Source organism: Elaeis guineensis, chromosome 16 (genome assembly GCF_000442705.2).
Source record: "Elaeis guineensis isolate ETL-2024a chromosome 16, EG11, whole genome shotgun sequence".
NCBI lineage: Eukaryota > Viridiplantae > Streptophyta > Magnoliopsida > Arecales > Arecaceae > Elaeis > Elaeis guineensis.
In genome coordinates this window covers 21,467,247-21,539,335 of record NC_026008.2, presented here as the reverse complement: position 1 = coordinate 21,539,335, position 72,089 = coordinate 21,467,247, and the positions used below count along the sequence as shown (strand labels likewise).

The window sequence follows — 72,089 nt, the reverse complement described above, 5'->3', positions numbered from 1 at the left end:
CCTCTCGACTGCGGGTCTCGAGGGTCTTTGGGAAAAATGGAGGTAGAGATCCTCCGGGAGTAGAATTGTGATCGGACTGAGGGCTCTCCACCCTCAGATTTGTCTTTTCGGGAAAGATGGGGCAACTGGCCCAAGTGGCCCGTCCTACCGCCAGATTTTGAAATTCCGACAATGTTCTCTCCAACCGCACCGACGTCTGTGGCTATTATTGCTGTTGCATGGCCTGCACCGCTTCAGTGAGGCCCCTGACCTGCTGAACCAGCAGATCGAATTGCTTCGTGCCGACCACCATTGCCAGAGGAGGAGGAGGGGCCTGAAAAACTGGAGGTGAGGCCGGAGCTTGAGATCTGGCCGCGGAGGCCGTGGATCATCTGGTGGATGCTCTGTGGGGAGGCATCAGGTGAAGATCTAGTAGAAGAAGGAGAAGAGGATGTCGGAGAAGATGATCAGAATCAGTCTCATTGAGCACTCCTTTAAGAATAAGGGTACTGCAAAGACACACCCCCTTCCTCTAGCGCCAATTCTGTTGGTGCAGAATTCCATCAAAGTCGGAGAAGGTGGAGCTGGGATGACCGCGGCCGCCGCCGGGACCTACAAAGAAAGTCTAAACCGGAGTTGGGGGTGCTCCGGCAAGACCCTCCGACGCTCAAGTCAGTACTCTGCTTCAACAAAAATGGAGTGCTCGAGCGAAAATTTTGGCAGAGTTTTGAGATAGAGTTACCAGCCTCTGAAGAACGTATCTGGGGGGTCCTTATTTATAGACGGAGGGTGTAACTGACCGACAATGACGTCTGTAACCATCTGGTAGTGGACCGCTCAGAGCCGCATGGGGTTTGTTACGAAGAGTAGTGGCGTCAGGGGTTGTTCAGGGCCACGTGGAGCTAGTTGCGGAGAGTGGAGTGGTGTCCATTGTTGGGACTTGCCAGAGAGAGGTGGGGCTGCATGGAATCCTTTGCAGTGAGTGGAGCGGGATGGCGGCTTTTGTCGTGGCTTGTCAGAGAGTGGAGCAAGGTAGTGGCCCTTGTTGTGGCTTGTTAGAGAGTGGAGCAAGGTAGTGGCCCTTGTTGTGGCTTGCCAGAGAGTTTGGATCCGTCGGTCGAAGCTCGGCTGGGATGCCTAATGGAGCAGAATGGCTCTTTACATCGTCGTTCTAGGAGAGGCTCGGATGTTCCAAGGTCGCTGACGAATCTACTGTTGTCGAACGCTTCGGGTGCTAACGTTTCAGGCGGGAGTCCCTGCTGTAGGAGCTCGAACAGAGATTTTTGTTGACGAAGTCTGGAGAAGTCCGTCTGGAATTTATCTGATGCGAAAGCTCATCTGAAGATTGTCCTTCGAAAAAGTCTGATTTTATGGGGAGCCTGGTAGAAGGTCGGCCGGCGATGAACTTCAGATAGCGCTGGGGAGGCTCAGCAGACATCGGAGGCGATCGGCTATCGCAGGGACCCAGTTGCTGGAGCTCGTCCGTCATAGAAGCTCGTCCGAAATCCATCCGCTGGAGAAGTTCGGACGGGCTTCGGTTCTCGCGAGAGGTCGAAAAGGGGCCGCTTATTGTAGGAGCTCGGGCGAGGACCAGTTGTCGTGGAAGCTCGGAGTAGTGTCCCACTGTAGAAGCTCGTCCAGAGCCCACTCGCTACGGGATAGCTCGGTTGAAGTCTACCTGTAGTAGAAGTTTGGAAGAAATTTGTTTATAGTAGAGGCTTGAACGGAATTTTCTTACAGTAGACGTCTGGGATAGACAGCCCGCTGTAGGAGTTTGGAGTAGATCATTCGTAGTAGAAGTTCGGCTCTCGCAGGAGCTCGATCGAAATCCGGAGGGCGATCGACCGCCGTAGAAGCTTGAAAGGAGTCTGGTTATCGTAGAAATCTCATTGTCGGGGAAGCTCGGATGCTGACGAAGCTCGAAAGAAGTTCGGGGATAGTCGGTTGCTATAGAAGGTCAGCTAACAGTGGGACCCTGAGGGCCTTTGGGGTGGCCCGATGGATGAATGTGAAAGTTCATTGTCGAAGAAGTCCGGATGGCCGAGGGAGTTCGGAGAGGCACCACATACAAGGTTGAGAGCCGGAAGAGCCCCGAAGGATCGATCTTTTACACACTTCGGCCGGGGGGGTATTTTATACCCAACAGGTCATATCAGATTAAATGAGCTTGTTTAAATAGGCTAAGAGATGGGTTAATGGCTGAATCCTAAATTCCTAATTATCATCATGAATACACGATGAAAAGTTAAAACTACCCACTCGTGACGCCCCTTATCACAATTATCATGGTCCCACCTACACAATAGGCAATACCCATAACCCATCATGATGATTAGGATTTTTTCGCTTCTCTAACAGCTCGGTCCCTCTCCCCGACCATCCCTCCACGTCGGCCATCGCTGGCAACAATATAGGCCTCTACTTCCTTGAGAAGCTTCTTTACATCAAGAACGATCTTGATGTCAGTCGACTCGTCCAAGTCTCTCTCCCTCAACCCCACCCTCTATGCCACCCCGATTTCATCCCTATGCTCTGACTCCCTCACCTCCTTTAGCCTTTGACCCACTGACTACAGCCGCACCTTCTCCATTTACCCCCATCTCCGCACTTGCGACACTTTTACTAGCCTTTGCCCCATCTTTGACTTCCTCCTCGACCCCACCACCCTCCCTTCCACCAACATCCTTAAGGCCATTGTCCGTTGCCTCCATGTCCTCATTTCCAGCAATATTCCTAAGCAGCTCCAGCCTGCCCTCTACTTCCTCTGGTGATTTGGCTTCATCAGACAGCATCAGATCACTTGTTGAAGGGGTTTTAGAAGTGACGAGAGAGAAGACAAATCGATCAATTAAATGAATTGGGTCGGATCTGATCGGATTGAGTTAATAGATTATCTATTTATTAAATAAATTAAATAAGTTGGATTGGTTGTGGATTGTGATTTGTTTAATAAATAGATCGAGTTCAGATTTAATATTTTCGAATCTATCCCACACCTAACCCTACCATTTATGGCTGACCCGATTCAGTTACTACCTCTAATTCTATAAACTTTAATTTTTCTTTCCAACTAGTTTTCTACTTTCTTTTTGTGTTCCTTAAATAGTTCTAGACTTTTGATTTTCTACTAATTAGATAAACATAACCATATATAAAAATTTATTAATAAATATGTGAAAATATTCTTTATTTGTATGTGTTTTTGCATTGAAAAATCCACATATATCCTAATGAATAATATCAATTAATTCAGCCGCTCTATTTCAATTTAGAAAAGAAAATCTAGACATTTTATCAGACGGGCAATATATATATATATATATATATATATATATATATATATATATATATATATATATATATATATATATATATATATATATATATTCTAATTCAATATTTTTTAAATTAATTATCAAATTTTTACTAATGATTCCTTTTATGTTACCCTTACCTATATGATCAAATCTTAGAAGAAGATGCATCCACAACCACAAGTACAAGAATGAAGAAATAATGAACAATCAATATAAGCAGGAGAAGATGCATTATCATTATTGTTGCTGACTACATCAAGCATAAATAAGTCAGGACCATCAACAAGTCTGCTCCGAGTGTAAATGCGACCGTTCTTTCCGATTGTTACTTTACCCGACAACAAAGACTTTTTGGACTAATATAAGGACAGAGATAATATCACGCACGCCTGATGTCATGCATAAATAGGCATTGGTCAAAACAAAATCATTGGCTCATGTTCCAAGCTCGACCGCATCTTTGGCTTCACACTGATTCCCATAACAACAGAACTTTAAAAAGACCAAGACCCAGCTTTTTTTTTTGGTAGAAGGACCCAGTTGATTCAAATGGGTGTTGATCCAATCGCAGCAAATGGGAAATTTCATAGAAGTCATGCAATTTTACATATCCCTCCTGGAGAACGGGGAGCGTACATCCTTGCCATATTCTCAACCAAGTCTCACTACGGCTTTCTCGAATCTGCCATGCACGTTCACATTTTTACACCACCAAACACCTGTCCTGGCAATTTAATAGCCCTGCAACATGCTTTGTCCTCTTAATCTTTTGGTTGCTTTCGTAGGTGAAGACTATCATACATCCCTCAATATTTAAACCTTGATTTGGTGGAGCCCCCTAACTACACCATCTTAAGATATGACCCTGGAAAGTTTGGTGCTATATGAAGCCAATTGGTGGGTTTTAATTAGGTGTCATATGTATGGCATGCACCCTTCACCAACTTTTTGACCTGTGGATTGAGATCGATAATGACTAGAGAGGAGAAAAATCATGCTAAAAAGGAAGATTCTAAGACATGGGACAGCCTACGTGGCTTATCCATTTTCTTTATAATGATAATAAGAGGGAGCCAAAGAAATAAAAATAAATCATAAGATAGGTGAATATGGTATCGGACACAAGAATATGCGGCTTGAAAGTCTAGTCCCTCATTTGATTCTATTCTGACTGGTTATTCCCGCAAGAAACATTAGAGCAGCTAAAGTAGGAGACTTTCGGTTTTCAGCTGGATTGGGCTTTGGTGAATGTTAGTGATGCACCATTTGTCATACATTTTAATTGGTAGTCTCACCCATTGGGCTGCTGGAACTTATGATGCTTGGGCACAGACAGGGCATCATGAAGACTTTCAACACGTTATGTCAACCTTGGATGGTCACGAAGTTCTCACTGTCGCATGGTTCTTTTGTATTGTAGTAACATGAGCTTTGCTCGGACAGCTCATATAATTTCACGAGGAAGTGCTTCTGGTGGAACAAAAAAGGGATTTTTGTGGTTGGTTTTGTTATGGCCCTCGTGTTGTGCTCCTGTCACATGTTAATTAATGGAATTGCCAGGGACGGAGAGTGCATTGACCGGAAGCGAGGTCATGTGAAGGCGGCTAGCTGGAGCCAACCCAAGGTGGAAGCTTTTTTTTTTTTATTTTTTTTATGGTCAAACTATAAAGTTGATGGCATGTTATATCAACAATAATTTTTTTAAAAAAATAAAATATATTTTTATATAATAAAATTTAGAGATTTTTATATTTGTTAATTTGAGCAATAATATAATAAAATCGATCAAAATCATAAAAATGGATAGACAGAGCGCAACATGGTTTGCCCATAACCATCACATGACATGGCCTACTAAACAATCATATGTGGCAAAAAAAGTTGTTAAACACTATTAAAATGGCACTTTAGTGTCTTAATCAATGATTATGATTAGAATATAGCTGGGTTTCTTGCCGCACATCTTTGTTTTTCTCATCTTTTTGTCATCCTCATCTGGGGCTTCAATGTTAGAATATGGCTTAAATAATTCCTGATATAATTTAGAACTAAACAAAATTATTTATAAATAATTTATAGAAAATTTAGAAGTAAATAAAGATCAAATAGTGAGGTACTGTCCTAAGGTGCAGTGCCATCTTTTGTACAGAAATATTTGAAAATATCATTTCAACATATGACTGATATCCTCCGCTTGCGAGCACCATCGTGGAGGAGGTTGATGAAGGCTCTTTTAGCACCCATAAAAAGAAGAAAAAATATTATAATAAAAAAAAATATTAAAGAAAGCTTAGAAAGAAAAAGAAGAAAAGACTCTTGGATGGCTTACTGGATTAAATCCCAATGAAGTCTTTTTATAACCAATTAATATGACTTTTGTAATCATTGGGATTTTTATTGATCCATTAAGATCTTTAATAAGGAGCCCAACGGTCATAACCTTTAATACAGAGTCAACGGTCATAAAATAAAAATAAAATTAAATGCATATGACCGTTGGTATTTAAGAGCCCAACAGTTAAAAACTAAAATCATGATAATAAAAAAATTAAAATATTTAAATAATTAAAAATAATATAAAACTGCTTGGAGGAAAATCTTAAAAAAATTTTGAGTTTTACTTTTTGGTTCTCTCTAACAATCTTCCACAAAACTTAATTTTTCTTTAAAAATTATAAAATAAAATATCACAAATTTCTGGGTGCTTATACTATGCAATGGGTAAGATGACTTAACCATACTTAGTATGAATAATTTTTATCTGAAAGAAATAAGTGAATCAGATCTTGAACTACATTTTTTTGATCCAAATTTCAATTACCATGCATAGTACAAAATTTTTTTATCGCTGTGCATTAGTGGCTCTGTATATGTATCTTGATTTATCATGAGAGTTACTAGAGATAACCTAAATCTCATATCTGCAGTCATGTATAGATACTTTCATATAAATAAATCCCTCTAGAAATGTATGTAGAGTCACATCTCATGAAAAATACTATCTCGAATCTCATTCAGAGTTAAAACTCTTTCTAACCACTACATAGGAGTATTAATCACCATAAGATGGGATGGAGTCTTTGACTCCTATATCAAATAAACTACATATGCTCCATAACCAACCAATTAGCTTATTATTATCCTATTGAACTGATAAACTCATATTTATACTATATTTTCTTATCTTTATTTACTAAATTTTGATTTATTTTTTATTTATTTTTATTGTAAATTGTACTCTAATATGGGTGTATTTTGCATTCCAAGAAAGAAGTAAAAAGAAGAAAAATCTACATAAAAATCAGAACCAAAATCAAGCAAAAATCATCCAAAAATTCAAAGAAAATGACCTTTGGTGTACGATGGACCAGCCGCTCGATCCACAAGCGGTTCATAGGAACAGGATGGGTCTATGTGCGGTCCTTGCACTGCACAATACTGGGTCCATCAGCGATGCAAGGGAGTAGTGGCATGGGTTTTTTTATTGCGGCACACAAGGAAGAATTCGGGCAAAATGCGAGTTTGCACTGGCAGATGGCTGAGATTGAATTTTAGGGTCGAACCGACGATCGAAATCATTATTGATCGAGAAAACTAAAGAAAGGAGGAATTTTGAATGCTGATCGATGGATCCGATTCAATCCAGCGAGAGATCCGATAGTCCACGTTCTTTCCGACTGAGATAAAACTTGTTTAGTATCGAATACTGGTAATAATATCAGTAAAAGAACGTTCTCCCGTGCTTCCAGACATGCTGAGCTCCACAAATTTTTGTACATTCAAAACAAAAAGGGAATCGATTCCGTGTGGTTGGTAAACAAGGATCGGTTTTTTAGCAAGGTACGGAATGTATTGTCAAATCTTCCACTACTGTGACCCCTACTAGAATGCCAAGAAATTATGTTACATTTGAAAATGCAGGGTTGCTCCAAACAGAAGCTATAGTCAGTCCATCCCGCAATTGTAATTACGATTCATTTCATGAACTTATTAGTCTACGAAATCGTAGGATTACGTGATTCATCGAAAAAAGGGATGATAGTCATTTCATGAACTTATTAGTCTACGAAATCGTAGTTCAGGCTTTTCAACCAATCAATACGACCTCGTAGAGCAGCTTTTGCTAAAACTCGAGCGGTTTCTTATTGGAGCAGATAGCGCGCATAGTGTTTTGATCTAAGATTTCAATATCAAGACTGGTAAGTCCATCAGTCCACATAGTTTTCTATGTACCAGTAGAAGATTCGGCAGCTACCGCTGCCCCTGCTTCCTCAGGCGAAACTCCGGGTTGAGGAGTTTCCGCTGCCCCTGCTTCCTCAGGCGGAACTCTGGGTTGAGCTATGGGGCGGGGTGTGGAAAGCACTATAAGTTAGTTGACGCTGATGGTTTAGCCACGTGGCTAGCTTTAACACCACAGATTAAGCATGATCTAAGGCATTCGATTCCAATTTGACAGTCAGAAATAGCTTGGATTAAGACACATGCTTGGGACACAATTTTGAGTTATTTTTGGATTCCTTATGCTACCAAAACTCAGAAATTCAGCAGCCTTTAAAAGGAGACGATTTCTGATGACAATAAGAGAGAACAGAGAGACCAAAAATAAAAGAAAAAGCCCATCTTTTCTTCTTTTCTCTTCCACTATTCATCTTGACGTCCAGCCTTTTCTACCAAATTTTTTTCGCGTCAAGAGCAAAGAATTGAAGCAAAATTCAGCAACAAAGAGTACTCTATTTGAAGTTTATAATATTATTTATTTTATTTACTATTTTTATTTTTTTCATCATTAACTAATTTTCTTTTGCTAAGGCTAAGGTGTAACCACTCTTTTGATATAATATTTAGTATGATTAAATTCTAGAGTTGTTTTTATTCATGAGGAGTATACAAATCTGTGCTTAATACTTTTAGATTAATGGCCATCTTTTAATTGATCTAATGGGTATAGATGATACGGACCAAGTACTTCTATGTCAATGCTTCTTGATTTATATATCTTGTGTTTGAATCGGATTAAGGTTCTTATGCATTCGGTAATTTTAGTATGCTTTAGATGCAGCATATTTTAATCAGAGGATTTTATAAAAATTAATACATCATTGCTTATTTAAATTATGCCTAGACTAAATGGTAGTTAATAATTAGTGATAGTTTTGCTATGCCTGAACCAAAGGATAGTGAATATCTTAGAAAACTCCACCGTCATAGGAAACAAAATTGATCTAGCTTGTAGGATTACTTGAATATTGTATTGATTGAGTTGGTGAATCGATTTCCTTAGTGTTTCTCTGATCTTGGTTTCAATCCTAAAAAAATCACATCTGTTTAGTTTTCTTGTAATTTCTTAATTATTTTTTTTACTCTCTTTATTTTCTTATAAATCGATTTTCTAAATAAAGTTTAAGAAAGTACTTTCAGCCCCTAACAATGGCATCAAAAACTTGATGTGTTTTAAAAGTAATCGCAAGTGCACGGTGTGCAATGTAGTACATTCGGTGAGTACGGATCGATTCCACAAGGAACTGGATGTTTAAATCATATTCAAATTCTTGTTCAGGTGAGCTTTAATAGAAAGGAGGAGAATTTATCGAATTATGTTGGATTACTAACTACCAAAATAGTAAAATAATTAAATATAAAAATAAATAATCTAAAAGATCTAAGATTAGACCAATGATTTAAATAACCTTTCTATGGTTTCTTTTATGATGTCTTTTAATTAAGGTGTAAAGCATGAACAAGTATAAATCATAAAGAGACTTAACTCAATTATGATTCATCAAGCATTTCGCTTTTATCCCAATTAAGAGATTCTCCTTTCAAGTACTTCTCTTATGTTACCTAAGTGTGGGCTACGAAGGGACTCAAACCCAACTATAACCCATCAAAGTTTTCTACAAAGAAGAAGAGGAAAGAATTTTAAAAGATTTGTGAGCCTTCTACCTATTATCCTTTCTTATAATCGAATCAAGCATGGACTATGAAGAGATTCTAATCTAACTATAGCCCATCAAGTCTTTTGACAAGAGAGATGAAGGGAGAAGAACTCAAAAGAATTAAAAGCTCGAAAAAAATTTAAAGAAGAAGACTTCTAATCATGGTCTAGCTTTATTGCAAACTTTAGAAAAATTGCTTAGCTAGACATAAATTGATTTAAAGCAAACATAAAATAGTATTATGCTAATTACGAGAATTTAAAATTGTAAGAATTAAAGGATTGCAGAAAAATAAATACAAGAATTTAAACATCCTAGTGCTGAAATTAAAAATTGAATAAATTAAATTGAAGGGAAAGAAACTAATTTATTACTGAAATAAAATTTTTGATACAAAAATTATTAACTCCTAAGCCATTAAAAGGACTCAGAGTTGGAACAAAAAATTAAAATAAAAAGAAGAGAAAAACCTAAACTAAGATCTCTCTACCTCCTTCATGGAATCTCTTATCACAGAAGTTGGATTCCTATTATTGGAAGGTCCATTATAGACAAAGTCCTATTTCCCTTGATGACTCTAGGATCTTAGTTCTATTGAAATCTTTGTAAAGTAGACATCTTCAAAAATAACAGATAAATAGATAACAATAAATATAATGTAACTTAATTCGAATAAGAAATATTACAATAAATATTCAACACATAACATATCATACCTCTTTTGTGATTATATAAATCATGTACCTCTAAGCAACCTTGAGAAATTATTGATGTCAAAAAAATCAGTATGAAATAAATCCAAATTATGCTGTTACATGGATCACTATTATCAATGGAACAGAAAAAATAATTTTTCATGATGCATAGTATGCCCAGAGTAAAATTCAAAATATCAGCTAAAATGCAACGTGTAAAACCTGACATGTCCTTGAGAAGTGAACCATGACTAGCAGCAATTACAGCAATTGTTATAATGGCATGAATAATGGCTATCTCTCCGCTAGGGAGTATCACATCCAATTGATGGCAAACTCCTATGTGAACCCTCAAGGAAATTTAAATTTTATTTGATGTGCCTAGAGCAGAAATATTTGGGATGATGGCCATTATTTGTAGTAATAACAGGAAATAGAAGGCGGCTGACAATTGAGAAGCCCTAATTTGTTTATAAGAAATAATGTCTGGTTTCCAAACAAGGATCATAAACCAACAAGTATCATTGTGATACTTACCCAATTTGACTACCATGTGAGGCTATAAAACATCATAAATGCTTTTCGAATGATTAGACCATAATCAAATTATGGTGATTTGAACACTAAAATAACAGGTTGATTCGAATAAAAAGATCCCGATCATCCTGCTCATGCGTACTCTCTTTTTCTATAAAAATGGGGAAGTCGATTAACAAAAAATAGTAATAAATTAAACTCAAACTTTTCTCAGTCAACAGGCACTGGCACGACAAAGTACGGAAAGATGATTTATTCAGAAAGGTAATAACAATTTTACTTGCCAAGAAGCATTAGACATAATCAATGTATTCGAACATTTAAAATTTTCTAACCTATGGAGTTCAAAGTAAAAATAATGTGATTTGTTGAATAACCTAGATCTGTAGCCCAAAAACACAGGCATTTTTTTTTTTCTTTTCATGATTAGAAGAAAGCGACACATATAATATTATGTAGTGTGCACTAGCAAATGGTTACAATAATGGCAATATATATATATATATATATACCGGTAAAATGTAATATCAACCATTTGGTTGTAAAGATATCAAGCACAATATGCATTGTAATATGAAATCAAAATTATTTCCAAGAACTTATAAAATCTCTTATTTTAGGATTTGTCACATATTAAGTAAAAACTAGGAGATTAGCATGAAATAGTTGGAAGAAATCAGAAAGGAAGATAATTGAATACACTTTATGTTTTGGAGGGTGTGAACTTTTAAATATGAACACCATTGACGGAGTAAAAACCATGAAGATGAACTGGATAAGATGAAACATGTTTATGCTTTGCGCCTATTATCCCTTTCATGTGATGAAATTTCAGTTGTGTTCTCAATGGAGGTGGGATCAGGCCATAGACAAGTCTATAACAGAACTCGAGGCTACAAGTTACATGCTTTTTAATGCATATGAACCAGAGATCAATTACAGCTTTTTATATTATTAGATGCCTGAAAAAGTGGAAACAGCATCAATATACTTCTTATTGTTATTATTTATATGATTCGTATCAGCAGAGCAGATATAACAAGGAGGCAAATTAAGTATAATAAACATAGAAACAAGCCTACATTGCTTAGCAGAAATTAATGACAGAATACAATATCTAATAGTAAGGTCTTAGATAAATGAATAGTTATATTTAGTTTCCTTACATGAAACTAATACGGATAAGCTATTCATTCATGTAATGGAATATTGCTTGTAGCCAATTTGCAGGTATATCTGAACCCTAATCTTTGACAGTGACATGCAAGTGCATGACTTGAAATATTAACTGGTTGCGTCACATAGTCTAGGCATCCAGCCTTCCACAAGATCAATAGGTTGGATGTCCTAGTCACAGGCATTGTTACCAGTTCTGAACTCCAATTAATTTGGACTATAAAAGTAAATCAGTTACAATAGGAAATCTACTGCAGAAAAATACGAAACAAATGCTGAATATAACATAAACATAGAGTATTAAATTTTGTTAAACTAGCCACATGTCTTGTAGATAGGAATGTATATATACATTTCAGAGAAAATAAATTCTCTTCACTCTTCACAGATTTACTGTGTAAATCAGAGGTATGAACACCAATTATTCATCTCTATCCAAAGATCACCAATAAAATTTTCAAGCAGTGACTACTTAGCACCCTGCTATCTTCTTAAACACAATCCGAAAAAATACCTTAGATTGTTAGAACATGGCTTAAAGAATTCCTAATATAATTTAACACTAAGCAAAACTATTTATAAATGACGTACAGAAAATGTAGAAATAAATAAAGATCAAATTGGAAGCATGCGAGGCATTGTCTTAAGGCATAATCCTGTCCTTCGTGTAGGAATATCAAAAAAAATCATCCCAAGATACGATTGATATCCTCCGCCTACGAGCATGATTGTAGAGGATATTGATGAAGACTCTTTCAGCACCCAGAAAAAGAAGAAAAAATATTGCAATAGAAAAAGAAGTATTAAAGAAAGCTTAAAAAGAAGAAAAAAAAAGAAGACTCTTGCATGACTTACTAGATTAGATCCCAAAAGAGCTTTTTTTATAGCCAACCAATATGATCGTTTATGACCGTTGGGACTTTTATTGATCCATTAAGATTTTTAATAAAGAGTCTAATGGTCAGAATCTTTAATACAGAGTCTGACGGTCGGAAAATAAAAATGAGATTAAATGCATATGATCGTTGGTATTTAGAAGCCCAACAATCAAAAATTAAAATCATGATAACAAAGAAATTAAAATATTTAAATGATAAAATTAAAAGATAATATAAAAGTACTTGGAGGAAAATCTTAGAAAAATTTTCAGTTTTTCTTTTTAGATTCTCTCCAACATTCAAAGGAAAAGAAAGAGGGATGGAGATGGAAAGGGGAAGATAGAGGAGAAACCGTTCATTTCAGGTATTAAAGAAAATTTCTTTCTTTCTCATCATTTTGGTCCCTTCTAAGTCATAAATATATTCATCTAGCTGCAATTCGGCCTCTTCATCAACAAATAATATTCCACCTCTATTCCAACCTTTCGCTTCATCCAGAAAGAATAATATTGGTCAGAAAAAATACAACTACGATATTTTTGTTTGACAATGGACATCATGGACTAATGATAATCCTAGTAGGAGGTTTGTAGGCTGTCTTAACTACAATATAAATATGATTTATATAATCGAAGGCTATGTTTCTCAAATATTGGTTATTTTTCATTTATTGAATGGTTTGATTGTATAGGATGAGAAGTCATAATATGGTGACTTAGACTTCTCCTTCGACTGAGACAGAGACTGAATGAGCTGCTTCGAAAAGTCATATGGGTCTTTTGACTCGGATTGGATAGACCCTCCTATGTGTGCTCAATCAATGATGGTAATCCCTAAATTACGTGATGAATTTCAGAATTTAAAAAGAGAAAATGCAAATTTGCAGATTTTTACTTGTCAAATAAAGCTTACTGCGGCTAAGAAAGGAGCAAATAGACTTCGTGAAGTTGAGTCAGATTTGATTCAAAAGTTGCAAAAATCAAAAGCTCGGCATGGGAGTTTTAGAAAAATGGCTTTGTTTGCATTGTTTCTATCATGATTTATGATTTTTTGGATGGGTTGTGATTTTTTGGATGATAAATCTATCCTGTAATAATGATGTTGGTATATTGATGTAATCTATAAAGCAAAAAATGTGCAAGGATGGTTGTCATTTGGTAGAGTATGTTAGGAATGTTGGGTTGTTCAGAATATTTATTATAATTTCATACTTCTTGAATTAAACTTTTTCTACTGTTAATGGCTTATTCAATGTAATCTATAAACATTTCGTCAGAACAATGTTTATTTATTTCATGTGGGTTGTGATTCTTGGCTATCATGTTCAATTAGTAAGGTAAAATCCAAGTCATGAAATAAGGTGGAACCTTGTAAAGTTACTTGTTACAGCAATATAGTAACTTCAATTATTTGATAGAAAGAGCCTTCATTTTAATATATCATACCAGCTAATACATCACCTGCATATACATCCCTATTTTTCAGTAAACAACCAGCTTCATAATGAGTATATATGGATCGGTCTAACAAATACAATAAGATGAGAATTCATAAAGACTTATTAAATTTCATTGAATCTGCATATTATATCCAAGTATATAGCGCTATAAATAGCATACAAATAATTTCAATTGGCCTTAAGTATTTTGAAACACACTACAATTGACCAATTCTAATATTGTAAACAGTCAAAATAATTTCAGCTTGCATTGACCAACTATAACATTCATAGAATCATAACAACAATAACTTCAATTGACAAGCTCTAACATTATAAACAGTCAAAACACTTTCGGTTTGCATTGGCCAACTATAATATTCATGGAGTCAAAACAACAATAATTTCAATTGGTTAACTCTAACATTCACTTAGTCAAAACAGAAACTATTTATATACATTCAACTCCAACAATTCCATATTCAGCATATATATAACTTTAACAAAACAACCACCATAACCCAAAACTTTAACACTTCATATTCATTATTATGATGTTTGGCTTGAATGATCGGGAGTATTTGACTCTATCACTAATGTTTGAGTGTTGATAATAGTCCTTCTTTATTCATATAGCCTTGTAGTGTTGTCTTTTGTCATGCTATCCCTTATAGTACAGTTCCTTCAAGTGCAATCTTTATTAGGATCCTACAAAATCATTTCTAATAGGTTAGACTATTGATAAATTATCATAACACCATATCGACCATAACTTTTGTCTTACCTATATCATGATACTAGGCATAAAATTCACATTTACCTTGCACCTCTTAATCATAAAAAAGATTTCACTTTGATTTGAAACATACATCTCATAGCCAATAGAAACTATTGAGGCCTATATCATCAAATTGAATAGTCTTTGTTAGTATGTTTTCCAAGTAATTTCAGAACCAACTTAATCAATCAATTATCTTTCTATTCTGCTTCCTCTTTTGCTGTTGATTTGTCATTAATTTCTACTTCATACTGCTACTCCGCCTCTAAGATTCAGTCTGAGATGACTGATGCAGAAAATCATATAGATAGTATATAGTATACTCATATGAATTGAAAATGACTAAACATATACCTACACAGTCTCTTGGGAGTCGTGGACTCATGCACTATCTCTTTTATTACTTGCACCTTGTCTCTTCCTCCTTTGATTATTGAAAGGAGTTGTACTTGGGCCTTTGTATGCTCTTTTGTTATAGCCAACAATATGATACTTGGAGCAAGTCATGATTCCCCCTTCTTAGATAGTCTATATAGATTCTTAGGCTCATCCAAATCTCCTCTCCTCTACTTTTTGGGTCTACTGGGGGGTCTTCCAAGTGGTGGTGATTCTAGTAGCTTATATCCAGACTTTATTTATAGTATTGTTCCATTGACTGGCTCTATAGCGTAGTCATATATCTTCCTGTAAGTTTCAGTTCTAAATCAATATGATACATAATCTTTCACAACTTACCTATTAAACCATATCACTGTCACTACATAAAGGCATAGGATTTCATTAAGTTGACATATCCTACAGCTACATATTCCTTTGGTTAGATCTACAATCCAATTATCAACCCCATGCCTCACTTTATAACCACTCATTCCATTATAGTTTAAGGTATAATATCTACTATCCATCTTGGCTTTCTCTACTTTTGCTTGGATGTTAGGATATACTGATCCACTAAAGTTCTTCAACTATTCTCTTTTCTGTCTTAGGCCTGATCATTATAAAGATCCTGATCTCTTCTAATATTATGATAATGGACCTATCTCTGCTCTTCAAAATATATGAGTTAAAACATTCTGCGATGTTATTTTGTACCATATCACTACATTCTCTCTCTGTGAAAAAAACTCTAGCCCATATTTGAGGAGTATCCTTATGATTTTGACATCTTTGTAAGCCTCCTCACTTAGACTCTTCAAGTATTCCAATGCAGCCTCATACTCTTGTATTGTGTAGGTAAGTGCTATCTTTATAGCATTTTTTAAGAACATTTTATTCGTGCTTTTTTCTGAAAATTACTTTGTGTGTACCTCATGCCAAATCTATGCTCAATCCCTTCCAAAATCTACTGAAAATATGGTACCAAATCCTGCATTACTTTATATCCCCCAAAGTATTTGGTTCATCACTGGAATCAGAATTGGAATGAAAATTTAAATCCTTAGGAGAGAGTAGAAATTGAGTTTTAGATAGATTATATCATTCTCATTCCATCTTGAAATCGAAATCGATATGACACTCTTTCAATCAAACAGTTGGAATAAGAATTATTCATTCTCATTACGATTTCAGACTCCAATTTTTTCCAATCAAACATCCCTCTTAGAAGTCATGCAATTTTACATGTCCCTCTCGGAGAACATGGAGTGTACATCATTGTCGTGTCCTCAACCAAGTCTCACTACAACTTTATCTATATCTGTCGTCCGGAATGTGCATCTCATGATTCCATGCACGTTCACATTTGCACCACCAAACATCTGTCCTGCCAACTTAGTAGCCCTGCGACATGCTTTGTCCTTTCTTTTGGTTGCTTTCATAGGTGAAGACCATCGTATATCCCTCAATATTTAAACCTTGATTTGGTGGAGCCTCCCAACTACATTTTAATATATGACCCTCCAAAGTTTGATGCTATGAAGCCAATTGGTGGGTTTTAGGTGTCACATGACATGCAACCTTCACCAACTTTTTGACCAGTGGATTGAGATCGATAATGACTAGGGATGAGAAAAATCATGCTAAAAAGGAAGATTCTAAAACGTGGGACAGCCTACGTGGCTTATCCATTTTCTTTATCATGACAACAAGATGGAGAAAAAGAAATAAAAAATAAATAAATCATAAGATAGGTGAATATGGTATTGGACACAAGGATATGCGGCTTGGAAGTTTTGTCACTTATTTGATTCTGACTGATAATTTTCAAAAGAAAAAATTTGAGCACCTAAAGGAGGAGACTTTTGGTTTTCAGCTGGATTTGGCTTTGGTGAATGTTAGTGATGCTCATTTTCTGTAGATCATGTACAATGTGCAACTAAGGTGCACCATTTGTCATACATTTCGATTGGTAGTCTCACCCATTGGGCCGCTAGAACTTATGATGCTTCGACGTAGACAGGTAATTCTTTGTGTACCACCCTTTGATGCAGAAAATATACACCGTCCAATTATATTAGACCATGTAGCGTAATTAGTAATACGGCAGACATTTAATACTGCTCAACTTTTTTTTAAATTTTTTTTCTAACGAAAATATCATTTTCCTCCATAGAACAAAAAAACAATATATATTTCTTCCTGATACCTTATATAGCTTTTTGTGAATATATATGGCATTGTGGACAATATATATGACTTCCTTTGTCTTTATATGATGCTCTGTTGGTTATAATGACTTCATGATGCTTTATATGATTTTCTGTAAATATATATGATATTTTGAATAATATATATGACTTCTTATGAATGTATATGACATCTTTAATAATATATATAGCTTTTTGGTGTCTTATATGACTTCCTATGAATATATATGGCATCATTTCGAACCATATATATGGATTTTTGATGCCTTATATGACTTTCTGTCAATATATAAGATATCCTGAATAATATATATGGCTCCTTATAAATATATATAATATCATCAATCATATATATATATATGATTTTTTGATGCTTTATATGACTTTCGTTAATTATAATAAATAATATAATATCATATAAAAATATTAAAAAATTATATATATCATTCAGGATATCATATATATTCAGAAAAAATCATATAAGACATTAGGAAGTCATAATAATCAACAAGATATCATATAAAAATATAGAAAGCCATATATATCGTTCAATATACTCACAGAAAGTTATATAAAGCATCAGAAAATAATAATACTATTTTTTCTTTATTCTATGGAGAAAAAAAATATTTTCATCAAAAAAAAATTAAAAAAAAATATTGAACGACATTAGATGTATGTCCCATTATTAATTATGTTACGTGGTTTAATCGGCTGCCATGGTGCATTCTACGTCAGATTTTGTGCACCGTGGGTGGTGTACATAAAATTTCTCCATCACGAAGACTTTCAACACGTTATTTCAATCTTAGATGGTGATGAACTTCCCACCGTCACATGGTTCTTTTGTTTTGCATAACGTGAGCTTTGCTCAAACAGCTCATCTAATCTAATTGTTTACCAAAAAAACAGCACGTCTAATTTCACGCGGAAGTGCTTCCAGTGGGTACTTTTGTAGTTTAGGAGAAAGGAAGGGCATTTTTGTGGTTGGGTTTGTTATGGTCCTCGTGTGGTGCATTGACCGGCAAGGAGGTCATATGGAGGCGGCCCCATTTTATGAAAAGGGAGCGTTTGCGACACCGACCGGGCCCATTTCATGAAGGAAACGAAATCAAGAATTTGCTGGAGAAATTCTGTGTCCACCGCCCAGTAGAAAATCCGATGTGGAGCACACCATCTCATTTGATTGGATCACGTAATCATCACTTTCTAATACATATTTAATATCAATAGTTCTATTTTCTTATTTAAAATTTTGAATGATAAAAATATCTTCTCCCTTCTAAAAAAATTATGACATTATATACCGATATTATGGTATCCTGCATTGAAATTATAACTTCCTGCACAGGATATCACAAAGAAGGAAAGACATTTTCATCATTGAAAAATTTTATATAAATTTTTTAATAATAAAAATATCTCTATCAAAATTATGATATCCTGTGAAAAATTATAACATTCTGTGTTAGAAATAATAATTTCAACACAAGATGTCATAATTTTTTAAGAAGAGAAGGACATTTTCGTCATTCAAAATTTCAAACGAAAAAATAAAACTATAAATATTAAATATATATTAAAAAGTGATGGATACGTGATCTAATCAGATAAGACGGTGTACTCCATGTTGGATTTTCTACCCCGCGTACAAAGAATTTCGCATTTGCATGATAAGAAGCCGGAGAAGAAAATATAGACAGACCAATTAGCCCATCTTACCGCCTATGGCCCATGTTTAAATGGCCAGCCTGTCACAGAGAACGCAAGCAAACTTCTTCATCTCCATCCTCCAGATTCCTTTCCAGAATGCCAGCGCAAATAAAGCCATCGACTGCTTCTTGAGACGGCCATAGCTAACGGATAGTAGAAGAATGCCTGCCAGATTGCCACACTATAATATGGTTGCAATCATCTACGACACAAAAATTTAACACATTGACAGGGTCTAACAGAACACTCGCAACATGTTAAAAGTCTGCAAAACATCTTGCCGCACAAGACAAGTACAAAACTAAGATACAAAAGTTAAGAAGAGAGGATCAACCTAATTTTTATATCTACCGTCAATTGACTACCATAAATCACTAACACATTTGCCATTCGCACCCAGCCAACCGCCCAACAGCTTTTGCCGTTTCTATCAATTCAACCAATCAACACAGTCCTTAAACACCACAAATGATTCTGCACATTTTGCTACGAGTGGGCTATGCAAATTAGACTGATAATAGCTCCAAATGATTACTTATTTGATTTTATAAGTGGTATTCATACCACAATTAGCAACATTTGGAGACAGAATTGCCAAGCACTACCCAATACCAATCAAATAATATTTCAACAAAGGCATGGAGAGCTACAAAAGAGTCGGAAGAAGAAAAAACGAACCACCAAATACTTCTTATCCTCTTATACAACATGAACTTGATTACTTCCTTGTTGCAGGGTTAGATATCTTGGCAAGTTTCTATACAGACACCAATTTCACTGCCCGTCTCTACCACAACACCAGTTGCAGGAGTACACTGACCCCTTGCAACTCCGCAACTTCAGACATCCTGTTTGCGGACAGCCTGAGCAAGTAGGCTTCCGAATTCTAATTTGGCAGCAGCAGTTAGTAGTGAAAGTAGTGGTGGTGGTCGTGCTCGCATTAGAAGCTTTTCTAGGAAGTTGGAGCTCCTGTCGGATTTTTTTGAGCCGGGTTGCAGTGGTGATGTTCTCCATTTCCAGGATAAACTTGCATAGATGGTGGATGTAGTCCGGGTACAACTCCAGGTTGCAGTGACCACCTCCTTTGATCCACAAGGGTTCGTAGGGTTCTCTTGCTAGTTTCCATAGCCCATAACCGTGAAGCCAATTCACTACATCATCCTCCGTGCCCTGATCAGATACCATCACCACAGTTTAAACAAGCTAGTTAAGTAACTCAGAATGTTTCCTGCCTTCATCTTCTAGCGACTACACTCAGCTTCTCATCATAAAGAATCAAGAAAGTTTCAACAGGAGCCAAGCATCGAACAGCTATTTTAATGATAAACAGTGACTTACTAGATGTAAATTACCAAGCTTTTTGGGCACTGTTCTATTAACTTGTGGCTTACAAAACCCATGACGGGAATGGATCTGATAAATGTTTCCATGGGGTCCCAAATATTGTTCTGTTCATTTATTTACCGAAGAAGCTTGCAGTCTAGATTATGTGGTAGAGATAATAGCTTGAGATAAAGATAGATCAATGTCTTAGGGGTACAGTTTTGGAAGCAGGTGACTGCGTAACTCCAGTTTCAGGAATGGATCCTGCAAATTGTGACAGGGAAAGAGCAACACTGACCTAAGTGTTGAGGACTCCTTCATAAGACTAGAACTTGTATGCAATCAAAGAAGATTTAAAAGAAGCCACAACGACTCTGCATGCTAGTTATGGATGTGGAGGAATAAATTCTTTTCTTAAAGTGGTGTTTTCCAGTGATTTTCTTCATCAGCTTTTCTCTCATGTTGACCACTGCAATCTTCTCTTCTTTAACAGAGGGGTTTTGACTCCATCATTTTGTATTAAAATAATGGACTTCGAGGTGGCCAATACTTGTTATAATTGCTAATCAGTCGAGGTTTGCTGACGTCTGTTGTTTTATCGTATCAACGACAAACATCAGTTAATTTTAAATTTTTAATATAGTAAATAATGTGTCTTAGAATTCATATCTAACAGAAAATTCACAGTCAGCATCAAATTTCATTTCATTATATAGATAACATGTCAACACAAGCAAATGATATCCGAATGAAAAAAAAAAAAATCATAAATCTTAAAGGACTCACATGAATTACAAGAATGGGGCACTTCACCTTTTTAATTTTGTTAATGTTCTGCATAAGCAAGTAGGCAAATATTAGTTTAAATTGCCAACAAGAAACAAGCTAATAAAAAGATAATCATCAATGTGGGAAACTTACTTTATAAATGTCAAAGCAGAAATTGAAATTAACATGGCAGACCACACGGAGGCCTGACAATATAGCACTGTGAAGCACTACACCACGCAATCTTGGCAAGCGAGCTGCCAAGTGTAGTGTGGGACCACTACCAACAGACTGCCCATACAAGATCAAGTCTTCCTGACTGACTCCATATTCAGTTTCCAGGCATTGGTATACAGCCTCAATGTCTGCATAAGTGTTGTATTCACTTGGCTAGACACCACAAACAGACCATTAAGAACGGTATTACTTCATCCAACATGTAGACTTGTAAATTTAAAATCAAAAACGAAGGTAACAATTGTTCATGCATTCTGCAAGCCTCGTGACATTTACATCAACAAGATGGCATTAACTCGCAGTTGTAGCAACCCATCTTGTTACAATCCCGAGGGACAGGATCCTTTAGAAAACACTCAAAAACAATCATGATCCACCCACGTCATTTAAATCACATGAGCAGGTTGATTTGACAAGTTGGTGAACCTTTTTTGAAGTAAAACAATCATTCACAATTTAAAGAATGCGTTTGTATAAATAATTAACACCCAGTCATGTAGGCTATCGCTTGATTGAGAGCTTTGACCAAGAATATGAAAGCATTTTGTTTTAACATAGTGCAACAGAAATGCAAAGGCTAAGCTAAATCAGGTAATTCAGCAACAAACCGAGTAATAGTGTTGGAGCTGACCAAATTACTGGATCTGTCATCAAAAAATACCAATATTCATGATAAGGAATAACTGATCCCAACAAAAATAAGATGCTTATTTTGTCTTTGCTTGTTTGAATTAGGCACATTTGTCATGTCGAACCTGACAAAGTTTGGCCATTCCACTCTCTTTTGCTTAACATCATGACATGGATACATGATTATATATATGACGTGTCTATAATATCAACCAACTGTTTAGAGGTTGAAATAGCATCTGCCTTGATGTTCGACATACATGTCAAGCAGCACTCATGCAATTTTGAAAGTTTAGGGAAATAATTTCAAAAGAATTTATAGTATTCATCACAGATTTCTACAAACTCCCCCAGAAATATATGCCTCGGATTTAATAGCACTTGGGTTACAAGCAGCAAGTGACCACATTCTCAAACAAGACAAGATATCAATAAAGATATAAAAACAGCTCACCTTACCAGTTGACGCTCCATAACCAGAGTAGTCGTATCTGCAGATACACAGATATAACATTAACCTCATCAAAACGAGACCAGCAACTGCAATTGTCGTGTGTGTGTGTGTCTGTGTGTGTGGGGAGGGAGGGAGGGGAGGGGAAAGGGGTGGGGGGTGTGGGTGAGAGAGAGAGAGAGAGGACCGTGGGAGGGATATTGGGAAGAATAGGGGGAAAACATTAAAAAATACAAATAATTAAATAATACAAATACAACGTCTTTGAAGGATGGTGAAATAGATAATGGATCAGATTAAAAAAAAATAACTACCGGACACTCAAAATAAACATTTCAAAGTCTACAGAAACAAAAAATGAAAATCACACCATTGAAAAATGAACAAATTTGTCATCAAATTCCTCCAAATCATTAATAAATATTCAATTGTTTCTTAAATTTCATAAAGTTTTTCCAGATATTATTGTGTTGTACAAAAAGAATGCATCAGTTCAATTTTCTGTATAAATTTGCCAAAATTTGCTTATGGATTCATTGTTCAAAGCAACAACTCACGTCTGTTCAGAACATAAATAAAGCTTTTGACAACACTGAACTTCTTGTTGAACACAAATCTTGGCCTCATCAACCCATATGCCAAACCAAATACAACAATATCAGCTTTCCATTTCAACTCCCATAAATAAAGATGCTACTGATACAAAAGAAGCTGTCCAAGCTCTTTAACTCATTTCACCTTTTCCCAGTCCTATTCTACAATAGAATATTCAGGCAATTACCTTCCCTTCTAGCACTCTACATGTCTCCATGGTATGTTGTTGTACTGCTTTAAGCCATCACTAACCAATATATTCTTCATAGCTCCTTAAACCATCAAAGGTCAGTTTCACTCCTTTCTTTCCCTTATTACAACTCATACCCCTTCTCTTCCCCACATTCTCATTTCTCCACCTGGTTTCCCTCATAGATCACCACCATTCATCTAAATTCCCACCATAAACTCTCTTGCAACAATAATGCTCCCATTAGAAAGCCTCCAATCGTGCAATACAATGTTTGAAACTGCATAACACCTACAAATGTTCACTTGCGAAAAAGTAATCTTATTTCAGACTTTTTTCATAAGGCTAAAACACTCTCAAATAGGCTCACCAATAGGGTTATCACTTGCTCCAAATGTGCCAAACTACAAAGTTCGTCCTACCAGGGAAATGACTTGAATTCTCTCACATCATGTATGGCAACAAGTTAATGTACAAGTGGGCATATTACTCTGTATTTAGTGCGCTCAGTTCACTATTTTTGGGTACATCATCGCATTAGAGAAAGATCAAAAGATACCTGCAAGTATCATCCTGTACCAATATACAATATGAGGGTATTTAAGTAATTTCAACAATAGAACTACATGTGAGTTGGTCCAATAGGAGCATTAACCTGCCCTACATATACACTCATACATACAGGCATCATAAAAATTGTAGACCTTGCACGGATCACATAGATGACCAATTTGATAATGTTTTATGACATTGAATGTGACATTCTTGATCTTTGACTCTGGGTTCGGATATGGAGAATTTTGAGCCAAATTGCATGTTCTGAAGATATGGGGCTTGAGATAATTTTAGAAATTGAAGGTTTAGCTCATGGTGGACTTTTCTGAACTAAGTTTGTTGCTATTATATGGTTAAAATAGTGAACAAAAAAGTGCATAAGGATGACAGTTTGGCTAACAAAGTAGATAGTTGAAAGGCAAAACTGGTGGAGACAGATTCTTCCTTTTTTTTTTTTTTTTAAATGTTGCTATTGGCAGAAACTTCCATTTTCATGATTTTAGAAGTTTAAAACCAAGGTTGGAAGTTTCAGCAGAGACTGAACCGCAACAGGGCCCTAGTTTTGGCTTTTGGTCAGTTTTGGTAGTTTTGGACTGTTTTGGCAGAAACTGATTGGCTTCAATCTAGTTTTGGTGGTTTTGGCCGATTTTGGCCAAAACTGCTCAAAAGTAGCAACAAATACTTCTCGTAAGTATTATTTTGGTGTTTATAATTATATTTGGGTCATTTCCTTATTTAAGTACATGGGCTACCGAATATTAATTTTCAATAATTGTTCTTTCTTTTCTTGAGTTAAAAGACAGTGACTATAACCTTGACAAACTGAGACGCCCAAAAAGGGATCCTTTTTAGAACATATTGCAAAGACTAATTTGGAGAACTCAATATGAGACATTTGAGAGGTATAACATTGTTTAATAAAATAAACAATATTCTTTATCTACATGCAAATGGTTAAATAGTCATTTAATTTTTTTAAAAAAAATTCAATGTATTTGTGACTTCTAAAAAATAAGAAAAGATTTCAATGCGCTCGCAACAAAAGGCTTTAAAATTGGTAAATACACTATAATCTTGATTGGACAAGACTTCAACTTGACTTCGTAGACATCTGCTTCCAAGATCCTTTTTTGGCACGTGTTTTGCCCCCATCAATTATGCACCGAATAGATTTTGGGTATTGATATAGGGCCAAGAGATCCAAATAACATCTTCTGATTAGCCTTTTTAAGTAAGAACTTGGCCCATGGCCTATGTGAAATAGGGACCACTGTAGCATGGTCCTTTCAAAACAGACCATGGGTCGATCATGGTGTTTGTATTGAATTTGACTGGCTATGAACCCTTAGCCTGATGATGATGTCAGGGCTTAAATGGGAGAAGTATATGAAAGCCCATGTTAGCATGTGTAAAGTCCCACATCGATTCACTAAAGAGACCTTGAGTATTTACACAAGGCCAAAGAAATCAAATAACACATTTCAGCTAGCCTTGTTGGGTGACATCTTGAGTCATGCTTAAAAAAAAACAAATAAATAAATAAATAAAGGAAGAGAAGTGCGGATAAGATAGAAAGTGCATGGTAGAAGAAAATATGGGAAGAGAGATCACATGCACTCTTGGTCAGCCGGCACGAACACCATGCCAGTTGACCGATGGTGCACGTGATCTCCTCTTTCCATTCCTTATTTTTCTTCTTCCACATGCCTGCTACACTTATCCACATTCTCTTCCTTTTTATTGCTTTCTTTTTATTGATTTCCTCTCGATGTACGCATGGTAACCCCATGATCTTTCTTTGCATTATAGACCTTCCCAACTCTCCACTTTCCCTCTCTATCTCTCTTTCTTTCCCTCTCTCATTCCACCCTATGTGCAAGCATACCCGAACATCTTCCCTCTGGCAATATCGGTCATCTTTCTAAAGACACCATGAGCATCTCCCTTGAGATGCCATAGACTACCTCCCAAATGACGCTATGGAGCATTTTCCTCTTGTAACACTGCCAAGCATCTTCATCATGATTTTGTCAAATGTTTCTCCTTGTGACGCTGCTAGGTTTCTCTCTTTCCACTACTAATGCATGCTAATATTCTCTCTCCCTACCTCCATCTCTCTTTCCACAACATTTCTCTCAATTTTTATGTAGGATTTGGCCATCCTCCTCTCTCTCATATGCAAAGGCTAGCACCCATTATCTCAAAGAAGCATCAGTTTCAAGAGTCTGGCCTCTTGGATTTGTCACTAAACCCCCTTCGACGTGATATCTATCTTGTATTTTATAGGTTAGATCTCCGATTCGATGCTTGGATTAGGGGACAGATAAGATCCCTGGATGCTAGGCTAGGCTTGAGAATGTGTGCATAGATCTAAGCTCTATCATCCATATGTAAAGCCATTGATTTGTGGATGTAGGGTCGCAGCCCCTAATCTGGAAGAATCCCACATTGTGGAGCTTTGAGTGGATCTCGCAACCCAGTGAGTCCTCCATATACCTAAAAGTGAAGGAAAAATAAGGTTGTAAAGGTTGTACTTTAGGGTTCAAAGAGAGGCTTGATGATTGCTGCATTGTTTTAGGTTATGTAGCTAGCGAAATTTCTAGACTTTGTCAATGTAGATTTGTAACCTCACCACCTTAGCATTTTTACCATGCATTTCATGTGATCTGATTCAAACTTTATTTGGCTTGGTTTGTAAATGTGTTTGGAAAATAGGTATAGTACTTAAAATGAGAACTATGAAAATTATTTATAAACATTTCATGTTTGAAATTAAATATTATGTTCACCCTACATAAAGAAAAGATTTTAAAATAGGCATCAAGCATGAAATACTCAATTTAAGCATGAAGCTGGATTTCTTTGTGTGTATCAAGAGAAACAACTTGGCTGATTTTGCAAGATGGAAATGCATGAAATAAGATGTCAAATCTTTTTTGGAAGCTCATGGATATTGAGAGCTTTATGTTTGTTATATGATGAAGAAATCGATTTTGAAATAGGCTTAATGGTTTCTCTCTTATCCAACTATGCTCCAAGCTTAACCAGCAGGGCTGATCACTGGCAACATGTGTTCAGGAACAAGTTTCTTTAGAGCCTATCCAATAGGGTTGATCACTAGCAAACATGTGCTCAAAGCTAGTTCCTTTCAGGCCTAGCTAATGGGCTCACTTGCTAGCAAATCATGTATCAAGGACTCGTTTCTTCCGAGCCTTGTCATTTGGTTAATCATGCCCGTAGTCGCAAAGACCAAGAGAGGGCAAAATTTGTAAATATTTTTTGTTGAAAATTTCATCAAAAAACACATTAAATCTAGTTTTTATATTAATATTTTGAAAGGTGAATCCTTAAGTTGATAAATGTCTACATGCCATTTATGAAACTCCTTCCTGAAATTTGCAATTTTATTTTCTTTTACAATTAATAATGATATTTGTATTTATCTGAACATTTATGTGCTTGATCCAACTAAAAGTGTATAGGTAACTTCTAGGTTATTAGCTCACTATTATCTCTTATCATTTTTTTTTCAGATGCTGAGTAGCTCGGATGGGGTTATGGCGAAGTGCTGGACAGTCTAGGATTCAGAGTGATCTTTCATTTTGATCAAATTTTATGTAATGGAAAGATATTCTGTATAACTTTTTGATTTTGGAATTTTCAATGTTGGAATCTTTATAATAGAATTCTATAGATGCTCTAAAATTTACCACTGCCCTTTTATCGTTACTCGGAAAATCTGATCCTAAAAATAAGAAATTTTCTAGGCAGGCCTTGCATATCCGATGAGGCCAACCCTATCAGATGTGCAGCCATTTTTCGCATGCCCCGCTCATGCCAACGGGTCAAGACATGAAACTACTAATGACATATAATAACTGACAAACAAGAACTCGGTTCATAATCACTTACTTTTCCAGTTTTCAATTTTTAAAAGTAAAAACACAAACTCTGATGTTAAGAAAGATGTTTAGTTTCATTGTTTTTATTTTATATTTTTAAAAGTGACTTCCATAATTTGTGAAAACGTGAAAGTGAAAAATCTTTACTTCTACTATTTCCAAGAGCAACTTTCTAAGCCACAAACAACTCCTAGTATCACACTCAACTACCTGATCTAATTTGTATCTTCTCTTCTTCTCTACCCTTCCCAAAGCCTATTACAAGATGTCAGCCTCCCCGTCAGTGAGATCTGGCACATTGACAAGGAGCATCAATCGACATGATCAATCCAGTAAGTCTTTCCCCTCTTCCATTCATCCTTTTGCCTCCTTCCCATCAGGTGATATCCTTCTCTTGCCTGGTTTGAAAAGTCTGGGTCCTCTAGGATGTATAATGGAACAATCGAGGATGATAACTGGGAACTGCATATTGGGGGTGGTGTAAAAGGAGATGATCAAGGGCAGAGGAAGAGAACAGCATACCCTCCTATAGCCCCCATCCATATTCCGGCCACCAATCCTCTTAAGAGAGATCATGTTATGGCTCTTGAAATGAACAAACTCATAGCACTTGGGTCAGCCATCCTGGGGATCCTTGTTGTGGATGATGTTGTAGCCCAGCTCACCGAAGCTATGGTGAAGGCAGCAAGTGGGGTCTTCACTGGGAGATCATGGTTGAAGAGCTTGCAATGGGCTGGGCTGGCATCGTCTTCTTTGAAGATGTCCTTGATGATGTCTAGTTGCTTCTTGGTGGCAGCATAGAATGCCCCACCATCTGGTCTTTGTAGAAGGGGTCTAGGAAGTCAGGTCTAGGGCTTTGATAAGGCCAAGGATTTCTTGGGGTTGAGGGTTGGGTTTGGAGTTTTTGATGGGGTCAAGGCTGGAGTTGTAAGTTGTTTTGAGCTTCCGCCTCCTCGCCATGGCGGACGAAATGTGAAGAAGGTACCTAGGATGGAGAGAGAGAGAGAGAGAGAGAGAGAGAAGGAAAAGTTAGGGGACTTATGATCTTTCATTCTTGCCCTCAATCATTCCCTTCTACACCATAGAGCTTATAGCATCCATAGATGCAAGAATTATTCTCTTAGTTAGCTTCCTCAGATCTCTTCAGTTTCTTTGCTTGGTTAGCTGCCACAGATTTTTTTTCCCCTTTTCAGTTCTTTATTGTTAAGTAAGTTCAGGGAGACAAGAATCATGTTGCTTTTTCTGTTCATTTCTCAGATGCATTCAGATCAATTCAATTGCAAAACTTATGTAGGATATCAAATGTATTTATGGATTTAAAAAAGTATAGATTGGGTGAAGAATATCATGGAAGAATAAAAAGGAGGGAAGGAAGAAGAGGAGGAGGGGGGGTGTGGGGTGGAATATCCTTATAAATTATTTGACAGAGAGATTCACATAATAGGTGTAGTAAAACATGTGTAGCTTAGCACCTATTAGTGGAATTTAAACAGGTTAGAATCTTTTTACAGGCAAAAAGGTATATTACTCTTGCCTGTAAGATAGGGAAAAGTGGAAAACAATAGGAGTTCTATTATATGATGCATTTATCATAACCAAATATCATAATAAAACTAGAAGGCAATATAGTTCATATAAATACATGTTTAAAACAAGCAAATAAAAAGGCTTACCAACCCATGTAACTAAATTCCATAGACAAAGAAAACACACAAATAATTTATAACTAAATAGAGATATAAGATATTGTTCCTACTTGACAACTTGTTCTAGAAAACATTTTCCAGCTTGCCTCTTCCGCTATTACTGAATGAGGCTCTAGTTACCAAAAAAAAAAAAGAGGCTCCAAAAACCTTTATGGTGCGTTCTCCCAAAAACCATGGCTAATTTGCTATCTTTGCAAGCTATTTTTTAATTCTGCTTGAATAAAGGGATAGGGTTACAGATAATCACTTGGGATGCTTTAGGCCTTTCCTAGATATTGTCAATCATTTGTTAAGGATGATGTTGGAGAAGGCAGGCCATGGAGACTGTCCAATCTGAATATACTGTCCCATGTTCCATTGGTAACCCATACTTAACTAACACATTTCTTGCTTGATTGAAAGAGTGAATATCTACTCTTGCTTCTATTTGCTCTCATTCAACTAGAAACTAGATCGTATTTGTAACACTTAAAAGCATAGTATAATAAAAATACATCAGTATTGTTCATAACTTTCATTTCTAGGCTCGTGGTAGTTCTGAAATATTATGAAGATATGATTCCATCTAGCTTATATAGTATTTTAATTTTTTCTTGTTTAATTAGATGGTAGAACATATAGTTATGAACATGAATGAATCTTATAGTGAAAATGATGTGGTTGAGGTAGGTGTTAACAGTCTATGGAAAACAGAGAATGAACAAATGTTCATTTGACTCATGGAAGAAGTTTTCAAGGAGAATAGACTGACAACTTTTCTTGAAGCAGGTTCAGTCAATTGAGGACATGCCAAAGAGACTTTGCTAAGTGGATAAAAGAGAGATGAATTGGTTACAACTCATTAACAAGCGAGGTAACTGTAGAGGATGAACTATGCAATGGTTATATAAGGTAGACCTAATTTAAGAAGGCTTTAAGTTTTTGCTTTTAATATTTCAATGCTTCACAAGATATTATGGTTAAACTTATTAAAATTATGATGTATGGTAACTTTCTCTCACGTAAATAAATTTGCAAGGAAATCTCAAAAGAAAGGATGTTCTATTTCTGAAAAGTTGTGCACGATATTTGGGATACTACGGCCTGTGGTCATTTGTTACATCCTTCAGCTAGAAGTCCCTTGGACCCGGACAATAAAGAGGATAGGGGAGAGAAAAATTTTGAGGATCACTTTGATGGTTTAGTTATTCTACTTGCACATTGCCAAAGTCGTTCTCTCTATCACCCCATCATGATCGCACAAGGGAAAGAGAGCCAACCTTCGTTCAACACTAATTAATGCACTGAGCACTGAACACCTTTAGTAAATAAGAAAAAATAAGAAACATACTCATAGAGAAGAAAATGGCAAGCTCATCTAGTATAATTGCTTCTTTGGCTACATCTGACTCACCTCATAAAAAACTTCTAAAAAGAAGTTTGCAAACATTGAATGCTCTCTGAAGAGTAGATGGGCCGAGTGATGCAAAGGTAGTGAAGAAATTTTGTGAGGACCCAAGAACAATGGAATCATTCAAAGAGATACCGAAGGAGAGGAGGATGGATTGGCCGAAAATCTTTAGCGAAGATGCTAGATGTGGTTCAGTCTTGCTCCGCTATGGTTAAGTGTTGATTGATGGTTTGTGAGGACCTGTTTTAGTCATGTGTATATGGATGTTGTAGATTTAATGACTGCTAAGAACCTATGAAATGGCATTTTCTTAATGTTTAGTTTGGTTTCTTTTAACTAATGTGGTTGTTATGGATGTTTTGATTGATGTTCTTTATATACTATATTATTATAAGATCTTATGGATACCTTTTACGTACATGCTAGATCATGGAATAAATATTTTGAAATGATATTTGATAAATTAGTATGTCGATTATAGTTGGAAATTGGAATAATATCATGAATGAATATTTGAGGTTGGAATGGTGTTAATTCATATGTTGCCATACTTATTTTTTTTAATGTTTTACAATCATCTTGAAATGGCACATTGCTATACCTAATTGGTAGGAAGCACTTAGATCATTGTTGTATGTTGACAAGTTGGAAAGATGGTATCTAATAGCTATAAGTCAACCTCATCTGATAAGACTGACTCTAATATGAATGATGGGTCATAAGAGATGCTATTTATTATAACATTACTGAGTATTATAAAAAGCATTTATGCAAGCAACCTTGTAAAACCTCCCACCTGACAAGGCATGAATATGTAGTTGAGGCATCCAGATGGATATTATGATTCTTTTAGAATGGAGCCGCATATATTTATTATCCTTGGGAGTATTAAAGCCTCAATCATTGTTACATCATAATTGCATGTTGTGCTGTACATAATTTTTATCAAAATGCATTCGGTGAGAAATCATTTGTTTGAGGAACATGACAGGAACGATATTGTTGGGAGGAATTTTGTACAAATCCCAAGATGATTGTGCTCAACAAATCCGTCTATTAAAAGCCCATCACTAACTCATTCCCACCAAGCTAGTCCTCTGCAACCACATGATCGACGCCTCACATCTTGAGCAGACAGGTCATGGCCGACCATCGTTCGACAATACGCTATTGCCGATGTGTCCTCATTGGCCAATCCTATTTGGCCGACCAGCTTCACGCCTGTAAAAAGATTATGGCCCTAAACGTCCCTATCCAGTAGCGCCTTGGATCGCCGACCCCTTATCATTACCGACAACATTCATTTGGCAATCTCATTTGAAATACGACACCCACCAGGCAACAACTGTCGCTGGACTGATAAGGTAAATACAATCACCGCATCCCAAATATCTCGAGCAACAATCTCACACCCCACGAATCACGTCCTGATCATGCGGGATCGTGCCAACAACTTGCCAACTGAAGCTCTAACTCTTCGCTATAAAAAAGACTCAAAGAGGACCCCTCGAAGAGGTACGCCATTATTCTGCCTCTCACACTCCTGTTGAATGAGAGTTCTGATTTGAACGTCGGAGGATCCTCGCCGGAGCCATCTTCGATTAGGACTTTTGTGCAAGTCACGCCCCTGAGAGGCCATCCTCGCATCGACTCCAGCATCCCAACGTCTGATGAATTCTCGCATCAACAGATTGACGCTAGAGGAAGGATCCTGACCCGTTTGGAGGAGCGCAGATCGAGAGCAGTAAGACATCATGCCACCAAAAAGAGTTTCATCCCATCGTACCAACACTTCTACTTCCCGACCGACGGAGAGCCAAGCCAACAACTAGGTGCAACCACCGATGACGGAGACTCCTCCACTAGCCCAGCCAGCGTTGGTCACGACGAACCAATTCAACCTACTTTTCCAGCAGGTTCAAACTCTGACGGCTGCCATCCAGACAGTCCAAACTATCCTGGCACCTCCATCAGCGGTGCCGTAGCCTAATCAGATTGTCCCCGCACCCCCTTCGACAATGCCACCACCAAATCTATCTTCACGGCCACCACCACCACTAAAACAACCGCGGGCGCCTCTGTAGAGCCCGGAGAGGAGGTAGACCCGCTAGAACCACTTCAAGACTCAGAAACCAGGAAGGCGGCGATCTCCAAATCCTCGATCGGGGCACGATTCGACCCTTGATCGCCGATCTCCCCAATATTTTGAGACCTGCACCGCCTGGAACTTTGCTATTGAAAGGCGGTTTCGAGAGCGATCCACAATACCCCCTCGACTCCCTATGACGGGTTCAACAATGAACCACCCTTTGCTCCGAGGATTATGCAGGAGCCGCTCACTCGGCACTTTAAGGCTCCACAGTTTCAGACCTACGACAGGGCCGCAGACCCCGTCGATCACCTTGAAACTTTCAAAGCGGCAATGCTCCTCCATGGAGAGACTGATGCTATCCTCTGTCGAGCTTTCCCTACTACTCTAAAGGAAGCAGCTCGACACTGATATTCCAGTTTGAAACCGATTTCAATCCATTCCTTTGAAAAGCTGAGTCGGTCCTTCGTCGGCCACTTCGTCAACAGCCAACGACAATAGAAGCGATCCGACTACCTCCATACCATCAAGCAAAAAGAAGGGGAGTCGATTTGAACTTTTGTCAGCCACTTTAATGCGACCACCCTGAAGATCCACAATCTGGATCAATCGGTCGCAATGTCCGCGATGATAAGCGAACTTCTAAAGAACGACCTCAAGAAGTCATTAATAAAGACCTACCCTCGAAATTCCTCGATATATTGGTCCAAGCAAAAAAGTATGCTCACACGGAGGTCTTCGTTGAGGATGGTACCCCTGCCAGTTCTATTGCAGTAGGAGAGCAAAATAAGGAGCGCTCCTCGAGACGGAAGGAGAGAATCCGTTAGCACTCCCGATCCCCATTTCTGAAGAGGAAAAATGGGGCCCCTCGAAACCGCCGACCCTAAAGCCCTAAGAGAAGGGATCAGCATGCCTCTCCGCCAATGAGATATACGAACTACACTCCGCTGAACACACCTAAGACTCAGGTGCTAATGGAAATAAAGAGGCAGCTCCCGGAGCCGAGGAGGTTTCGATCATTCCCAAATCGGAGAAATCAAAATAAGTACTGCCTGTATCACCGCGATCATGGCCATGACACAGAGGAGTGTATCCAGCTCCAGGATGAGATTGAGGACTTCATCAGGCATGATCGTCTCGATCGATTTATACTTCGAAGGTGGGAGCTGGAGCAGCGAGAAAGGCGATGGCGGAGATCCCTTCAGCCGACAGAGCAACTATTACAGGCAGGGCCGCAAGAAGATCAACCCCCAGCCGATGTGATCAACACCATTACTGGGGGGCATGGAGCTGGAGGACTCGACAGGGATGATGAGGCAACAAAGAGGTAGAGGACTGGAGAGCTGATAAGCTTCACCAAGGAGGATGCCCAAGAAATTTAGTTTCCGCACAATGACACAATTATTGTAACTTTAAATATTACAAACTATGATGTACGCCGCGTCCTAATCGATAATGGAAGCTCTGCCGATGTCTTGTTTTATGATGCTTTCTCAAAGATGGGAGTACCGGATGATCGGCTGGGGAGGATGAACTCCCCACTTGTCGGATTTATCGAGACTATCTCTGTCAAAGGAATCATCACTTTGCTTGTAAACGTCGGTCGATTCCCCATTCACTATACTGCCCAGATTGATTTTTTGGTCATCCGAGCACCCTTGACCTACAGCGCCATCCTCGACCGGTAAGACCTAAACACGCTCCAAGCTGTCGTGTCCACATACCACCAGAAGATGAAGTTTCCAACAACGAATGGAGTCGAAGAAGTCCGTGGAGATCAAGGCTTAGCGCGTCACTGTTATAGCATCGCTCTCCAAGGAGGTCGGCCCATCGAGTCATACTCGATTGAGGGGCTAGATACCCGGGATAAATTGGCCGAGGAGCGCAGAAAGTCCGTCGAGGACCTCATCTCAATCCCATTGGCGGATGGAAACACGAAGCACACGATCTAAATCAGATCAAATCTGAATCAGATAATGAAAGATCAGCTAACCTCCCTTTTGCAGGCAAACTCGAACGTCTTTGCTTGGACACTAGCGGACATGGTGGAAATTGATCCTTCAATAATCATGCACCGACTGAACGTGAGCCCAAACTCCCTTCCCTTTAAGCAAAAGAAGAGAAGCTTTGCACCGGAACGGCAGAAAATGATAGTCGAGGAGGTGGACACGTTACTCCAAACAGGTTTCATCAAAAAAATGACTTATCCAAAATGGATAGCCAATGTGATCATATTAAAGAAGACAAACGAAAAATGATGAATCTACATCGACTTCATCGATCTAACAAAGCTTGTCCAAAAGATAGCTACCTCTTGCTGAGAATCGATCAACTGGTCGACACCACATCGGATCACGAGCTTCTATCCTTCATGGATGCCTTCTCCAACTATAACCAAATTCAGATGGCACCTAAAAATGAGGATAAAACGTCTTTTATTACTGATCGAGGTCTCTTTTATTATAGGATCATACATTTTGATCTAAAAAATGCAGGTGCAACTTATCAGCGCTTTGTGAATAAGATTTTCAAGGATCAGATCGGATGTAATATGAAGATATACGTGGACGACATGCTCGTCAAGAGCCAATCCATGAGGACCCACATTAATGACCTCGAAGAAGCCTTTGCCCCCCTACGAAAGTACAAGATAAAGCTGAACCCAGCCAAGTGCTTTTGGGATCACCTCCGGAAAGTTCCTAGACTTCATGTTTTCGAATCGAAAAATAGAGACCAATATGAAGAAGATCAAGACTATGTAGAAGATGACTCCCCCTAGAACAATTAAGAAGGTACAGCACCTCACAGGGAAAGTCGCTGCCTTGAACCGATTTGTTTCAAGATCAACTGAGCGGTGTTTGCCCTTCTTCCAAGTTCTGAAGCAACCAAAGAATTTTCAGTGATCCGAGGAATGCTAAAAGGCTTTTGCCGACCTCAAGGACTACCTTAGTTCCACTCCACTGCTCGATAAGCCTGACCCTGACGAGGAATTGTATTTATACCTTGCAGTTTTGTCTGTTATGAGTGTAGTGCTAGTCCAAGAGCGAAACAAAATTCAAAGACCAATCTGCTACATCAGTCGAATCCTAAAGGATGCGAAGACCAAATATTCAAAGTTGGAGAAACTGGCTTATGCACTCCTCATTGCAGCTCAAAAGCTCCAACCATACTTCTAAGCTCACACCATCCTCCTAACTGATCAACCAATAAAGAGCATTCTCCATCGGCCCGACACTCGGAACGGATTGCCAAGTGGGCAGTCGAGCTCTCAGTGTTTGATATCCAGTACCAACCCCTACCATCCATCAAAGCCCAGATCCTAGCCGACTTTGTGACCGAATGCACCATTCCAAACGAATTAGCTAAGCAAAAAGAGCATGTTCCAACTGACGAGGGACCTTCAAAAACTAATGACAGCTCCTGGGTAATGTACGTGGACAGTTCGTCTAGTTCCTCAAGATCCGGAGCGGGATTAATCTTTACAGGCCCAGAAAGAGCGATAGCCAAGTACACCTTACGCTTCGAATTTCCGACTACAAATAATGAGGCTGAATACGAGGCTTTGGCCGCAGGACTTTGGATAGCCAAAGAACTGGGAATACTGAACTTCAAGGCTTGTAGTAAATCTCAGTTGGTCGTCGGACACATTCAAGGCAATTATGAAGTCCGAGGAGACAACACAATTGAATACCTCCAGAAGATCAAAGACTTGGCGTATGTGTTCAACAAACTTGAAATCCAAAAAATGCCGAGGGTGGAAAATTCGAGGGCCGACCTATTGTCTAAATTAGCAACATCGTCACCATCTAAGCTGCCTAAGACAACCTTTTTTGAGATGATGAATCGGTCGATCATTGAGGAGCCGACAACTGTGTTGCAAATTGATGAGGAGCCCTCTTGGATTGATCTGTAGGCTAATTATCTCCTTCATGAGAAAAAATTGTACAAGAAGTCTTACTCATTGCCTCTCCTAAAGTGCCTACGACCATCTGAAGCCAACTATGCACTCAAGAAAGTACATGAAGGTATCTGCAGGAGTCATATCGGCAAGAAAGCATTAGGTTATAAACTCCTCAAACATGGTTACTACTGGCCGATTATGTAAAAAGATTCTGAAGATTACGTGCGACGGTGTGATAAGTGTCAAAGAAATTCCAACATACAATGATTGCCCGTCGTGCCAATCACTCCTATCTGCGCCCCTTGGCCATTTGCGCAATGAGGGATGGATATCCTTGACCCATTCTGCATCGGATCAGCACAAATTCTTGCTTGTCACCGTGGACTACTTTACTAAATAGGTAGAAGCCGAACCGCTAGCCCGTATTACAAAAGAACAATAAACTTCATTTAGAAATCGATCATATGTCGGTTTGACCTACCTAGAGTATTGATCACCAATAATAGGCACCAGTTCACAGGGGCTAAGTTTGAGAAGTTTTGCAAGGAACATGGGATATCACACCATCTTACCTCTGTCGCTCATCCTCAAGCTAATGGTGAGGCCGAGATAACAAATCATACTATCTTACGAAGACTGAAGACAAGGTTGGACAGAGCCAAAGGATCTTGAGCCGACGAACTTCATCATGTACTTTGGGCATACAAGATGACGCCAAGAGTTGCAACAGAAGAAACTCCTTTCAGCTTGGCCTTTGAGACGAAAGCAGTAATATCTGTTAAGATTGGAGTTCCATCGACGCGAGTTGAGAATTTTGATGAGCAGACCAACTCGGAGAGGCTGCGTGCTAACTTGGATCTACTCAAAGAAGCCAGAAAGAGGGTGCGCATCTGAATGGCGGCTTATCAGCATAAGGTTGTCAGGTATTACAACAACAAAATTCAAAACAAAATCTTCAGGGTCGGCGACCTAATCCTACGTAAGGCGGAGATATCACAACCCAAGGAGCGAGACAAACTGGCTCCAAACTGGGAGGGCCCATACCAAGTGGATGAGGTCATCAAGCCAGGAACCTACCGACTGAAGCAGCTTGATGGAACGACACTCTCCCGACCATGGAATTCAGAGAACGTTCAAATCTACAACCAATAAGGTATCTCATGACCTTCCTCAATGAAATTTCTTTTTCTAAAAATAATAATCTCTTGTTTGCTCATCAGAAATAAGACGGCCTTTGATCAGCTTAATCATTGAAAACAATAAGACGGCTTTTGAATGACGTAGTCATTGAAAATCTAAAGACGGCCTTTGATTGGCTTAGTCAGTTGAAAGAGCCCGTGATCGGCTCTAAATGCGAGCGGAATGATCTCTGATCGGCCTAATAAAAGAATAATCATCGATCGGAAAGAAACATGCAGGAAAAAACAAGACAGCTTTTCATTAAAAATATTTACAAAAGTGGTGATCGAAGCACCACCCTTCAAAAAAAAAAAGAAGAGAAGAGGAAAGCAGAAGGGATGAGGGGGCTTATTCCTCATCCGATGAAAAAGCCCCCACCTCTTCATCACTGTTCCCGGGAGGAGGTAATGGAGGTCCAATTGCGGCATCATCTACCACAGAGAGGCCTTACAGTCCTCAAACTCGAGGACAAAGACGGTGGCAGCGATGTTGATGGCGTCCTTCTCGAATGCCACAAAGGCTTGTAGTCCCTGACGCAGCACTCCCAAACTGCATGGGAAATCCTCTCGGCCTGAGAGGCACCCTCGCCTCCAAAGGACGGCGAAGATCGTAGGGTCGATAACACCCTACAAAAGGACTGCCTGAGCCACCTCGCCTCCCTTTCAACGGCCCTCCTTTCCTTGACCCGATCCTTAATGGCTTTTTTCAAAGGCATCATTGTGGCAAGACGGAGAGAAGATTTTTTGCAAAAGCTACGAGAAAGAGGATGGGAGGTAGAGTTCCACCAGCCATCATCCTTTATTTAGAAGCACAAGCACCCACGCCAATCGCCAGCCTAGAAGATGCAGCTTGCCTCTCAGTCATAAGTGGCGCATCTTCCCAATTCTAGAAGTTAATTCAAGTGCCACTTCGTGAACCAGAATACCACCACATGGTGTGCTATTGCAGGCCCAACATCCTTCCCCAAATCTTACTCCATCGGAGGAAGTGGTAGCCGTCATTCCCCATGGCCTTCGTGCACTCTGGTCAAATCCAACTTGAATACATTGGAAATCATGAAACGTCAAAAGACCATCATAATTAATGCATGAGAGACCCTATAGAAAAGGTACTGAGTCCTCATCCAAACTAAAGGTCTCCCGAGCAACGGTCAACAACGACAAACGACATCCCACAACGAAGGAAAAGACAGCACAAGTTGAACGTCTGTTATTGTATTGACAAAACTTATTATAATTATAGGCATAACGTCATCTCGAGGAGACGACGTCAGAGATCACTACATTCAACTACGGCGAGCCCCAGTCTCCGAAGCTTCGTCGGACACTTCTGCACTAACCTCCTTGCCATCAGGGCCGAGCTCACGAATCTCAACTCCCCTAGACCTTCCCTGGGGAACGAAAGATTCGGCATCACCCTCGAGAGAAAAGTTAGAGAGGTCGAGCCTTGGAAAGGCCATCTTGATCCAGTTCCGGCATGTCCAGAATCCAACCATATAGCCTACATCAAACATGCACCAGACCGTGTCGTCTGGAGACACGGGATCGCCCAACCCTAGGTTCTCGTGACTGTCCACCGACTTTCCCTTGGCCTATATTCAGCAACTACATTGTCCAAGTGCTGAAGCTCAAAGATCTTCGTTTGAGCGACATGGAGATCCTTTTGAAGCTGCACCACATGATCGACGAAACATCTCCTCGCCTCTATGGCAGCAGCCTCAGATGACTCCAGTTCCGAAATCCTGTCCTGAGACAAGTGAAATCAGAGTTGGAGGTCCTGTTACCTGACAGCGGCGCCCTAAGTGGCATCCTCTACGAGCTTGAATAGCCTTGCGGACTGAGCCGCAAACCAAACTTTCTCAACAAAATATGTCACGACATTCCGACGATTGATCGTCCTCAATCGATCGACTTCTGCTGAGGCCTCGTCTAGAGCTTTCCTGATGTTTGACAGTTCCTTCTTCCAGACAGCAGCCTTCTTATTTGATTTTTAACACTCCTTTCAAGGTCACCTACATGGAACCTAATCCTCTCTGCAGATGCCACCGATAAAGCCTCGACGATAAGAACTGAAGGGGTATATTCAACGAGAGCGTATGGGCATAACTGGACAAGAGGAAGAAAAATAACACAAATTCAGGAAGACGAAATATTGTTTCATTAATAACTGCTTTCTTACAAAAAAAAAAGAGAGAAAGAAGGTACAGGTTTCATTTCCCGACCTCATCTTGAAGATTGGAGTCAAGCGCAACTTCGGAGGAACCAGCAACTTCGGAGGGACCAGCAGCGAGCGGCAAAGAAACCTCAATCGAAACCTCTTTGCTCCTCGCCTGCTCCTAGGTGGCCCCAAAACTAGGAGGAGCCGGCTCAATCGCAAAATCCTCATCGTCCTCGTCCTCATCCAGGAAGAAGAGATCGACCTCAGGAAGTCGGACGGCAACCAGACAACGGCAATCGTCAAATCTGATCCCATGTCCCTTATTGAAGGAGTCTTGACCGTATTCGACCAAGGCATCGTGGTATGCCTTCGATGCCTTATAGCCGTCGATAGCCTGGATCATCTCCTGCTTGAAATCCTCCAAAGCCTTGAAGGATTCCAATACCGATTGACGGGCCTCAGCAACTTTTTTTAAGTTTTTCGCCTAGCCTTAGCAACTTGCTCCTTGGCCTCGACAACTCGCTCCTCGACTTTCCACTCGACCTCAACGAGCTTTATTTTGGCTGCCTGAAGCTCCTCCCCTTTTTGCGCAAGCTCGACGGAAACTTTATTAAGGGAATCTCTCAGCTTATCGACCTCCGCCTTAGCCGCGTCGGCATGCACATGCGCCTCCATGGCGTTAGATTCAGCCTTTCGACACAAAGCCTTGTGGATTTCTGCCTTGCGCACACGATTCAAGCTATCGACCAAAAAATTGAGTACCTACAGAAAAGTTACAATCAGCAGAAAGACGAAAGGAGAAGCCAAAGGGTGAAATAAGAGATAAGGATGGCACCTGATGCACGACGGTCCTGGAGTACCGCTGTAGGTCATCGAAGCCCATATCAGCGATGCCCTTCAGCTCCATAGGAATAACCGATCTCTCGATTAACTCTTTAATGACTCTCCAATCATCAAAGATTGCATCCTCAGAAATGGAATCAAGGCGAACGTCAGAATCCATTTCGCTGGAAGAAGGCATGCTGCTTGGCCCTACAGCAGTAGGAAGCTGAGTGGAAGGGGACAGAATCTCACAAGACGTCGGAGCAGCAAGCAAGGAAGCCACGGGTGGTGGAGACGCCGGCGCTAGAGCGACCACAAAAATTGGAGCCAGAGCCAATGGAGTCGGACTTGAAGTGGGAATCGCTAAGACAACTGTGGCCCCGACCGCTGAGCCATCCTTATCCGTAGTCTTTCCTCGACGGGTCACCAGCTTCTTGGAGGCACCATCGGATGCGAGAGCCTTCCTCTTCTTCGAAAGGTTCCGCTTCATTTTGGCGATGTCCTCGGGCCTCATCTCTGCAAGCAGTCGAACTTGGCTGGCATCCTTAAAGAAAAAGATGAATAAGGTGAACAACTGTAGTACTCACCGCTGAGGTCGGCCTGGCTGAATCCAGTGTTAAAAAGGATCTCATCGGACACCAACTCATCGATCGAGAGAGACTTGAAGTCTATGAGGGTTCTAAAGTAACCCTCTTCCTCAATCTCCAGCTTTGGGGCCTTGAACGCTGAAGCCTCCAACCGAACCCAGCTTGGCAAATCCCAATCCTCCACTGTAGGACTAGATACAAACAAAAATCACTCCTTCCATCCATGGAGGAAGGAGCGCCCTTGATCAAAGAAGAAACCCCCTTCTGAGAAAAAAAAATACCACCAATCCTTAAAGTAAAAATGCCTCTTAATGGTGAAAAAAGAGCGAAAGAGATCAACAGATGGCCGGACATCAGCCATGACATAAAGAACCAAAAAACCTACCACGAACCTAAAAGAGTTCGAAGCAATGGCACAAAAAGACCAACCATAAAAACGGAAGATGTCAAGGATGAAGGGATGAACAAGAAACCTTAAGCCTGCCCAGAGTGACTCTTCAGACACGACAAGCCGATCGGGAGGCGGGTTATCAACACGCTCGTTTGCCCTAAGAAGCTTAAGATCAAAATCTGGAGAAACCCGTACCAAATCCATATCCGACTTAGATCGTCCGGATTCAACACAGAACTATAACTACTAAGACCTAGCTCACTCGGCTCGACCATTCTCAAACAAAAAGGCTAAAAGAATATCTAAAGAAAGGAGGGAGTAACAGAAAAAAAGATGGACGACAAAGAAAATCCATCTGAGAACGAAGGAAGGAGACAGAAGAAGCAGTCATCGGAACCTTCAAAAACCTCTCTAAAGAGTGCGCTACGAAGGAAGAAGAAAGGCCCTTATTCCAAAAAGCTACGGTAATGGTAAGAGAAAGGAAGAATCAAAAAGTCTAACAACAATCGAAAAAACCAAAGATAGGTGCCTCTTCTATTTATAGCCAAAAAAATATAACGTCCGGATATCGAATCATTTCTTCCTCAACAAGTCGTGAGACGTGGCACATGTGGCATCCCTCCATTCGATCGGCTACGGCCACCAGCTATGCGAATCAGTGCCACAATTCAAAAAACAAATGTTGAAGCGATGTCTATTTAATTCCTTCATGATGACTCAAGTCGTGCCGCCTCACTCTGTCCTAAAAGTCATGCGCATCCCATCAGTTGAAAGACCTTTTCACACCCTCAGCCTAAGGAAGACAGATGTACTCTCTTTGCCCGGTTAAAGTCGGACTCAAGAGTAAGAGGCATATGTTGGAAAAAATTTTGCACGGACTGATTATATGAAAAGATCCAAAGCTTAAGATGACTATGCTCAACAGATCCACCAATTAAAAGCCCATCGCCAACTGATTCCCACCAATTTAGTCCTCTGTAACCGCCTGAGACACTTCACATCCTAAGCAGACAGGTCATGGCCGACCATCGCTCGACGATGCGCTATTGCCGACGTGTCCTCATTGGCCCATCCTGTTTAGCCGACCAGCTTCGCACCTGTAAAAAGATTCTAACCCTGGACGTCCCTATCCAGTAGTGCCTTGGGTCGACCGATCCCTGATCATCGTCGACCCTTGATCGTCACCAACAACATTCAGTTGGCAATCTCATTCGAAATACGACACTCACCAGACAACAATTGTCGCTGTACTAATAAGGTAACTACAATCACCGCATCTCGAATATCTCAAGCGACAATCTCATGCCCCACGAATCCATCCTGATCAAGGAATACCGTACCGGGCCGAACCGCCCGGTACGGGGCATGCCGAACCATCCCAACAGGGAAGCGAGACGGTTCCGACATGGAAAATGGCACATGCCGATGCCAGAGAAGAAAAGAGAAAATGAGAAAAAGAGAGGAAGAGAGAGAAAGAAAAAGAGGGAGGGAGGTCTGTCGGAGGGGCCACCGAAGGGCCTCCGACGGACCGTTGTGACCGTCGGGCGACGTAAACGCCTCCCACGGCTCCGTGGCGTGAAACAAGGGCGATCCGCCCCTATTTTTTATTTTTTTTAAAAAATATTTTTTTTAAATGAAGACGGCATGGAGTTTGCCGGCTTCATTTTAAAAAATATTTTAAAAAAAAATACGAAAACATGGGCGGATCGCCCCTGTTTCACGCTACGGAGCCGCAGGGGCCGTAAATGCTGCCTGCGGGCCACGGCGGCCCGCCGGAGGCCCTCCAACGGCCCCTCCGACGGACCCCCTCTCTCTTTTTCTTTCTTCCACCCTCTCTATTTCTCTCTCTCTCTCTTTTTCTTCTCCAGTTCGGCTCCATTTTCCTTCGTCGGGATCGGAACGGAACGAAAGCGTGCCGAATCATACCGCCGACCAGCCGATCCGACCATCGATACCGATTCCGCAGACCTTGATCCTGATTATACGGGATCATGCCAACAACTTGCCAACTGAAGCTCTAACTCTCCGCTACAAGAGAGACTCAAAGAAAACCCTCAAAGAGGTACGCCGTTATTCTACCTCTCACGCTCCTGTTCAACGAGAGTTCTGACTTGAGCACCGGAGGATCCTCGCCAGAGCCATCTCCAGTTAAGACTTTTGTGCAGGTCGCGCCCCCCGGAAGCCGATCTCGCCATCGACTCCGGCGTCCCGATGCCTAACAAATTCTTGTATCAACAGATATCAAGGTAGATGATAATGTACAAACCTCAAAAAGGCAGCATAGTGCAAGAGAGGGTTCAAGTAAATGTGGCACAAAGCCAGATATGTCAAATGAATCAAGTTTGAGATAATATGGCAAAGAGAGAATAGAGCAAACTAGATATTGTTTGATGTTTCATTTACATTGATATTTTCAATATTATACAACATTGATATGTTTTCAAGATAATTTTAGTAGTCACTGAGTTCTAAATTTAGACTTATTAATCATCATGTGTGAACTATGTATTCATAATTATATATTGTAGGCATTATAGTAGGTGGGTATATATTGGAAAGTAGTAGAGAAAATACAATGAAATTAAGTTTTAAATTTTTGCTTAACGAACATGTTTTCTTTTTTATTTTGTAAAAAATCAAAAACAACGGTGACTACCAAACATGTTTTCATTGTCAAACTTTTTTTAAATATGGAAAGAGAATTCCTATTTTTAATTTAAAAAAATAAAAGTGAAAATGATGCCAAATGCAGCCTAATTCGACGACTTCACTAGAACTCAAAACCTGAATTCCTATTCTAATTCCAAATTTACTATCTGATACTAGAAACTAAGTCTAATTCTCTTTCATGTGTACAAATTGATCACAACAAAAACAAAAACTTTGTTGGCATCAACATAACTTATCATCAACATCACATGGTCACTTTAAAAAGCATAAGATGCATCCCTCATATGTGAAATTTATATCTTTCTCCATATATACATTTTGGTAACCATAACATGGTTACGAAGTTGGGAAAAAATTTGCGAAATTGATCCCAAGTGAAAAAAAATCAGAAAAAATGAGCAAACTTGCTCCAATTTAGGAAGTAGGAGGCACTGATAAAGATGTGCAAGTGAAACAAACTAGAAATCACAGAGAAACCACTAGGAACCCCTATCCATCATGGCTCCCTTATCCTTTTCCCTCGCATGTTTAACCGCATCTAGTTCTCCGATGTTACAATGTGCTAACATATGTTTCCTAATTTTGTATAGAATAGATAAAATTCATCTTCAATGCAAGTTTTCATGGCAATGTCTTTCATCCTCACTATGATTTCAGTTCACATGAAAAAACCATCAGAAGTAGGGCTGAGCAAATAACCAAGACCTGAAGAAACCCACTCAATCCGACCCAATAAACATTAGTTTTGGTCGGTTGAAAGACATAAATCAGGTGGAATCAGATTCAAGTTTGTAAAAAAATTGATCATTTACGGTCAGATTCGGTTCTCACACTTTTAATCCGTATGAAATCGAACACAACCAATGTAATATTTCACAAACTCACTTTCATTTTGGGATGGTGTCATTTAGAATTCAATATTTCATTCTAAAAAACACCCCATTATCCATTTGGATTCACAAGAATATTTACGTTGAATTGTTGATGGAAGCACATCAATTTGACACAATTCTAAAATGAAAGCTTTCAGATGTAGTTGCTTTTAGATGAGTAAACCTTTTCTTTTTCTGTTTTGTTTTGTACAGATTCAAAAATAAGCTCAAAATTTGTAACTTATAAATTTTAGACCTTTTTTACATTCAATTGACAAAAAATAAATAAATAAATAAGCTTGAGCGGGCCAACATTGGACTTAAAATCAATATTGGGTCAATAATGAAATCCAAACCGACACAATCCATCTGAACCCGCTACAAACCGTTCACTTCAGTTTCAAATGGTTTATACATGATAAACAGTCAGCAGCGAATTGAATTTTCTTCAACCCAATTGGGTTCAGTCGGATGAAATTTTTCTGTCAACCCTACAACTCGGACCCGTGCTCGGCCCTAATCAGAAGACTAAAGTTCAATTCAAACACAGAATTAGTCAACAAAAAACCCGAATCAAACTACAACAAAGAATTACTGAAAGACACACATTAAAAACTTCCAATGAACTGCATGAAATGGGGCACCTACATATGCAGAAAATTCAGAGGAACTGCTGAAACTAATGGATGGGAGACAAAAAAAAAAAAACATGAATGAAGAATCCACTAACCCCATCAGATTAACTCTGAGATTGACCTTGAGCTGCACAAAGAGATCATAGAGCTGCCCCAGATCAGCAGCGTTGCCATGCGAGTAAAGCACTGTGAGCCGGGCATAGGGGTTCCTCAGATAGAAGGCTACAACCTTGTTCCCACGCTTGGTGTCCAACACCAGAACATCCATCGAATGATCCCGGGGAATCCCGGATGCCACCAGCCGTCCACCATCGTCCTCCTCGACAGTGTACGTAGGTGGGTCGGGCGGGAAGAAGGCGAACTTCGCCGCCAGACTCGAAACCGAGCACCCCGATAGCATCGAGATCGATCCAACTCATTGACAGAGAAGAATTTTCATATGAAAATAGGACTAAGGAAGGAAAATCCAGAACAAAAATCCCACCTTTTCAACTTTTCCCCTTCGCTGAGGTGACCAAAATCTCTAGGGTTTTGTCCTGAGAAAGGGGTTTGAGAAATGGGATTCCAAGAGGAATTGAATAGGAGCAGAAAGGAGCCACCTTTCTTCGAAAAGCTGATGACTTTAGGGTTTTACTAGGGTTTTACGCAGAGAAACAGAGAGATTTGTTCAAAAGGAGTGGAAGATGGGAGAGTTTGGTCTCCTATTTAAGCAGGAGATGGAGTGGTTTTGAGTACTTCTCACAGATTGCTGGAGGAAGAGATAGGAGCTAAAAATGGAATAGAGAGAAGGTGAAGTAGGTTTATTGGCATCTATCCATCCATGGCCTAGAGGTAGAAACAGAGAGTGAAAGAGACAAGACGCTGGAAGAGGAGTTCGGGGATGGAGGTGGTCTTGGTGTTCTTCTCTTTTTCTTTCTTATTTTTCTGAGAAACCTTATCCTTCACCTTTATTGAGTTTAGATTCTGGATAAAGAAGGCACAGGGGGGGGGAGGAAGTTTAGGAGTTCAGGGCTTTAGGTTGCCCTCTCTCTCTCTCTCTGTACGCTAAGCTGAGGTGTGGGCCGTCTGCTTTAAGGAAGGATTTCTGGATGTGGCTTTAGGATTTTAGGGTTTTGAAGCCCCTTTTTCTCTTTCCTTCCTCCCTTTGAAAAAAGGTGGTGGGCTAGAAAGTTTTGCTTTCATCTGCCAATCCGGATGCTTGCATTTGTTCTCTAGTTGGGAGGAGTGGGGCAGAGAGAGATTGACACTTGGAAGTAAGATTGAGAAGAGGTGCCGTGGGGATGTGTGAGAAAGACTGCAACTTTTGAACAGAGAACGCAGTTTTAGTATCATCGTGTGGTCCACCCACTCTTTTTGATGGCAAAAAAAGAAGAAAAAAAAAAAACGAGTTCCAGTTTCATGTGGCCACCCATGCACGTGACCACCGAATAAGACAACGTAGCATTAAAAACAAAATGAGTCTAGGTGGGACCCACATAATGTCTCCTAGTGGCTGGGTTCCATATGGTTGCTCAGTTATCTTGGCTGCTTGCTTCTGTTTCATACTCCGGCGTGTTTGCAGAATTGTCTTTGATTTGTCACCATAGACTTCTAGCATGCCATTTTTGCTTTTAATTAGTGTTTGTAAGTGATAGTTATAGCTAGGCATGTACTTTGGAATTAAAATTCTCATGGGCCATCTACACCTGCATCACCTCATTTTTATCAGAAATTTATTTTAATTTTTATACATATCTTTCTAGTCTGTATTCTTTCATTCTTCTCATGTTTGTATAGTAAATACCCAGGGAAAGCTATAGTGTTCGTGAATGTCAAGTGGCTCAAATAACTTAACAACTTAAATGTAAAAGATGCAAGTTAAAATCTTCCACCAATTTGGTCATCACCGAGGTGGTAGATGTTGACTATAGGTAGGTTAATTGAGCGATAATGGAAAGAAAAGCATATTATTCCTAAGTAAATTCATAGGTACAGTACATATATGTCGTTACCTGCAACCATCTCATGATGAGAAACAATATATCTATCTCCAGCTTATGCCCACCATAGGTTGGGTTGGAGCACCATGAACCCACCTATGGATATTATAAGAGCCTAATCCATTGATCAGTTCAAGAGTTTGTGTTGGCCTAAAAAAAGGAGCCACATGAATTTTAAAGTAAGGATAAAAAAATGATGAAAAATGGAAGAATCGGAAAGAGTCCAACTTCTTCCCCTATTATATTTTTTCCCTCGATAAACACCTAATTTTGGCTATAAAAGAGAAGCCCTTCCCTCCTCTCTAGATCCACTCTTGAAGCCCTTGTTTGAAGCTATAATTTCAAGCCTTCCTGTGAAAGAATCCTTGGGATTTTTTTGATGAATTGGCCATAAAAGCTTGTCAGAGTCAAGGTATTATCGAGATCTCCTATTTTTTTGTTCTTCCAACTCTTAGGTGGTCGTTGTCACTCGAGTTCAAGTCCGTAGTCACTAGATTTGAATCCTTTCTTTGCTTCTTTCTTTTTCCATCAAGTCGGCTACCATCATTGATCAGGATTGTTGCTACAACCATCTACCATCGAATGGTTACTGTTGCCATAACTGTAGTCATCAAAGGCCGCTGCCATCAAGGATCATCACTGTGGGGGTGGCCGGCCTAGAGCCCTCCCCCTTCCTCTATTTTTTTTTTCATAAAGAAGAAGAAGAAAATGAGAGAGAGAGAGGAAGAAAAGAGTATTCTCGACTCTCCATGTCATCAATCCTATACCATTCAAAACTTTCTACAACAAACTTCTATTGATAACAAATGCATCACATTTAGATGCTCAGATTGGTGTCCTTTGATATCTAAAGTTTATATTTCTCTCCTTTCATGCCGTTAGATAACCTATAAAACAAACAATAGCCAAAGAAGTCATGCTCCTTGAGGGACGTATAGACAAAAGAAAGGTGCCTATGGAAGCTTGTCATGCAAAAAACCTCATTTGGCTCTCAAATGTATGGATGGTAATAAGTAGGAATAGTTCATGTATGTCATTACCTGCAACCACCCCATAATGAGAAACCACATATCTATCCCTAGCTTATACCTGCCTTGGGTTGGGGCATCATGAATCCACTTATGGATATTGTAAGGGCTCAGTCCATTGACCAATCCAAGAGCTTGTATCGGCCTAAAAAAAGAGTCGCATAAATTTTAAAGCAAGGACAAAAAATGATGAAAAATGGAAGAATCGCCAACTTCTTCCCCTGTTACATTTTTTTCCCTCGATAAACATCCGATTTCGGCTATAAAAGAGAGGCCCTTCCCTTCTTTTTAGATCCACTTTTAAAGCCCTCATTTGAAGCTATGATTTCAAGCCTTACTGTGAAAGAATCCTTGGGATTTTTTTGATGAAGTGGCCATAAAAGCTCATTAGAGTCAAGATATCATCGAGATCTCCTTTTCCTTTTTCTTCTAGCTCTTAGGTGGCCATCATCACTCAAGTTCAAGTCCATAGTCGCTAGATTTGAATCCTTCCTTTATTTTATTCTTTTTCCATCAAATCGGCTATCATCGTTGAAGATTGTTGCTGCAACTATCTACTGTCGGATGGTCGCTGTTGCTACAACTGTAGTTGTCAAAGGCCGTTACTATCAAAAGTCATTGTTGTGGGGGTGGTAGGCTTAGAGCCCTCCTCCTTGCTTTGATTTTTTTTCATCAAGAAGAAGAAAAAAATGAGCGAGAGAGAGAAAAAAGAGTATTTTTGACTCTCTTCCCTTTTTTCTCTCTTCTTTTTTCTCTCTTTTTTTTAGTCTCTCTCTCTAGATGCCTTCTAGACTAATCTAGGGTCCAGACATCTTGGTAAACCAAGTAAACCATTGACCTTATGATGGGTCCTAGTCCGACATCGTGGAATCGGAGGTCCCAAGTCGATATTGTACAGGCATAGGAGGGAAATTCCGAATTAATCTTGTTATGATCATCTATTTATAGATATTTATAATTATTTTAATATTGAGGCTTGGCTGTATAGTTAAGCTAGCATTGGGACAAAAAGGAGTTGAGCAAAACACCTTATCCCCAAGTTCGTAAATCAAGCAATAGATCAACGTTCATTGTGTTTGAGTCTAAAAACAATAGAGATAAGAATTCTTTTACATAATCACATGTATGCATGTGTATATTTTGTATCATGTATGATGATTTTTGATTTTGCACTAGATGATTATCGCTTATTGTATGATTGCTGATGTGAATATATAAACACATGATTTTTTGTTACATACATGTATCATATATTAATTGCTGAAAATAAGACATTGGCTGTTTTGAATGCTTTGTTGATTGTGTAAAGAGGATTTGAACTATCCATGATATGGATTGCTAGTCATGGATCAGATCGTGGTACTTTTAATTGCCGATCATAAGTTGAATCATGATACCTTGGCTTGCCATCATGGGCTAAAATATGAATATATTGATTTGCCACCGCAGACTGAAGTATGGATATTTTGGTTTGCCATCATGAGTCGAAGCGTGAATGTTATGGTTTGCTGGTTACAGGCTGAAGTATGATCGTGATTTGTCCAAAACTGAAAATAACTATTCATAATTTTGGATCTTATTAATGAGATATAAATGATAAACCATATAACATTATTGATAATATGATGACGGATTTGTGATGATACATAATGTATGTTATATGAATATATGATAATTTGAGATATATTGAATGCTTGATATGTTAAATGCTTAATATAAATTATTTATATTTATTAGTTATTTTTAAATTATATTATTATATTAATATAGATGTATGGAAATTTTTATTGGAATGTACAATTTATACGGTTTTTTATCTTTTCCTTTTAGAGTTATAGGATATATAATCTTGAATGAATTCGGGCATTACAAGCAATTAAATTATTTTACAGATCTTATACAATTTTTAAAACATCACTTTAAGATTTATACGATCGTATCAAGTGATCGTTCTAGATGACGGATTTGGAGAACGACAGATATATACTTAAATTTTCGAACCCCTCTCACCTGCCCTACCTAGATTTCGGTGGACCAGGTAAAACCGCCAAAATAATCTTTTCAAGCATACAGATTAAACAAGCAAAAGAAAAATAAAAAATCTAATCATTAAACCTCCGTAACTCACATCGTACTAAACACAATAAGATTTCAAGAACCAAATATTTAATAATAATATAAACTACTGCTCTTTAGAAAAAATATTTTTTATTAAAAGAATAAATAATTAAAGAAATAATATTTTAGTAGATGTCCTAGGTTGGGTTGAGAGCGAGTATGGTATTACTCATCCTTCTCCTGAGCTCATTACGGATGTTATATTAAACACCCATCTCTGTCCTCGGCTCTAGATGAGTCGGATAAAACCTGTTCCGCTACTCGGATGTGTCAGCCGGACACACAAGGCCCTCTCTCTACTCAACCTTCCAAGTACCCAGTCCTGGAACTACTACCACCATTTTTAGGTACGGTTAGAGGAAATAAACTTATTCTATTGCATGAAAGCGTGACATTTTTCAGAGCCCCATGCTTGTCGGACCAAACAAACCCAGGAGGGGCATGCTTTCCAATGAAGAGGATGTCGTAAGATGCATTACATCTGGCCAAGATAATAATAACTCTCGCGTCCTGTGCCTCTGGTTTGGTCTCAGGGGGCCGAGTTTTTTTTTTTTTTTTTTTTGGGGACAAGGGGGCCGAATTTGGGATATGTGGCCAGCTGGAGATCTGCGAGAACCCATCGCGGAGTAATATATTATTCTTTTTTGCTGGGTGTGATCTTGTTGTTGTATTGTTCCTTTGTCATAAAGCGGCAGCAGATCATTTAATCCTCTTCGAGCACGGAACACTGTTTGATTCAAACTATCATTCAACACGCAGGGAATTTGCATGAGGCTGGTCAAGTTTTTACCGTTTGAACGGGAGACGGAGAATAAGCATCACACAGTTCTCCTTCTTCAACCAGTATGGTTTTGGTGTTTGCTGGTTGCAACTGAAAAGTTATATCATTACATCTAACTCTGTTTTTTTTTTTTTTTAAAAAAAAGAAGCCCAATCTAACTTAACGTATATGCATGGAGTTGAAAATATACCGGATCCACGTGCCTGTACCCATATTTTTTCAGTAGATATTACTTTGGATATTAGATAGTTATCAAAATTAATATTTATTTATTCTAAATAAATATGAATATAAATAAAATATCATTCATATATATATATATATATATATATATATATATATATATATATATATATATATATATATTTATTCTAAATAAATATAGATACATGTAGAGTTATATTTATATCCTTTCATCCGAATATGGATGTACATTAAATATTATTTTGGATGTAAATTGGATGTTGATCAAAACCAAAAACTAATATTTGCAGATATATGATCATAAAGAATATGAATAAGATCCAGCATTCAGATCTCATGGGATGTATGAGAAGCGGAGCATGTCACACAGATCACGTGTGACCTTTTTCTTCAACCAGTTTTGGTGTTTGCTGGTTGTAATTGAAAATATATATCATTGTATCAAACTCTGCCTGAGCAGTAATTAAGAAGGCAAATCTAACTTAAGCCATAGGCATGGAGTTGACAACAAACTGGGTCTACATTCATATTCATACTTTTTCAATAGATATAAATTTGGATATTAGACATATATCAAAATTAATATCTATTTGTTCTAACTAAATGTAGATATGAATAAAGTTATATATATATATATATATATATATAATGAATATAGATACATGCAAGATATTAGTTACATTCATATTCTTCTATCCAAACATCAATGTCAATTAGATATTATTTCAACTGTAAATGGATGTTGATCATTATGCATATAATCACGAAGAACAGGAATAATATTCACTATTTAAATGACATGAGATGCATGAGTATCTAGCAAGTGACCTATGCTATGTTGTGGGATTTAATTAAATAACAGAAAAATAAGTAGAAATATGGTGATAATCACCAGAACTATAATTGTATTGAGCATTATATATTGTACAAAGTTTGGATATATTTGCCTGATATGATTGTTTCATGAAAAACTATTACTATATCAAGATTTAGATGGTACATAAATACAAAAGTTATTTTTTTCTCACAAGAATATAATTATAACTACAAATACTTTTGCACAAAATACTCTAATCTTTTTATCTTGGTTGAGAAGATTGTTGGATTAATCTTCACTTTTATTTTGCTTCTTCTATCTCATCCTTGCTAGAGGTAAAGAAAGAAAGAGTATATTGAAAAAGATTATCATCATTGATGAAAAAGAATAAGCAAATTTTATTGAAGCTATTTTTTAATTCTATATCATTAAATTTGGGTTCTTTATATAGAAAAATATAAGTTAAGAAATTTATAGTATGACTGCCATTAGTAGCACTTGATAAAAACAATAGCAAAAATGTATGTACATATAAAATGATATAAATAGCAAAGAAAAATTATTGAAAAAAAATAAGTAATGTAATGGTGTGATATTAGTTAAAGGTAGATCACCTTATAGGGGTCTTTTTTATGTGCGCTATTGGGAAAAGGTCTCTATGAAGTTTATCGAAGCTCATAGGTGATGATGGTGTGATAGTAGAACTAGAATAATATAAATACACTACAAGAAATATCATTTTTTACGATGAATTTATTTATGATGAAAATATATTTTATCGTAAATAAGGATATTTACGATGAAAATAAAAATTCATTACTAATAATTATTTTTTTATGATGAAAATAATTTTTCATCACAAATATCATCATATTTGCAATGAAAATAAAATTTCATCATAAATATATATTATTTACGATAAAATTAGTCATCGTAAATAATAAAATATTTATTTTAATTTAAAATTTTTAAATATTAGCGATAAAAATTATTTCATCGTAAAGAATCGAAGTATTTGCAACAAAAATTAAATTTTCATCATAAATACATGTTATTTACGATAAAAATTTTTATCATTAATATTTGAAAAAAAATAAAAAATTTTAAAAATTTAATAATTAAAAATTATTTATGATGAAAATAGTATGTCGTAAATAATAGAGTATTAGCGATGAAACTTAAATTTTTATCATAAATTAATATTATTTACAATAAAAAATTTTTGTCGCTAATATATAAAAAAATAAAAAATTTTAAAAATTTTAAAATTATAGATTATTTGTGACAAACATATTATGTCATAAATACAGGCATATACCTGATGAAAACTTATTTTTTATCATAAATACTTAAGTATTTATGATAAAAAAAATTTATGGCTAATATTTGAAAGAAAATAAAAAATTTAAAAAATTTAAAAATTACAGAGTATTTGCGATGAAAATATTACGTCATAAATGATGAATTATTGATGATAAAAATTTTTTTTATCATAAATAAATTTTATTTACAATAAAAATATTTTATCGTTAATATGTGCAAAAAAATAAAAATTCAAAAATTATAGATTACTTATGATAAAAATATTATATCATAAATAATTAGTATTTATGATGCAAACTAAATTTTTTATCATAAATACTCTAGTATTTAAAACGTAATATTTTCATCGTTAATATGTAAAAAAAATAAAAAAATTTAAAAATTTAAAAATTATAAATTTTTTGCGATAAAAATTTAATGTCATCAATAATCGAATATTGGTGACAAAAACTCAATTTTCATCATAAATACTCTATTATTTATGATTAAAAAATTTTCACGCTAATAAATGAAAAAAAATAAAAAATTTAAAAATTTAAAAATTATAAATTATTTATGATGAAAACTCTATTTCTATCGTAAATAACATGTATTTATGATGAAACATATGTTTCCATCATAAATAATCACTATTTACGATGAAATATTTCCATCTCTAATATTTAAAACAAATAAAAAAATTTATAAATTTATAAATTACAGATTATTAACGATGAAAATTTTTCTATTGAATAATGTTTGATATATTATAGTAAATTTTTTTATATTTATAAAAATAAATATTAGATCGTTTTTAAAAAATAATATGTGTACAAGAAAAGTATGTAGAATATTAAGATATTTCTGATCCTCAATCTTTATAAGGTTCTATCTGTGGCATCTTGAACCAATCCAAAATCAATTCTTGGAGGATGGATCAAAAGAAAGATGGTTGGAAATTGAAACTGAGGATGTCATCATTCTTTTGGCTACCCATTTGAATCTCACTCAGATGACGTTCGATCTTTCGAATCTTTTGCTCGAGGTCCTCCTCCCGACGAGATTTTGTGAGGCATAGAGAGTAGCCCAAGGTCGAATCTCCATTGGAGGAGACCCGTGAATGTTGGCATTATTCTTCATGTCTGGACCCTGATGGGACGGTGATTGTCGATCGATCAGGACAGAACGATGCGTACCTCGAGGGAGATTCTCTGGAAACAGTTTTGCTGGCTACACAAAGAGGGCACAGTTTGAGGAGCATATTGCGGGGATTGTCATTGCTTCGTGGTTTGCTATAAATGCTGGACGGTGTTGGTCAATGCTTGGACCTGTCGAATCAGATCGTTGAATCGTTACGGATCTTTTATAATAGGTGGTGGTATAGGCCCTTGAGGAGTGGATGCTTGCACTGTATCACCCATGCTTCGTCGAGATGACTGTCGATGAGAAGTGGCAGAATTGTTGCAAGTTTTTGTTCTTACTATAGTCCATCCATTTCATTACTAAAATATTCTGAAAAGTTGATATATTTACTACATTAGCTATATATATACACACACATATATACATATATTATTGTATTATTGTGGCTAAGAGATGAATGAAAAATGAATAGAAGAAAATAATACAGGGAACAAGACTTGGTCAAGAGATATTTTTTTTAAATAAAAAATTAATTTTTATTAATTATTAGCGATGGAAAAAATTTTCATCGCTAATTATATAATTAGCGATGAAATAGAAAATTTTCATCGTCAATAATATTTTCTCGAGGCTAAATTTTTCCTACAGAAAATTTTTTTTGGCAGAAATTATTCGCGAAAAAAATTAATTTTTTATCGTAAATATTTTTTATTCGAATTATTTATAACAAAAATTGATTATTAACGATGAAAATTTACGTCACTAATACCCCGCGTCCCATCAAATCCCATCGAAAATCCATTTTTCTTCCTCGTTCCCCCCTGGCAGTCTGGCTTCCTCCCCCTCCCGTGAGCTTCCTCCCCCCCCGATATCCTGTGTGCCTCCAGTTTCCTCTGTCGTCCCGATTTCCTCCGCCGCCACTGCCGTCGAGGCAAGTCGACTTCATCTCTATTTTTTTTTTGGGTGGGTTTCGGTCGGGGATAGGGATGGGGAATGTGCCGGGGCCAGCATGCCGGGGACAGCACGCCTGGGCTGGGATGGTGGGCCGCAGCCACGTGGGGCCTACGGGCCGCGACGGCGACGGTGGGCCACGGCCACATGGGGCCTGCGGGTCGTGATGGCGACGACGGGTCGAGGACGGCGACGTGGGGCCGATGACGGGCCGGGGCTGGCAAGTCGGGCCGGCGACATTGACTCTTCTTTTTTTTTTGGGGGTGGGTTCGGGCTGAGGATGGGGAATGGCACGGGGCCGGTGTGCCACAGCCAGCATGTCGGGGATGGCACGCCTGGGCCGCTACGGCGGGCCGCGGCCATGTGGGGCCTGCATGCCGGGGCATGCCGGGGCCTATGTGTCGGGGCGTGCTGTGGCCGACGACGGTGGGCCGAGGAGGGCCCAGGGTCGTCGAGCTGACGACGGCGAGCCGGGATGGGGTCGGGTCGCGGTTGTGCCGAGACCTGCGAGCCGGGCCGACGACGGTGGGCCAAGGAGGGACCGACGAGCCAAAGCCGACAACAGCGAGCTGGGGCACGGCTGTGCCGGGAATGGCGGGTCGAGCATGCATGGCCTGCGGGTCGGGCATGCATGGGTTTCGATGGGTTGGGCCTGGGTTGGGGTGTGTTGGGCCTGGATGGGGCCGGTCAGGCCGGGTCCGATCAGGCTGGCACGGGTCGGGTGGAGCCAGGTCGGGTCAGGCTGGGGTTGGGGATGGTAGAGCCAGGGTGGGGCGGGGCGGGTCAGGCAGGGTCGGGTCGGGTTGGGGCTGGTTGGGTGGAGCCGGGTCGGGATCCAGTCGAGCTGGGGCGGGTCAGGCCGTGAGGGGGCGGGTCGGGGATGATAGGGTCCGGGCTGGGTCGGTTACGGTTAGGGCTGGGATGGGGCGGGTCGGGCCGGGTCGGGTCGGACTGGCGTGAGTTGGGTGGAGCCGGGTCAGGTTGGGCTGGGGTTGAGGATGGGGACGGCGGAGCCAGGGCGGGGTGGGTCAGGTCAGGGTCAGGTCGGGCTGGGGCTGGTCGGGTGGAGCCGGGTCAGGTCCGGTCGGGCTGGGGCGGGTCGGGCTAGGATGGGGCGAGTCGGGGATGGTAGGGTCCGGGCCGGGTTGGTTCCGATTCGAGCAGGGATGGGGCGGGTCAGGCCAGGCCGGGATGGGGCGGGTCAGGCCGGGTCGGGTGGAGTCAGGGTCGGTTGGGTCGGGTCGGGTTTGGTCCGGTCCGCATCGGGCTGGGCTAGGGCAGGTGGGGTTGGGATGGGGCGAGTCAGGTCAGGTCTTCATGAGGATGAAATATGATGCTGAAATTATTATAATTATTGCATATTAATTTTTAGTGTTACTGCTGAATTATTTAATTATTTGACTAATTATTTTTTTACTAACACAATGCACATTGCTGTTACTTGTTATAATTAAATTATTTTATGTGCTATTTTGTATGCTGCTAAAATTATAAATAAAAAAATATTTTTATTTTAAAAAAAATTCTATTGAAATTTTTAATGAAGAAATTTCAATATGAAATTTTTTTTTGATAAATTAGAAATCTATCTTCGAATGCATGTTTAAAGATGGTACTTAAATTATATTGAGCCGTAGATTTTCGTTCAAGTTTCGATCTTCATCGAGATCGAAACTTGGATGTCCTGTATTCGGATTTTTTAAAAAAATAATAATATTATTATTGTTAATAGTTGATATTTCATTTCATTATGTGATATTCAGTAGTTATTTGTCCATTGTTCTCTGGATATATGGTGGATAGAGTGCGCAGGCATCATATCCACATCGTATACTTGGAGAACCATGGAGAGATGCTGCTGAAATTTTTACGAAAATAAAATGAAATATCCATTAATAACAATAATGAGATTATTATTTTTTTGAAAAAGATAGGACCACACCTATTAGTAATGATTTGAAAAGGATAGGATCATACATTTTGTATCAAGTGATCCGGATCTGGATCCGGATCGAGATTTTAGCTGGAATTCGGAATGCAATTCAATCTGAAATTCAGATTGAGATCCAGAATACCACTAAACTTTATTTTGGTTGTTAATAATTTTGTATTTGTTATTAGATGAATATCAACAAAAATTGGATGAATGCTAGAGGTATTTTTTTGCCTGAATATCGAAAAGGAGTTCGAGATTTCATTGACTTTGCACGGCATAAGTCTGACAGTGCTAGTTGGATAAAGTGTCCATGCAAGAGATGTGTCAATTTGGTATATCATCATATAATACATGTTGAGGAGCATCTGCTACAATATGGTATGGATAAAAAGTACACTTGTTGGATATAGCATGGGGAGGGTGATCCGAATGAAGTGGTGCACGACGATGACGATACTAAAGATGATAGTACTGATGGTGCTGGACCTATCGAACATAGTGGTATTGAAGAATTGTTAGATGATTTACATCAAGCATAAATCTTGCACGAATATAGTGGTATCGGTGTAAATCTTGCACGAACATAGTACCAAAATAAGCTATATATATTAGCAACTCAAGCGAAACAAGTAATATATTTGAAGGATCTAAAGTATTGAGGTAATTGGTATATTGTACAAAAAATAATACGTAGAGGCGTATATGACATGCCAACTCGATTAGAGATGGATGAAAATTCAGATTTACATGAAGAAGAAGCTTTTCAGCAAGAAGAACAAACATTAATCAAGCTTTGATTGATGAAGAACTTGTAACGGTATCTTTGAATAGAGCTGATCTTCCATCCAATGAAGTTGAAACTGATTTTGTATTTAATCTTGATGAGTCGGAGGGCGACGATCATTTCATAAATGACGATAAGATAGAAGACGATATATATATCGATTACTGTGATTCAGACGAGAATCTACATATTGAGAAAGAATCGAATATTGATGAGTAGATCTATATTTTTCGTTCAATTTTGTCTTTCAATAATGGTATGCGATATAATTGTATTCATTAGAACATTATTTGATTTCTACTATTATTATTCAACATTATATTTATTTATATCTCAATTCCTACAGATATGGCACCAAAAGACAGACGAAGATGTTCGCATTCACAGCTCCCTACAGATGCCTTAAAGGTTGAGGCACCTCCATCGATCTCCATTGCCATACCAACTTCACTGTCAGAGGGTCCTGCACTGGTAGGTTCCAGTGAGGCAGGTCCCAGTGAGGCAGATTTCAGTGGTATTAACTATTACACTTTATATATAATAAAATTTGATTCTTTTATTTGGATCATACTAATGATTTATTTATTATTGTTTTAGGTGAGTTCTCATCGGTGGTGAGGCGAGGGTGAGGTCCATCGAAGAATCTCGCTCTGAAGCGTTAGAGATGCGAGCACCCGGGATAGCATCTCCGGATCGAGATACCAACGGCTACACCAGACCCATTAGGGGATGGTGTGACCCATGACAGATTGAGCTGGACATCATATGCCACAATTATACCCCAATGATGCTCTTCGATTGGCATCATGTTCTACCGGCTCAGAGAGAGATTTTCTACACCCACTTATAGGTAAAATAAATTATATTATAAATATTTAATTTATATAGTATTCTTTTAATATTTGTTATTGGTAAGATGTATTTGATATCGCTGATTTTGAGGAGGATCGTGTGAGGTGAGCCATCGACATTCAGTTATCGTTGCATTTCAAGGACATCGCCATCACATACATTAGCATTGGTATCGGATGGTGCAGGATCATGGGGAGGAGGCAGTGGGCAGCAATCCTATGACAGCATCACCATAGATGATTGGACTACTATATGCCGGCAGTACGAGGATCCGACATATCAGGTTACACATCTAAATTTTTTTATAGTTTAATAACTTAATCATTTATTTTTAAATTAAATTTTTTATCTATTAACTTTACTGGTAATTTTATAGAGATGATATGCCCAAAATGCGACTAATCGGATGAGACAGATCGTGCTGTATTGTAGGGGTTCGAGATCGTTTGCTCGTCATATGGAGCACATGGTAGGTAATTTTTAATTTCTAAGTGTTGGGTGGATGTCTGGCCAGGACACCACCTCCCAAGATCCTTTCAGTACCACGTGATGCAGCAGGAAGAAAGAAGAAACAAAATAAAAGAAAAAATAATCAAAATACGTGGATCAGCCACAAAAGGGCTTGCCTCCACGGGGCATGCAAACTTCACTATGAAAAAAAAATTTACAAGAGGAGACCTCACCCTCAATCCTTATACACCCAATTCTCTCTCACCTAAAGTTCCCCTCACAAAAGCTCTCTCTCTCTTGGAAGACCCTCTGAACCCCTGAAGTGCCTAGCGACCGCTGTCCAGGAGCCTCCTGCTCCTTCTCTCTCAGTGCTTCCGCCTCTCTCTTCTTCCTCTTCTCGGGTTCCGCACGGCCTCAGCAGAAAAACCGAACCACCTCTTCTCTGTTTTACGCACAGGCCCTTTTAAAGGGTTAAAACCCAATTAGATTAGGTTTAAGAGTCCTTAATCAACCCAAATCAGGTTCTGAACTGTTGGATCAAAAAACAGATCAACCCACACCCTCCGATCGCGATCGGTCCACGGAATAGTATCGTGGACCGTGCAAAATGCGTGGGAAATACCTGCATGGTCCACAGGCCCAACCATGGACCGCCCAGTCCACGGTGGACCGAGGCAAAGGGCCAGCAGGCCGCTTGGCCTGGGCCGGCCCGCTCCCGCGCATGCCTGGGCCGCGCGCCCGGCTGGGCCGTGCGCCCGCCCGGGCCGCCCGCCCGCCTGGGCTGCACGCCCACCTGGGCCGCCCGCCCGCGTGGGTCACGCGTCCCGCGCGCCGCCGCCTGCGGCCGTGCCGCTGCCGCCGCCGCCGGTCGCCGACGGTCCTCCATCACCTCGAATCTCGTGCCGACTTCAAAAACTCGTATCTCCTCCATCCGAGCTCCATTTTGGATGATCTTGATCTCGTTGGACTCCATTTTTCGCCGTGAACCTCACTGTGGGCTCAATGTGGGTTGAATCTTAAGGCATCAAATCCTAACAATCTTCACCTCGACTCGATATTCGACCTTCTCCAAACTCCGAGAGCTTCTGGATCTTCTCGCCCCCATGTCCTGGGGCAATCGCTTGCTGATCATGGATGGGCAAACATGGGAGTCGAGCTAGGCTGCTCGATCCCATCTCCGTCATATGCTATGCTCCTCCTGACCTGAGACCTACTCGGGGCATCATCCTGCGGCAATAGGAATCTCACCTTGCGACGTCGCCTCTCGTCCTCCCGAGTCTCCTGTCTCGTGCCCGATTCGCCTCCTGGAGCTCCACCTCGCTCTGGGCTCCACCTGGCTCCCGAAGCTCCACCTCGCACTGGGCTCCCTGCCAGGTAAAAATATCCTCTGCTCCCCTTTTTTCCCTCCAGTACAATCCTATTGCCGCGTAGCACCCTCAGGATTCCTCCACCAGCTACCGTCCTGTAGCCTCTTGAATCCAGTCTGCTAAGTGAGATAAGATTCCATCTGAAATCGGGTATGTATCGGACCTCCCCCAATCTCCTCACTGCACCGTCATGTGTCCTCCAGCTGACCGTCCCAATGCCTCTGATCGCCCAGCTCGATCCATCCGATAGATATACAGTACCCTCACTGTTCTCCAGAGAGTCAAACGGCTCCTCTCTGCAATACACATGATAGGGGCATGCAGAATCTAATGTCCACTGCTAGAAAAAAGTAGATACCTCGTCAGATATCTTCCGGACATCTCCATCTGAATCGCTACCGGCCGTCGCTACAGCAGCCACCGTCCGATTTTTAAGTTGAGGGCAATCTCTGGCTAGATGCCCCAACTCCTCACACCGGTAACACCTGGTTTTGCTCAAGTCCCTCCTGGACTTGGACCGCCCTCGTTGCGATCTCCTGTCGCTCCATCTACTGCCTCCTGCTCCTCCAAAAGCCACCATAGCTAAGCTATCGCCACCTAAGCTCGAAGCTGGGTTCTCCCTCCTGAGAACCTCGTTCTGGAGTATCGCTGCGGTGACCTCGTCCATCTTGATAGTGCTCTTCCCCACTAGAAGAGCAGTCACCAAGGACTCATACGAAGGAGAAAGCGACGCCAGCAAAACCAGTGCCCTGGTCTTCTCCTCAACATTCTCGCCAACACTGAGGAGGTCGGTGAGGATCTTCTGGAAGTGGCTTAGATGCTCCTGCATGCTCTGTCCCTCAGTCATCCGCAGTTGGTAAAACTGCCTCCAGAGGAAAAGTGTGTTGGTGAGAGACTTCGTCATGTACAACTCCTCGAGCTTCGACCACAGCACCGTCGGGGAAGTCTCGCTCAGCACATGGATCACCACCTCATCTGCCAGGTACATACGGATGGTACTCACCGCCTGCATCTGTAGCCATTTCCAATCCCACACCTCCATGGTTGTCGGCTTCTATCGCACAAGAAAGCATCGATCAACCCCTGTTGGATGAGCACGTCCTTCACCCTTGCCTGCCACAAGGAGAAATTGCTCTTACCATCGAACTTGTTGATCTCCATCTTGATTGTTCCTGTCTTCTCCATCTTCAGTCTTGCTCACCACCGCTGCAATCTGCATCTTTGTACCACCTTGCTCTGATACCACTTGTTGGGTGGATGTCTGGCCAGGACACCACCTCCCAAGATCTTTTCAGTACCACACGATGCAGCAGGAAGAAAGAAGAAACAAAATAAAAGAAAAAACAATCAAAATATGTGGATCAGCCACAAAAGGGTTCGCCTCCACGGGGCATGCAAACTTCACTATGAAAAAAAAATTTTACAAGAGGAGACCTCACCCTCAACCCTTGTACACCTAATTCTCTCTCACCTGAAGTTTCCCTCACAAAAGCTCTCTCTCTCTTGGAAGACCCCCTGAACCCCTGAAGTGTCTGGCGATCGCTGTCCAGGAGCCTCCTGCTCCTTCTCTCTCAGCGCTTCCGCCTCTCTCTTCTTCCTCTTCTCGGGTTCCGTGCGGCCTCAGCAGAAAAATCGAACCACCTCTTCTCTGTTTCACGCACAGGCCCTTTTAAAGGGTTAAACCCAATTAGATTAGATTTAAGAGTCCTTAATCAACCCAAATCAGGTTCTGAACCGTCGGATCAAAAAACAGATCAACCCACGCCCTCTGATCGTGATCGGTCCACGGAATAGTGCCATGGACCGCACGAAATGCGTGGGAAACACCCATGCGGTCCACAGGCCCAGCCGTGGACCTGGGCAAAGGGCCAGCAGGCTGCTGGGCCTGGGCCGGCCCGCTCCCGCGCGCGGGCCTGCGCGCGCCTGGGCCACGCCCCCACCTGGGCCACTCGCCCACGCGGGTTGTGCATCCCGCGCAGGCCTGGGTCACGCATCCCGCGCGCCGCCGCCGGTCACCGACGGTCCTCCACCGCCTCGAATCTCGTGCCGACTTCAAAAGCTCGTATCTCCTCCATCTGAGCTCTGTTTCGGGTGTTCTTGGTCTCGTTGGACTCCATTTTTTATCGCAAACCTCACTGTGGGCTTAATGTGGATTGAATCTCGAGGCATCAAATCCTAACACTAATTAGCATATAATTCTTTAGTTACTAAAATTTTTTTTAATTAATTCTCAAATTGCAGAGAGATGCTGAGAGTGGCGAGCTTCTTGGTATGATCAATATCTACCAACAGACCCACTAGCGACGGTCGGGAAAGTGGACGACGGAGAGCCAGGAGCTCTTTGTAAGTTTTTTCAATTATTTTTCATTCACAATCTAATTTTTATTATAAAATTAAAATAATTATAATTTTAATTTTTAAGATCGTATGATAGAGATTAGATCCCAGCCTACCCCTCAGGGCTCGACCGTACCTACAGATGATGAGATCTGTGATTGGATGCTTGGTTCGAGATCCTGTTATGTTAGGAGTCTAGGATATGGGATCACTGCTCTCTCATCCTCATGCACATCTAGGGTGGACATCCATTTTGTGTGCGAGGCTCGACTGACGGAGGTGCAGAGGCAGGCTGTTGAGGATTGACAGCAGACTATCGAGGATCGACAGTGACCTCAAGAGTTGGCTGCATGCATCGATGACTATCAGTGCTTTCAGATTTAGATCATGGAGCGAATGGCGCAGATGGAGCAGATGATACAGCTGATGAGGCAGCAGTAGGCCGATCCGAGCTTCATCATCGGTCTGAGCTTTGTTGAGCGCTCTCCATCCCCAGCTTATTATCCAGATGCTGATATTTGACGGCTTATTGATATATTTTTTTAATTTCAAATATCTTATAATTTTAATTTAATATAATAAAATAATAAAATTTATTTATCAATTTATTGTATAAATTTTTTATTTTTATTTTTTTTAATTTATAAAAAATATTATACATATAAATTTAAAATATATATTCATAATTTTTTTAAAAAATATAACTAAATTATTAACGATGAAATTATTTTCAATGAAATATTCATCCCTAAAAATATTTTACTAAATAATTTAATTTATCAATAAATATATAATTAACAGTGATGAAAAAATATTCATCACAAATAATTTTATTTACGATAAATTTTTTTCATGGCTAATATTATTTAATTTTTTTAAAATATTTTTTTTATTAAATTAATAGCGATGAATTGTTTTCATTGCAAAACTACTTTTTTGTGATGGAAATTTTTATCACTAAAACTTTAAAAAATAATAGCGATGAAAATTTTTCGTTATAAATATCTTTTTTTAGATTAAATTTTTTCATCAATTTTTTTTAACGACAAAAACTATTCATCGCAAAAATCTTTTATTAGCGATGAATTTTTTTTTTCATCATAAAATATTATCAATGATGGAATTATTTATGATAAAATATTAGCGACTAAAATTTTGTTGCTAATATTATTAGCGACGAAAATCGATTATTAACGACGAAAATTTTTTGTCGCTAATTACCTGTTTTGTTGTAGTGATATTATTGCTGTTCTTCTTAATGATATATATAAATGAATGTTTTAGTAAGAAAAGGGCAATAATTGAAATTAAGCAAAAGTTAAGTTGCATAGGGCATTAGGTGATTTACAAAATGATGATATGTTTGTTTGATACAAAAAATACCATATTGTACCCTAAAGCTCTCTTAAAGCCATCCTTTATAAAGCTTTTCAATTACCAGCAGAAGATTTTCTCTAAGACCCTATAGTTAAAAATATTCTAATATTTTTAAAATCACAACAATTTTACCAAACCTATTATAAAGCTCTATTGAGATATCATTGGTACAAGTAGGTGATAGTTCTTCTCCATAAAGTGTAAAACATAACATACATACTAAAACTAAACTTAGAGAGTTTTAGAAACTAAAATTTAAAAGTTGTTACAATCAAATTTATAAAAATATATAGTTACCTCCAACACCTATATAGTTCTATCAACATAAACTTGAGGAAGTATCTTTTCGACATTAAAATTTATCAATAGAACTTCTGGGTCACAAAAGCTTTATAGTAGAATAGAAATTATTTATTTATGATAAAATAATAGAAAAGACATAATGATTTGAAACATTATAGTACTGTCAAGGATTATCTATACATAATCACATTCAATCAATTGTTTTGCAAACTTAACATAATTGTTATGATGCATATAAGAAGACAGACAATAACATATGTCATTCAATATATACCTTATTAGTATAAAATATAAATATCAATCCTTTCTTGTTCTCATGACGAAGCAAAAAAGATATCACCAGTCAAATAACCTCACAACAATATTATCAACTAATCGAAGAAATGTTAAGTAACAAGAGTTCAACAAAGGCAAAGCTTTACCTTCTGAATAGTTGAAAAAAAATAAAATCAATTTGTGTCAATCTACCATATATGAAGGTACTAATAGTATACCTTAGAAAAGTAAAGAGTATTAATTTGTGTCAATCTACCATATATGAAGGCACCAATAGCATAGCTTAGAAGAGTATTTTTCCTTTCTTCTTTTCCATTGCAATTTTAGGATAAATAGAGTTGTTACCGTAGCCACCATACTCAAAGTATATAGCAAAATAATGTCTTATTAAAATAAAATAGTGCCTTCAAAATAAAATATCATAGTGCAGTGGCAAAAATCATCACTGTACCTTCAAACTCTCTTTAGGTCATCCTTTGCAATGCTTTTCAGGTATCAACAAAAGATCTTCTCTAAAATTCTGTAAGTAAAAATATTTCAATATCTCTAAAAGTACAACAAATTTATCAAATCTATAAAGAAGCTCTATTGAGATATCTTTCATATAAGTGGGTGATAGTTCTCCTTTATAAAGTACAAAATAGAACATACATACTGCAACTAACTTCAAAAAAATTTAGAAACTAAAATTTCAATGCTGTCACCATTAAATTTATAAAAGCAAATAGGTACCTCTAGCACCTGCTTGATTTTATCAACAAAGAGCTAAGGATGTTTCTTTTTATCATCAAGATTTATCAGTACAGTTTCTGGATCACATAAACTCTATAGCATAACAGAATTTGCTTATTTGTAACAAAATAATAAAAAACACATAATAATTTGAAACATTATAGTAATGTCACGAATTATGTATACATGCATAATCACATTCATTCAGTTATTTTGAAAACTCAACATACTTGTCATGATCTTCTAATAGATTTACTTTGTTAATCTTCCACTGCATAGTTATAAAACATTAGAGCATATTTTCTCCATCATAATAAGTCAAAAGGATGTGTAATTTATTTTGATATAGGATAAGAAATCAATCTTCTTTATCAATGCATAGCAATCCATTATTCTATCATATGTATTGTATGTGTCAAGTATCACGCTTTTTATCTGTATATTTCAATCCTAGTATAACATAAATCCATATCATATTTGAAATGATCATTTTCTTCACTCTTTTTTAGATATATTGGTCTATTTTCACCATATAATTAGTGATTAGAAAAGAAGTAAAAGATGAGTAATAAAATCCAGTACTAGTGGCAGATCCATTACCACCAAGCTATGATATATACTCAAAGGTTTCTTAAAAGATAACAATTTACTTGTGATGCATCCAATCCATTTTTCTGATCATTAAATACACATCTTTTTTAAAGCATAAATAGACCATAAAATTATTTTATGATATAAATTTTTGTTCTCCTACCACTAGTATGGAACTCCAAAATTATTTTTCTTTAATCACCTTCCATCTCCTACAACTATATTGTGACTTTTTCCTCTAGACATGCCACCCATTCTATGTCTCCAATAATTATTTACCATTAGTCTTCCAATATCTTTATACCATTATCTGTATTATCCTTCCCCACATTTATAAGCTTGTAGCCATCACCATACATCATCAATATTTCTCCTTCATGTTTGGTATTATGATATATGTTGTATTAACCGTCCCTTCCACTATTGTAATACTACTTCAACACAACTTTTTGTTAAAGTAGTAGTATTTTAAGAAAAAATATTATCATTTTCCATCCTCTCTCTATTAGTCAGATGGGTTTAAATTCTTCAAGACTCTAAGTTAGTTTTTTGATTCTAGTTATAGCAAATTTCCACTACCAGTGCTACATAGATCACAAAAATATATTAAACTATAGAAATATGCAAGACATCTTAGTTAAAGAAATATGTTCATAACTTATTGCTTCATTCACAACCATGATCCTAAAACTAGAAATAGGACATTAGCTTAAAAATTTAAAAACAAAAAAAATCAAGTTTTCTCAAGATAAAAGCAAGTTTATTAATTTTCATAATAAAGAGAAAGCAGATTTCATCCAAAAAAACAAACTTCAAGAAATAAAATCTATGAAAGAACTAACTTTTTAACCAAAACTCGCATTAAGTGCATAAAAATTGAGCAAAAAAGAGAATAGCTAGAAGAGCTGATACTTGAAAAGCAAGAGATTTACTTTGAATGTTCTCATAGAAGATATATCACTTCTTTCTAAAGGCCCTGCTAGCCTCCTCCACCTCTTCTTTAGCCACCCCATAGCCACCACTATCTTCCACAATGCCACCCTTGGCAGCCCTCATTTCCTCCATTTTCTCTTCCAATCCTACAACTCCCTCAAGGCTGCCTTCCTCCTCTCTTGCATCACCATCACCTGCTCCCCATTGTCATCACCATCTTCCTCATCCCATTTGCCTCCATTGGCAACCCCCTCTAGTGATGAGGGTAGACAGATACTAGAGGGGGAAAGTGTGGTGGTGGTTGAGAGAGAAAAAATTAGAGGGGTGGTGTGCAAGAGAATGGAGAGAGATGAGGGGCTAACTTGTCAAGAACGTGTGCAGGTGTGGGGGGCATTGAGGAGCAAATGGCATGGGGTATACGGGGCAATAGTGGAAGCATCTCTACTTCTCTTAAATAAAGCAATCAACTTCGTATTAGTATGTAGGAGATTGTAGGTAGCATGTCCATAGGAGAGGGGTGAGTTGAACTCCTGCTGTAATCATTACAAAAAAAAAGAGAAGATGTTGTGCATTGCTTACCAAAAAGAGCCACTCCCTCCTCCCGAAAAAAGATTGTATGACACCTATGCTTGACATATGGCATGTTAAGAAAGTATGGGTTAGCATATGGAAGATAACACTGTAGATAGGATAAGTCGATCTCCCATAGCAGTCATTGAAAAAAAGAAAAAAATCTATGAGAGAGGACGTGCGTCTCTCTCTTCATGCTACTAACCAAGGAGAGGCCAACTAAAAGAAGAAAAGAATATGCAGAATGCTTAATATAGGGCACACTAGGAGAGCAACTCTTCTTTAATGTATGGTATAGATTAGATAAAGATCTAAGATATAGTCTGAAATCAAAGATTGACTTGACTAAGACTTCGGATGATTATATAGTCAATAGATCGGACTAGATTTATACTAAAATATATAACAAAAAATTAAAATAATTTAAAAATAAAATATGATATAAAAATATTAATTTTTTCTTACATGGAATATAATAGTTTAAATAACATGAATTTATATTTGACACTACTCTTTAATGTCTGCACAAATAATAAATAATTATAGATTATATAATTTTTAGAAAAATTGAAAAAAAATTATTCCTAAGTAGGAATATAGAAAATTTTTTTAAGTTTTAATTATCTTAAGCAACAAAGTTTTGAAAAATATGAAAAAGGATACATGAAGTATATTCATTTTTCTATTTTCTATCAAAGAGAAAATGAGAATTTTTTTTATGAAAAGAATTAATTATTGAAATATCATAGTATATATGAACTAATTCCATTTAATGCTATGAGAAAATCCTAAATAAGTATAATATGCAAGTTTTTAAAGATAATGTTTACCAATATCTTAGTGGTTAAGAAGCTATTTATACAAACATTTGGATCAATTGATACATAAAATTGTATCAAAATCCAATCCCAACCAGTTTTAGAAAATAAATAGAACTGGATAATCTTTGATCGGTTTTCTACCCTATATATTGGGTTTCATTAGTCAAGAGCAGCTATGGCTTTTGTGTTTTTTTTTTTTTTCAGGGATAGGATGAGAAGTGTTAAAAAAAGATCTCTCTATCAATTATACTAAAATATATCTCTTTTTTAAAGTATTAAATAGGTACTTTAAAATGCGCTCAATTTAATGTAACTATAGTTGTTAGTTATAGACTTCAAACTCGCTATTGTTGTATAGTATTTTACCATAATAGTACCATGCAACACCATCAAGATTATATATATATTTTGGATATATGTAGAAGCTATAGGGTAGAAGCCTACTAGCCACTTATTTTATTACAAAGAAAGAAAAATAGCAATAGTTTACAAAGTAAAAAAATATATAAAAAGATTAAAATAGATAACAACTTCAAATGTTAGCATGGAAGTCAAGATCTAGTAGCATACATAGGTTCAATTGTTAGAACTAGAAGAATTACATCCATTAAAATGAATCTGAGGATAACATCATAAGCTCCGTTCAATCAAATATGAAAAAAGTCTTGTGCAAGGGGTTGGACTGAGTAGTTGCATCAAAGAAAGAGAAATCATGCGAGGTGGGAACCTCCAAAATAAATCTAGGCAATATAGAGAACGTGAGGAGATAAGGCATCATGTAAGTTTTCATGACCTTAGCAGAGCAAGAGCAAGGGCTTAGACTCAACACTTGATTTGACTATCTGATGACCGTCATCTTGTAAGAGATTGGATTGACTTATCATGATATGAGTCCTCTTCCTAATTGACTCATCCTTCAAGTAAGTTTGGAGAAGAGGAAGAAGGAGGGGGGTTTGGTTAACTAGATCTCTAAACGAGTTAGAAGCAAAAGAAAAGAAGTGATCCTTAAATAGTGGAGAGGGGCCATGAGAGGAGACAACACGAGATAAATGATAGGATGATCTACTAGTGAAAGACTTAGAGAAGATGGAATGAAATTGAGGATGAAGAAAAAGCTCCTCTGTGCCCAAAGTCATTGGACCTAAGATGGGGGGATAGAAAGTTAGAGAGGGGAGATAGAGGGAGAGAAAAAAAAGAGGAGAGAAGATAAAAGAGAAAGGGAGAGAGAAGGAGGGGCTAGTTGGTAATTAAATTTAACTGACATTAAAGATGGCCAGATTTGACCAACAAAGATAGATCCTAAAGCAACTACATTGAGATCTAAAGGGGGGAGAGAGAAGAAGAAGAGGGAGAGAGAAAGAGAGAGGGAAAGGAGGGAAAAAATTAAAAAAGATAGAGAGAGCATTTAGTTGATAGTTGTTTCAGGGAGCAGAGATAGAGTAAGAGAGGATGAGAGCTAGAAGGTGCAAGAGAAGAGGAGGGGGGACAAAAAAGGGAAGACAAAAGTAGAAAGAGCGAGGGAGAAGCAAAGAGATGGTTGGTCTATAAAGATAAGGTTAGACCAACAATAACTATGGGAGTCAGAAAGAGAAAAAGAAAATGATAATAGAATAAAAAGAGAAAAAAACATGAGAGGGGAGGGAGAAGTGGGAGAAGGGGAGAGAGGAGCTTTACAATAAGGAAGAAGGAATAGTGAAAGAGAAGGAGAAGGGGGATGAGGAGGAGAGACAGGAGATGTTGATGTGTGTGAGAGAAAAGGGTGGGTCTAAAGGTCAGCCAGAAAGGTATATCGCAGGTGTTTTTTTCAAGGGTCAACCAACCAAAGTAAAGCTATTCTTCTTATAGATATAGATCCCCTACACTATAGAGTTTGCAAATAGAGTACTGTAAAACTTCAAATGGGATCCACATATATATATTGGATCCAATGGCTTAGAAGAAAAAAAATACTATAGGAGCACTGGAAGCCTCTAACAGCAACACACTTTCTAATAACCTCATTTTTTCTCCCTTTAATCTGAAGATTCTCTCCCTCTTTTTCTATTCCATTTCAATGACATAGATCCTATTGACCTAAAGATTGGTTTTGATGAATATAAAATATCGAGTGCTTATTTTGATACTAGTGAGTTGTTAAAGTTTTTATGAAGAAAGTTTCAGTATGCTAAAATCATTATTGAGAAGTATATATTTGATAAGTTTGAGAGCTTTAGAAGCTAAACGGATAAAGCTACATTATAAAAAATTAAGAGAAAGAGATTAAGAGTCGACTCCTAGATTCAAAGAGTTGATTTGGGTATACATATGTGAAATGACAGATTAAGAATTGACCCCTACTTAGCCTCGAGTCGACTCT

The 72,089-nt window shown here is 38.4% G+C and overlaps 1 protein-coding gene across 1 annotated transcript; it reads right to left on the bottom strand.

Moving 5' to 3' along the window:
- Positions 1-19,550: 19,550 nt before the first annotated feature.
- Positions 19,551-47,362, bottom strand: LOC105059255 (uncharacterized). The gene is given in 6 exon segments (XM_010942485.4): positions 19,551-20,040; positions 20,042-20,202; positions 21,142-21,189; positions 21,277-21,513; positions 22,445-22,481; positions 46,177-47,362. Coding segments are annotated over 6 exon segments (957 nt in total). The 5' UTR covers positions 46,482-47,362; the 3' UTR covers positions 19,551-19,871.
- Positions 47,363-72,089: the final 24,727 nt, after the last annotated feature.